Source organism: Myodes glareolus, chromosome 9 (assembly GCF_982192425.1).
Source record: "Myodes glareolus chromosome 9, mMyoGla1.1, whole genome shotgun sequence".
Taxonomy (NCBI): domain Eukaryota; kingdom Metazoa; phylum Chordata; class Mammalia; order Rodentia; family Cricetidae; genus Myodes; species Myodes glareolus.
In genome coordinates this window covers 94,145,670-94,204,222 of record NC_142034.1, presented here as the reverse complement: position 1 = coordinate 94,204,222, position 58,553 = coordinate 94,145,670, and the positions used below count along the sequence as shown (strand labels likewise).

At 53.4% G+C, this 58,553-nt stretch overlaps 2 protein-coding genes and 1 pseudogene across 5 annotated transcripts; 2 read left to right on the top strand and 1 right to left on the bottom strand.

Moving 5' to 3' along the window:
- Positions 1 to 8,592: 8,592 nt before the first annotated feature.
- On the bottom strand, positions 8,593 to 10,616 carry LOC146892854 (voltage-dependent T-type calcium channel subunit alpha-1H pseudogene; annotated as a pseudogene). The gene is made up of 3 exons (XR_015003520.2): positions 10,525 to 10,616; positions 9,719 to 10,232; positions 8,593 to 8,627 (listed from the first exon to the last, which is right to left on the bottom strand). The product of XR_015003520.2 is annotated as a voltage-dependent T-type calcium channel subunit alpha-1H pseudogene (transcript).
- On the top strand, positions 10,213 to 13,582 carry LOC146892855 (uncharacterized). Its single transcript, XM_087909595.1, has 3 exons — positions 10,213 to 10,252; positions 10,353 to 10,836; positions 12,524 to 13,582. Exons 1-3 carry the CDS (start codon positions 10,213 to 10,215, stop codon positions 12,840 to 12,842), a joined length of 843 nt encoding a protein of 280 aa, XP_087765721.1. The 3' UTR covers positions 12,843 to 13,582.
- Positions 13,583 to 32,231: 18,649 nt separating this feature from the next.
- On the top strand, positions 32,232 to 56,361 carry Tekt4 (tektin 4). 3 transcript variants are annotated; one of them, XM_085694786.1, is made up of 6 exons: positions 32,232 to 32,267; positions 53,391 to 53,461; positions 53,769 to 53,912; positions 54,282 to 54,504; positions 55,188 to 55,342; positions 56,083 to 56,361. In XM_085694786.1, exons 3-6 carry the CDS (start codon positions 53,800 to 53,802, stop codon positions 56,297 to 56,299), a joined length of 708 nt encoding a protein of 235 aa, XP_085550912.1. In that variant the 5' UTR covers positions 32,232 to 32,267; positions 53,391 to 53,461; positions 53,769 to 53,799; the 3' UTR covers positions 56,300 to 56,361. The 3 variants fall into 3 exon arrangements, with proteins under 3 accessions (XP_085550912.1, XP_048292094.1, XP_085550914.1); XM_048436137.3 differs by lacking the exon at positions 32,232 to 32,267 and adding an exon at positions 51,364 to 52,046; XM_085694788.1 differs by lacking the exon at positions 32,232 to 32,267 and having other exon boundaries at positions 53,391 to 53,508.
- Positions 56,362 to 58,553: the final 2,192 nt, after the last annotated feature.

Genomic DNA, 58,553 nt, shown 5'->3' with positions numbered 1-58,553 from the left:
TCAGTTACTTTCCGGATGGTTTCATTTTCATCTTTTGGTGGAATACTGATTTCATAGGACACCCCAGAGTTTCCTCCAGCAGCAAGACCCAGCCCCAGAGCTGACCTGTATCACCCACAAACAGCACCGAAGAAGCTAGGCATGCCTGCATCCACTCCAGCATCCCGGATCCTATGAAACTGGCCTGGAAAATGGCCATGGGACAAGGAGCCGACTTGGTCCCTCACTTCCACATTAATGCAGAAGCTGCTGAGTGACAGTGACGGTGTAGGAGGATCTGAAGACCTGGCACGGCTGGTGACAGTTTCAGGATACCTGCAGGTCCATCTAGTCACTACAGTGATACAGCAGAGACCTAGGCTGCCGCTACTCCAGAAGGGCTGGGGAAAATGTCTTATGGGAAGTGTCCTATGGGCGGGCACCCTTGCTGAGTCCGCGGTGTGGGGTGTGGGTGGGGATGCAGCACACGCTAACAGTCAGAGCAGAGGCCTCAGCCAGCCTTAGGCACATCCAGGGCAAGGGCAGGAGACACTGGGCTTCCCTCAGCAGCCCGGGAAGAGCCTGTCCATTTTAATGAGGCACTAATGCAGGCTGACTCACCAGCCGTCGGCCAGAGGCTGGACTGGTGTCTGCTGCCAAAGACAAAGAGACATGATAGGGACACTGCCGCGTGGTCCCCACAACCCGCATGCCCCTGTGTGGACCTTCCTGAGATCAGTGGTCGGGCATCTGGGCAGGGTCATTGTTCCTGTGTCGGATCGGACTGCTCCGCACATGACACTCATCATGCATCCCAGGACTAAAATCCTTAGCCTGGAAAGACAGCAGCAAGGTCCTGCTGAAGAACAGACACCCTTATAATACTGCCATCCCAGGACCTCCATCACCTTCAGAGGCACACCTGGGCCGATCCACACTGCAGATGGGGCCGCGGCTTTTCTAAATGGGGGTGTAGGCCCTTAACTTACAGGCTACCTCTCCGGCTTGAAACACAGAACAGAGAGGCTGGACATGAACCCCAAGGACACAGAAGTCTTGAGGGTCAGTTATCCTCAAGGCCGCTAGCCAGGAGGTGCCCAAAGGACCACACTCCCACAGAATAATCACAAGATCAAGTATCCAAGGGTCTCACTCGCAGGCCACCGCTGCTCCCTGCAGTCACCTGTGCTCATACCGACCCCACGCCCCCTTAGCTTGATCAATGACCTATCCAGGGGTCTGCCTTAACAGAGCAGGGCCTGGGTGTCTCCTGGAGGCACCGGGAGGAACGTAATGGTCCATAATGTACTTCCCAGTACTCTTGGAGCAGGGTGCAGCTTCAGATGAGAGCAGTCTCCTCCCTGGCCATTTGTGGGCAATACGCCTCTCCGTGGACACCAATAGGGAAATGGTCCTGTTCCTCTGGGGACAGATGCAAAAGCTAGAGGAAGCTAACATTCAAGACCTCAGGGGCCACATTTCTGGGAACCTGAACACTAGCTTTCACAGACAAATGCGTTCATCTGTTTCCACAGCTCTGCTCAGAACCAGCAGAAAAGCTCCTGAAGAACAGAGACCACCAAGATGGAGAGAGGGTTGGGGAATCTAAGGGGGGGGGGCTCAGCAGTCTCCCTTGTGGGCAGAGTGATGTGCTCTGTTTTTACACCCAAGACTCCCATTGTGGGCTGACCTGCAGGGCAGCTTCCACAAAGCCCCTGGGCTGGATGGGAGTGGCTCAGAGCTGCCTGGGGATCTCCCCACAAACACACCAGACACTTGCTGGGAGGGGCCTCTGACCAGAACAGAGAGCCTCATGCATGGTCCACCTGGCAGACCAGGCGGTCCGAATGACCGATTTCATGGCTGATTTTCTCCTCTCCCTAGGTGGCCCACCCCTTGTCTTGAGAGCCTGACCCCGAGCATTTGATTTATCCCAAGCGGCTACCTCCAGTTAGCACATCACAGCCTGCTGCCCTAGCCAGGCAGAACTGCTCATCTCCCTCCAGGGGTGGGCCATGCTATCTGGGAAAGGTTCATTCAGGCGTGCATGCATAGAAGGGCACACTCACAGCCACGTGGGCAAGCGTGCCACCAGCTGGGCTAGAATTCTATGGCTCTGTAAAAAGCACCACGGGCCAGTGGCCTCAAACAACAGAAACTTACTCTTGCTCAGTATGGGCCAAAAGTCCTCAGTCTAGGCCTCAACAGGGACTGCTTGTCCCCAAGGCTCTAGGGAGGCTGTGCTTGGCCTCCTATACCTCCTGCTGTCAGTGACAGTCCTTGTATTGTATGGTTGTGGCCACACTGCTCCAGTCTCTCTCACAGTTGTCACACAGCCTGTCCAGAGACTCCTAACCTATCTTCAGCTCAGCTAGTTACATGTGAAAATATCCCAGTGCCAGATAGGGGTGGCTTCACATTCCACTGGCCACGGACTATGAAGGGGACAATGCTCAGCCCAGTACAGCAACTGAAACATTATGTATATAGCCTCCCTTGCTACTCAGCTGGGCGCCATAGGGCCACAGGGAATAAAACCAACGCCCAAATGGTGATCTGTCCACAGAAACAATGCAATTTTGATGGCCCATCGAAGGTTCTACTACTTTCCTGGAAACTCACTGACCCATCCACCCCTTCTGTCACCAAGTCTGATGCTGCACACCCCAGTACTGGCCAACACATCAAGGCCCAGTGAGCCCAGGTGCTGCTTAGCACTGGGGATGGGAGCGGTCCCAGAGGATGGAGTCTGTGCCCACCAGCCAGAGTTACTACTAAATACCTGCTGCACTGGCCCTGAATCCAACAAACCTGGCGAACAGCCTCCCGCTCTGCACCCCATCCAGCCACTGTACCTGCCCATCCAGCACCCTGCCCAGCTGGCTCTATCCACATAGGCAACAGAGGTAACTGGGTTGCTAACCTTCCTGCAGCTACAGGGACCCAAGAAATTCCAGCTCCCCCCAATTGTAAAGGCTACCGTCCCCTCAGAGTCAGGGAACCTCCTTTAGTTGCATCCCTGTGAAAGGCCCAGAGGTAACCCCCACCCAATACTAGGGGTCCTGCCAGGAAGAGACTGGTAAAGAGGAGGACCAGAACAAAGTGGGGCAGCCAGAGCAATCAGCTCTTATGCCCTTACAGCCCCTTCCTCAGGTCACTGTCCCAGCTGCACTAACCTGGAGCCTGGCCTGGGGAGGGGACGGCACTAACACAGTCCAGAGGGAAGAGGACAGGGCAATCAAGCCAATCACTGTGCCTGCCAGGAACATCCTGTGTGCTGCCAGGGTCAGGCCATGGCAGGCTGCAGCATTCATCCATTTAAACACAGTCGAGCAGAGACTGTGGCCCCAGGATTGGCCTGTTCCTCCGCCCTAAGCAGGTCCTCTCCCTACTGTCTACTGCAGGTCTGGCCAGCTAAGAGGCTGAGGCTTCATGTTGGCATCATGCTAACAAAACACTGACTCTTCACCTAATGCTCACATACAAGGAACCCATTTTTGTGCCATGGTTACTTCCCTCATGGAAAAAACACAGAAGTACTAAGGGATGCAAACAGCAAAGGGCGAAGGAATCTGGCTGGGCCAGGCAGGGCTGAGGCGTTGCCCATGGGTCTCTTATCAGGAGGCGGTGGGTATGGGTGCAGAAATAGGTGTGCAGGCATCAAGCCTGATGGATTCCTTCAGAGCCTGGGCAGTCGGAGGAACTGCCCTAATCTTAAGTCAGCCCCTAACTTTTGAAGCATAAGGGAGGCTTCCAAGTTCAGTTTTCAACTTTGCCAAAGGCTTGGAAAGTCTATGTGTGGAAAAAGGAGTCCTCTGGGACCCCTGAAATCCCCCTGTAGTCAAGACCAGCCTGTGTTGGGCCAGGAGGGGCTGACTGTCCAGGGCATCTCTACCCAAGGCTCACAGTGCCAGAAGCAGTTAAGAGTATTTAGAGACTGGCATTCCCCAGTCCAGCACCAATTCGGCATATTCCTCAGTAACAAGTGGCATCTGCCCCTGCCGCCAGGACCCCAATCTCCTTGTCAACCTGTGGCTCACGTCTTCCTCCTGCCAGGTTGCTTTATTCCTCGTCTCTGGCCCCCTGGACTTCATCCTATCTGGGCCTTTGTTCCCTATCTCTGATCAAGGATCCAGGCCTGCACCACAACACAAGGTATATGACCCATATCACACCTTGTTTCTGCCCAGAGCTGGGGCCACCCTTTAATCTCAGGTTTGGAAATTTAACCTGGGCCCACATTTCTTAAGGGTGCTCCGAGTTAGGCCAGGACTGACTCCCTACAAGGAGAGAGAAGGTTAAAGGCTCCCCCGCAAGGTGAGGAAGGAACATTCTGAGTCAGGTTCCGAGTACTGCTGCCCCTTCCCCAGCAGGCTCAGCTCAGCACCAGGGCCGACATCTGCATAAACAAAGGTAACGGATTTGCGCGCCTGACCTTGACTGCTCAAGACCGAGGATTGGACTTGGCCACAGGCCACCGCTCTGGATTCATCCCTGTTTGACAGGCCACCCCATCCCCCGCATTCTTCCACATCCTGACCCTGAATGGGGCGTCTGCCAGCAGTTCTGGGAGCCAGGCCCACTGCATATGAGGAAGCAAAGAGAGCTCCTGGACCACCCTGCATGCTCCGGCAGGCAACAGAGACACCCACCGCCTGCGTTAGTGGCTTACTCTACCAGCATGGAGCTGGGGTGGCTAAGCATGCTATCCAAGCCAAGTCTCCAAAGTATGAGGGCACCAGCGCCCACATCTAATCCTTTGTCCTGCATCCTCTGCCCTGCAGTGCCCTTACATTCCAGGCTTACCTTGATTTCCCACCAAGCTGGGTTCCAACACTGCCCTCTGACCGAGGAACACACTAGATTCCCGAGTCTCAAGGCTGGCCTAGCCACCCCTTTGATATCCCAGTTCTTCATCTCCTCTCACACCCCACCCTTCTAACATCAGGCTCTGGGGATCCAGAACCCTTTCCACCATATTCCCCTTCACTCACCCCAGGAGCAGAACCATGGCACTTGTTGGCCAGTCTGGTCCAGCTATTGGCCTCCTCTCACAAAGACTCAGTGGTCACCAGGTAGCTACCACTTTCCTAGTCCTGGTACTAGCAGCCTTTAGTCCGGACTTGGTACCCTCCAAAGGGCCCCACCTGCCACAGGATAGCTGGATTCTGGATGGGTTCTGGGGAGACCTTTGCCACAGGTATTAGGAGGCCCTCCCCTTATAATTGCTTACGACACAGAGGTTTCAAGGATTCATCAGGGAAAGTGCTCATGGTCAAGGGTGGCAGAGCCTGCCATGGTCCCTATGTGACCGGTGGGCCAGCTCTTGTGTCCACTTGAGGTGCTGAGACTATCGAAAAGAAGTACTAGGTTTGGTCAAGCCCAGAGGTGGTCAGGATTAGGAACAAGCAGGGTAAGGCATGGTAAAAGGAGCCACCAAACCTGGTTGCCAGTCTGCGGATGGAAAATGTGTTGGTTAGGAAAGTGATGCCTCCATTAGGACAGCAGGACTGTTGGTCCACTGGGACACTGTGTGGTGGCCTTGACAGTTTGGATTTGACCAACAAATCCAAACCCCACTAAGGTAGCACAGTCATTCCTGAGCCACACAAGCAGGTCTGGGAGGCACAGTCCCTGCCAGAGCGGAGCCTATCTAGAAAAAGACACCTACCCCCACTCCTTCCTTGTGGGCACTGAAGCCTTATGTGCACTCTACAGGCCTTCAGCAGGACATGCTCGGCCTCACTGGCATCATGTCCATTTCATGGTGGGATGAGATGAGAAAGGTGACATCATATGGGTATGTGAACCTGCCACCTCCTTGATGAGGTGTGAATGACTCCACAACACAAGTTTGGGAGACATCCACCTGATGGCCCTTTCTAAGATCTCCCTTTCATCGACAGCTCTGAGTAATGTTGCCTTCCGGGTCCCAAATGAGCCCCGGAGCCATGGTACGCCTTCACCCAGACACGGCCATGAATCAGCACATGCTCCAGATTCCTATTTGGTGGATGTCAGTTAGCAGCTCCAAAGGTGTGGAACTCTTCTACCAACAGCGACCTGCACACACTGCATGTTCTAGGACCTTAGGGAAGGCTGACTCCTAGAACGCTGGGCCAGCTTCTCTAGGCAGACAAGACACAGGAAATCAGTATCCCATAATCCTAACCGGGTGAGAGTGGTGGACATTAAAGGAAATAGCAGTTGTTCAACCAGGCCAGTCAGAGTCTCCAGAGTCCATAGAGGCAGACATGGACAGTTAGCAGTAGGAGAAAGACCCAGCAAGGTACCAGGTTATGGATAGACTGGCTAGGGAGGGAGAAATGACTCCTACCTAAGATTCAAGAACTCTTAAAGGACCCCCAAGAAACCACAATGTTCCTCAGGCAGGTCAGACTAGCCAAGGTTGTAGAAACCTATGCTACTTAATTTAGTATCCTGGCTCAGAATTCAGGCCCAGGAGTCCCTAGAGGCCCACTGACCACCGCGCACCCTCCCCTAGCAATCAAGACAGTTCAGTTTTCCTGAGAGCCAGCTCTTGGATGGCCTGAAACAACAGAGATGGGCCAATCATTCTCAAACACAGGATTCAGGGCAAGGACAAAGGACTGGCCCTTCAAAACCAGCACCCTGTGGGTTCCCACTGGGGACATGCATGCCAGGGTGAGCCAGGTACTGGCAGCCACCCTGAAGCACTGTGCCCTTGGACATCTCAAAGTATCCCTTTTTTTAAAAAAAAAAAAAAAGTCAAAGGACTTAGGCTTGTCTAGACAGGGACACAACAAATGTATGAGCTTCCAGGCTGGGCCCACACAGCCTCTCTTCACCTGTGTGACCTTGCTATGTCCTTCATTCTTTGTTGGCAACTTGAGTGCTTGGTGCCTGTTGTGGGGAAGGAGAGGTTAAGGGGGGGGGCTCTTAATAACTCTCACTTCTGAACACCCAGGTTCCTCCTAGATTCTAAACATCCACAGCTCACTTCCCTTGATGACACAGACAGCCGGGTGCCCACTCCAGAGCTTCCTACCCCCCGGGAGGCCCCACCCTCCCTGGCTCGGACAGGCAGCTGCGCTGCAGGCAGTTCTGGGTCAGGAGCCTGGGGTGGGGTGGGGGAGCCAGGGCAGAACATAACCCAGTGGAGCAGGCTACAACACACGGGTCCCACCCACCTTCCTCTATAAATAAGCCTGTGTAGGAGAAACAGCGCTCTCCCCAAAAGTTCCAGCCCGATTGTATTTTTAAAGAGCAAACTAAATCAATAAAGACAAAGGCTGTCCTTGGAGGCTCCTTTGCTACAGGGATGGGAGATACCATCCACACAGAACCAGGACCATGTGTACATCGGTACCATGGCTAGCCATGGGAGAGTTCCAGAAAGGTCCGGGACTGGGAGAAGGTACTTTCTATGTTCCAAGAGCCAATAGAAGTCCAGCTATGGCAGGCAGGCATCAGCAGGGAGGCAGCGGCGGCTTCTCACCTGAGTAAAGCTGATTTCTCCCCACTTTGGAGTTTACCCTCTGAGAAAGACACACCATGTCCACCTGCAGGGGAAACACCCTCAAGCCACAGCGCACCACACAGTCGCTTGTAAAACCCTGGCCATGCCAATCACCAATGGCTCCCCTGCCTTATACAAAGCCACCCCCTCCCAACTCCCAGGAATGTAAAGAGCCTCAAAGAGCTTAGAAAGCCTCGGCCCACATGGGCTTCCCCAGTAAGCTGATCCCCCCGCCTGTCCAGGCATGCAGCTTATTTTAGGATCTCCTTGAGGCCCAGGTTCACACCCCTACTCCAGAGCCTGGCATCTGCTGGGGGGGGGGGTCAGACCCATCCCCATGAGGCCAGAGCACTAATGACTCCACTCCAGTGACAGATGCAGAGTGCTGACCGGGCCAAATAAGCTCAGAAACCAGTTCTTTGTAGGGTATTTCCCTTGCTTGAGGATACTCAGAATTCACCCCTAGTTTTCTGGAGTAGGAGAACCGAGCTGTGTCTGGAGGTATACATAGCAAGAAGATGGTGGGTGTGTCGGGGTTGCTGGAAACAGCCAGCAGCTCCACGACAGGGACGTACTTGAGGGTAGGAGGAAGAAGACCCATCTCTCTCCCCTTTGTGGCATCACCTGCAGGGACAGCCTGGCATTCTCTTCCCCAGCTGAGAGCTCTCCTCATCCTCCTGCCCTCTCTTCCAGGGCTGGTAACACCTGAGTCTCTCCTAAGACGACAAGGGCATCTTCCACTTCAGGTTCACAAAGTCGGCTCAGGCCGGGTGGCATCGCCAGTTCCCCAGTCCTTGAGAGCTCACTCTACCTCCATGAGCCATCCCATCCCCACCTTCCGTGCACACAGCAACACAAACAACCTTGTTAGAAGTCCTCGGGGACACACAGCAGCCCGGAGAACCAGGGTCTGCCTCAGTTACTGTGTAGCCTGGTCCTTCCTGGCAGAGAGAATAAGTCTAGGCCCACGCCAGTCTCCCCCTAGTTTGTACAGTCTTGGAAACAAGAAAACTCAGGCATAAACACAGGGCTGCCCTTTGTCCCCTCTCTCAGGGTTCACAGTAGCACTAACCAGTGGCCTACCACCACCCCCAGCCACACCACCTCTTCACCTAAATCAGGTGGTCCTTCACCTCCAGTTTAGATCCTGCAGAGGGGACAAACGGACAGCTGATACACAAGGTCACCCTTTTTCTGCACAGAGGGCCAGTCAACCCAGAGAATGCCCACCACCGGCACCACACTCAACTGCACAGGACAAAGGCGGCAGGCACTGGAGCCCAAGATGGCTCAGAGTAGGCCACAGCCATAGCCCTGGGACCACCATCCTCTTTTATAAGCAGAGAAAAATCTGACTCACCCAGTGTTTGGATTGGAGTTAAAAGAAACACGGGCTTTATTACTTTTTTTGGTACAGATTTCTCTTTTGTATTTAATATTTATACAGTTAAACACACAAGGTAGAGAAACATATACACACATTGCTCATTTTGCCTCTGTCTCCGACTCTGCTGAAGAGTGTTTATGGGCCTGTGTCAACTCCCCTTGGCCCTCCACCCAACCAGCCCAGGAAGGAAGCAGGAGCACCTACCGCCCAGCCAGCCTACCCTAGTGACCAGCTCCGAGGAGTTGCTGGGGTGGGGGTGGGGTAGGCAATACTAGGCATGATTTCAGCTCCTCAGAGACCTCCAGGCAGTCCCCAAAGGCCACCTTCTGGGGGCCAGAAGCCTCTTTTTGCACCCCAGAAATGACTCCAGTACCGACTCAACCCTTTTCTGGAAGCGTCTCTGAAAGTCCGTGTGTGCCCTTGGGGCCAAGAGGGAGGAAAAAAAGGCACAATCCTGTTCTCTCTAGCCAGGCAACTGTGAAAAGGGAGGTCGGGTTCAAAGCTAGCTGCCTCCCTGCGCCCCCACCCCCAGCCGCGCAAGACTTAAATCAAATCAGCCCCTGAACGGACTTCAGCCTGAAGAGTGAGTGAGTTCTCAACCAATATCACTGTCTCTTCGCGGAAAAGAACTAGGAACCAACCTTGCCCGGCACACAGTGCCCACAGAGCAGGTGGAAAACTTTCTCCCCTCCCAGCCTCCAGCGAGGGTCTACACACAGGCTCAGGTGTTCGTTTGGAAAGCTGAACAGGAGGGTATCCCTTCCTCCCCACACCACGTAAGACGCCAGGAGTTAATAACTACCTTTCTTTCTCTCCCGAGCAGGCGGCATCCCCGCTGCTTCAGCCCATACTCTCCCGTTCCAAGATGCCTCTGAACCCAGATCCCACTGGCGAGTTCCGAGGCGTACCCCAACCACCTCTGAGAAGAACACTGCCCTCGCACCCCCACCCTGCCCGCGCCGGATACCAGAAGCCGGGATTCTCAGAGCGTACGCAGGGGAAGTCCCACACCCCAGAACCCAGCGCCCCGCCAACCCTGTAAGGATATGGGTTACAAACCAGTCGGAGGCACCAGCTGCGCGGCCGCGTGGTTTGCCCAAGGCAGAAGAAGACCGTGGCCGCCAGTGCCGGATATGGGACGGGCTGTTCCTCGTCGGCGCCCAGGTCCGCACCACACTCGGTCGCTGGGCTCTCGGGAGCCAACACGCCGGACCCGGATCCTCGCTGCTCCTCGCGCCCCGGCGCCCCAGGGCTCGCTGGGGAAGCCCTCGCCGGCGCTGCAGGAGCCGGAGGCGAAGCGCCCAGGGGAACCCGGACCTCGTCCGCGGCCAGCGTGCCCTCGGTCATGGTGGCAGAGGGCAACACCTGCGGAGAGAGGGCAGGCGGTGACCCTGGACTAGGAACGACGCCCCCGCCCCGCCTCGGGCGGAGCGGAGCTGCGGGAACAGCCGCGGCCGCCGGGATGTCTTTGTCTCTCCTTATTAGAGACAAATGCGCCCCCCGCCCCCTCCCGCCCCCTCCCGCCGGCAAAGGCTGGCAGCCCCACCCCCAAGGCCCAGGCGAAGGGCTGCGGGAACCTGAGGGGCTCTGCACCTACAGAGCTCAAGTTCAAAGGGTCCCAGGCGCGCAGTAAGCGCGCGTACCCGCCGCGTCTCACCTCGCTCCGGTGGCCAGCGGCGTCCCCGCGGGCATCGCCCGGGTGGCGCTGTCACTGGGGACCCAGCCCAGACCCCGGAGCTGGGCCAGTACCGCCGCCTCGGCCCGCGCCCCCGGCCCACCAGGCACCAGTTCTCGCGGAGACTCTGGCTCCGGCTCGCCCAGCAGCAGCAACGGTGTCCCGATGCGGAAAACCGCTAAATGCACGGCGGGGCGGGCGCGGACTGCGGGCACGGGCCGGGGGCGCGGCCGAGCTGGAGAGGGAGCGAGCGAGCCCTGGAGCCTGTCCGCGCACCGCGCAGGAAACTTCGGAGTGAGCAGTGGCGGGGGGGCGGGGCGGCGGGGGCGGCCCATGGGGCGGGGCCAGCACGGCCGGGGCGGGCCGGGGGCGACCCGCAGGGACCAGGATAGGGACCGAGGGTGGGAGGGGGGGTCATCAGCTCGGTCCGCCCCCACCCAAGACGCACGCTATCCCACGATACCCCCTATTCCGTTCTTCTCCGGTGTCCGTATCCCGCCTGCCCCAAGTCCAGGACTGGGCGAACCGGGTCCGCGCCCCCCTTCCCGACCTCTCCTCCCGCCCCATACCGTCTCGCGGGAGAGCACGGCAGCAGGGGGCGCTCGTAGAGATGCTAGGGCGAGGGGCGGGGGAAGCGGCGCCAACGTCCTTCCCCGCCCCCACTGCGGGGGCGCGGAGCCGGCGGGGACCCCCTCCTTTCCTCGCGCGCCGCCCCTTCCCTTTGCTGCTAGGGTCGGCTAGGGGGGCGGGGCTCAGCAGGCGTGGGAGGCACGCCGTGACCATGTCAGCCCGGCGCGTGCCCTTCCCCCACCGCGTGTGTCTTGGGTGTGCCGGGGCGCCAGTGTCCTGGAGCGCGTGGGCGACGTGGGGCGCGATGCGCGGTGCAACACCGATTGTCCTGGGGCAGTCCAGGTGCTCCGGTATGCAGCTCCCCGACACTCCATCCAGTTTCCTCAAACTTGCCGGTGCCCATCCCCCTCCCCCTCTCTCGTGGGGACTGGGGCGCACGGAAGGACCTGGTGAAGGAGTGCAAACCGAATGGCGCCTCGCAGCACCCGCGGTCGCCCAGAGGGTATATCCTGATCATATCGCTGAATCCCTCCATACTCTGGGATTGTAAGACCCTTATCCCAAGAAGGCATCAGTAGGGGGACCGCACCCTCTCTTCCACTGAAGGTATGCAGGGATTTTTGCTTTCTCACAATTACTACTCCAGGGTCATAAAATTCCAGCTCCTAGGTGTATAACCACTCAAATTTCAACCGACAAGGGGCTCTTTCACCTTTACTTCAGGCTGTTATTGGATATGATCACTCCTGTCCAAGACAAAGAGCAAGTCTCCTTCTCTCTGCCCTGGGGCAGCTAGCCTCTTTGGAGGGCCAGAGTTACATAGCAACCCCAGACCTGGATGGGCCCCTGGCAGGGTGGGCTGCAGAGAAGTTGAGTTTTCCATGTGTGGTTCTGGAACTTTGGGAGGGTCTCACACCTGGGTCTGGGAAGGGCACAAGCTGGAGGAAGGTGATGGCAGGCAAGAGCTATGTCCTCTGTATGCAGGTCCAGGCGGGGCAGTCCCCTGGGCCCAGCAGCACCTCATCTTGTATATGTGAACTTTTCAAGAAAAGGAAAACATTTATTCTATTTTAATGCCCCTACTTACCAGTGGGTGACTGTGGCTCATAATTAAGGTCCTCAAAGAGCAATTAAGGACCTAGCCACCCAGGAGAGGGACCAGGGAGAGCCTTGAACAGCCTAGAAAATTGCAAACGAGAAGGGACAGACCATGCCAAAGCAGGGTCCTGAACAAGGTTCCCGGGAAGCCTGCCACTTTCCTTAAGCCCCTTGTTAAAGGTTAAGATGAAGTGGTTTGCTTGAAAAGTGGCTGGAGGCCGATCGGGTGTCAGGCCCTGACCGGAGGTGAAAGAAAGCACAGTTGAGGAGATCACCATAAATCTTACCCTTGTCTCTGGGAACTTCTTTCCAGTGGGAGACCGGCTCTGAACAAGTGGATGGGTGGAAGAGACAAGTATCTGCTGCCCAGAGCAAGTGCCTCGGAGGTCGAGATGGATTTCTGGAGGATAAGGAACGGAGAATCTGAGAACTCTCCAGCCCCTATGCAAAGGCTCTCTGGAAACAGGATGGCTGGGGAGTGGTGGCACATGACCCAAACAGGAGGCATCCTTGCGGGGGCAGCTGTAAGATGGAAGGAGAGGCCCAGAGTTGATTTCCTCCATGGCCCCATAGAGCCTGGGGGGAGCTTCGCATACCCTAGATTTGAAGGCTGTCGCACCCATCTCTGTTAGACTCCGCTGTTCAAATTCCTATAGAACGGAAAGGGCCCCAGACTTCTTATGTTCGTATATGTGTGACTGAGCGATTTCCCTTACCCTGGCTGTGGACTTTTGAACCATTAAAAGTGAGCCAGGTGGTGGTGGCACACTCCTTTAATCCCAGCACCTGCGGAGGCAGGTGGATCTCTGTGAGTTGGAGGTCAACCTGGTCTACAAAGCGAGTTCCAGGACAGCTAGGACTGTTACACAGAGAAACCCTGACTCGAAAAACCAACCAAACAAAAAATGCCCACAGCCAGCAGGACCCAGAGTCCATTTACGGACTAGATGCAAGGGTACCTACAGTGCGGTTTACACCTTGGGGAACTTCTCCCCATGTCTCCTCTCCCCTCCACTCTGTCACACCTTCTGAAGACCTACTGTCCCTGGGCTGGTACTCTGTCTGCTCAGATCCTGTGGCAGTGGTCATTCACTGTGGCCTTCCACACCTGAGCACCCATTAGCCCAAGATAATGTCCGCTTTGCTGCGGGGGTGAGCTCGTCCACGTGACACAGACTTGCCTCCAGGAGAGGAAATGAAAAGCAGACACTGCTCAGATATGAGATGAGAAAATCGGGTTCAAAACAATGAACACATAATACGTTCACGTGGCGAGCAAGGAATGAGAGAGACAAGCATAGGACAACTTGGAAGTTGGCGTTAAAATTGTTTAATTAAACCGTACAGAGTGTTCGAATGCATTTTAAAAATCCTCCAGGCCTCTGGAAAATTTGTTTCTGCTTTTTGCTATTTCCTTTGTGTTTGTGTGTGTGTGTGTGTGTGTGTGTGTGTGCGCGCGCGCGTGCGCGTGTGTGTGCAGAGCTGCTGCTTGACAAAGAGCTGGGTGCTGGAAGGGGAACAAATAGCCTGGGAATTCAGCCAGTAGTAACCTTGGGGCCATGATCCTTGGGATCGTTGGCCTTCCACCTAGCAGCTCATGAAGGCAGGCTGGCCCACAGGGCAGTGGGGATGCCTTCACCACAGCCTGTAGACACTTGTCTAGCTCAGAAGGTGTTCTTGGCACTCACCTTCACCCACTTATAGGCCCTTGAGCTTGAACTGCGTCATTCATGAATGAGTGGGTACCTGAAGGGACACTAGCCCACTCGAGCATGTGGCTCTGGTAGACTTGACCGTTTCCCCCATTTTCTCTGCCTTGCTAAAAACTATTAGATCACACCCCTAAAGCTAGCCACCAAGATCTATTCCCTTATTTGGCCACTTCCTCCTTCTGAGGCTGACCACCAAGGTTCAGTTACCAAAGCATTGAAGTCCAGCAATCAAAAGCCCCCTCTGGCCCAGCTAATTAACATGCCCGATTAATTAATCACTTCATCCTAACACGGAATTTCCCTTTTTACCTCTACAAAACTGCCGCTTTCCAATGGGCCACATCTGTCTCCTGTCTCTCCACAGGTAGTCCTTTGTCCCTGTGGGATGACTATCCCTGACCCCTTTCCCTTGTTCCCTTCCACCCTCTCCTCTATCTCCTGCCTTTGTCCCTTATTCCCTGCCTCTGTCTCTCTGGGGCAAATAAATCTTGGTGCTGAGAACTTGGTCTCAGGAGTACTGAGCCGAAGCCATTATTCTATAATGCCCTCTCCTAGGCACCAAATATCCTATCTTTGCTGTCTCCATCAGACCACAGGCACCGTCCCCTGGCCAGTTGTCCCTTTCAGGCTCCCAGCCCTGATTCCACCTACAGTTAGGTCTCTCCAAGACCTTGCGGTCCTCTTGGGTTCTACCAGCAAAGCTTCTGTCACCCAGCGTCCCAGCCCTCGTAGCCCACACCTACAAGTCTACTAGGCCAGGCGTGTCCGCAGGTCCTATATGGTGTTCCTGTGGTTACTCCCTTTTTATGTATGAGGCTGTGCCTTGCCCCCAGGCACACTTCTATCCCCAAATGGTGGACAGGAAGTATTTCTTGTGTGAGCAGGTAATAGCACAGCAACCTTCAGAGAAGCTAATGGGATCACTAAGCAGGTGAGTAGCCTCAGATAGTGCCCGTTGAGCCATAATAGACCTGAAGGTCTTGATTCCACACCCTGCCTTTCCTAAGGGTGCCAAGCAACTCTGAAGCCCCACACACCTCCGGGAGTGCGGAACTCAAAGGTGAGGGGGCACCTTAAGGTTGCCATAGATTCCAGCCTTCTTACCTCTAGAAACAAGGGTGTCTGGGACAGGGGTTTCAAGCAGGGCACTGGGGCTAGTGTATTCCTTGATTGACCCTGAGATGGCCCTGTGTACTGGCTAGTTTCGTGTCAACTTGACATAAGCCAGAGTTATCAGACGAGGGATTTTCAGTTGAGAAAATGTCTCCATAAGACCGGGTTACAGGCAAGCCTGCAGGGTTTTTGCTTTTGTTTTTGTTTTTGTTTTAATTAAGTAGTGATTGATTTGGGAGGGCCACATCAAATCTCTGGGGTTATGGATGGGACCACCTCTGAGCTGGTGGTCCCCAGCGCTATAAGAAAGCAGGCTGAGGAAGTCATGGATAGCAAACCAATAAGCAGCAACCCTCTGTGGCCCCTGCATCAGCTCCCGCTGTCTTTGTGACTTCCTGTCTCCAGTGCTTTTGATGACGAACTGTTATATGGAACTGTGTTATATGGAACCCTTTCCTCCCCAAGTTGCTTTTGGTCATGGAGTTTCATCACAACAATAATGTAGCACAAATAATAAAAACCCAGAGACAGATAATTGGGGTTCAACCTGAAAGTCAGAAGAGCAAAGCAGCAACCACTAGCTCATACCTCTACCTCAGACTGGAAATGTGTGGTCCTGCCTCCACAAATCCTCAGATTGAGACTGAGTGTGAGACCTGTCTCTTCCCATTTTATATTGTCCTCTAGTGCTGGGATTAAAGGTGTGTGCCACCACTGCCTGGCCTGTATGGCTGCCTAAGGTGACTGCTCTGCACTGATCTTCAGGCAAGCTTTATTTACTAAGACACAAATAATATTCCACTCTGCAATAGTAACCCTAACTAGGACAAGTTAGTACCAGGATAGTGGGGTCTTGCTGTGGGAGACCTGACCATGTTGTTTTGGGGAGGACTGTGGAGGGACTTTGGAACTTTGGGCGAGAAGAGCCATTGAGTGTTGAGAGCTCAGTGGGCCGTTCTGTGGGAGCCGGGAAGATGAGACTGTAGAGAAGAGTGCAGATGATGGAGGCCTGGCTTGGGAGGTTTCCAGAGGGAAACAAGGCCTTGTGTGTGAAGAATCTGCAGTGTCTGGTGAACTGGAACTGAGGGGTTAGCTGTGACAAACGAGAGACCAGAACCAACAAAGTGAAACCTTGATTTACTGGGACAATGGATGCTGGTCAGCTGGGGATGAAGAATCAACTGGGACTGAGAAGAGGCCAGAATCACTGCGGTGAAGTCTTCTGGAAAGTGTTTCCTCAGGGTCAGCATATAGAAGCTGTGTTCCAGAGGAGGCCAAGGTCCGTACCTCCTACTGGCGGCCAAACTTGGTAATGTAAGAGTCACCCAGGTGGTACTGGTTTTGAAGGCTTGACCGGGGCATGGAGAGCGGTTGTGGCTTGGCACTATGTGGTGGGGCTTTTTGGTCCCTAAAAAGCCCAGGAGAGGCTGTTGGTGAAAATACGACGCAGTTGTGGCAAGGGGCTCCAGCATTTTGGAGGTGCCAGTACCGTGGGATGGCCACCGAGAACAGCAGCGGCAGTGGAGTGGAGCCAGCAGGAGCCCGGAAGACAAGCCGTGTGTGCTGCAGAGGGCGGAGCCAGAGAAGTGACTCTAGCCATTTGGAGGAGCCCAGTAGATCATGAGTGAACCCCAGATAATTGGGCATTGAGTTATTTACACTGTTGCCCTTAAACTCAGAGATCTGCCTGGCTCTACCCCCTGAGTGCTGGAATTAAAGGCTTGCACCATCACCACCTGGTGTGGTTCTTCCCTCTTGAAGAAGGTATTTGATTTTATTTTGATATTTACAGTAGCCCACAGCCGAAAGACTTTGAACTTTCAGAAGAGATTTTGGATTTTTAAAGTGATTGAGTGTTTTAAAGAGGCTTAACATTTAATGCGTTTGAATTTGTAAAGAGTGTGGGACTTTGCGTTTCATGTTGTGATATTAAAATTAAAATGCTATTTTGGGGATAAATGAGAAAGGAAAGGTTCTGATTGAAATGTTTTGTGTCTGTGTGTCAAGTTGTACTGGCTAGATTTATGTCAACTTGACACAGGCTAGAGTCATCAGAGGAGGGACCTCATTTGAGAAAATGTCTCCATGAGATTGGGCTGTAAGCAAGCCTTAGGGCATTTTCTTAATTAGTGTTTGATGAGGGAGATCCCAGCCCATTATAGGTGGTGCTGTCCCTGGGCTGGTGGTCCTGGGTTCTATTAAGAAAGCGGGCTGAACAAGCCGTAGGGGACAAGCCGGTAAGCAGCATCCCTCCATGGCCTCTGCATCAGCTCCTGCCTCCAGGTTCCTGCCCTGTGAGTCCCTCTCCTCCCTGCTTTTGATGATGGGCTGTGACATGGAGCTGTGAGCGAAACAACCCCTTTCCTCCCTAAGTTGCTTTTGGTCCTGGTGTTTCATCATAGCAGTAGTAACCCTAACTCAGACATGCTGTTTCCCCGCCAACTGGTCTGTGTGAGCTGGACAGTGTTCCTATAGTCTAAGAACTTAGCCATGATGTCCGTCCCCAGAGACCAGTAAGGCCCTTTCTTCTTTCTGACCCCCGTGGCATCTTTTTTGCCCCCTGTAAGCGGGTAAATGCTTCATTCAGACCACTGTCACCAAAGGTCTGTCCTAGCCTAGAGCTGGAAACCAGACCCAACATTGCTCTGCTTGGTGTCCAGGTGTGTGGGGCCGGCCTGAGCCCCTGTGCAGGGATGGGCCTCAGAGCAAGCCATGCTCATCCCTAGCTTGTTCTGAATCTCAACTCTATCATTTCTTGGCTGTGTGGCAAATGTTTTGACCTAAGAATTAAATTTCCTGCACTGGGAAACCTTTCTCATCAAATGACACGTGAAGGCAAAACGGCATGTCTGAGGACAGTTCAGCTCGGGGCTGTGACAGAGTGTCCACACAGAAATGCGTTCATGAACAGCGACGGCAGCGCAGTTCACAGCAGCCTCGAGGTGAAAACTGCCAAGTGTTCAGTAGACACAGAGATAAGTGGAATGCAGCCTCTCCATCCTGTCGCTGTTGTTCAGAAGGTGAGGGAGGCCCCAACATGTGCTGAACAGTCCTTGAAGATGCCCCTGCTTCAAGAACACAGCCAATCACAGAAGAGAACATCCATGGCTTTGTGTATATGAAATTATCAGAACCTGTAAAAACACAGGACCCAGAAGAGAAGGGCTGACCGCAGTGTGTGAGGGACCCTTTGCGAGTGGTGAAGGGTCTGAGAGGATGGCGGTGGCTGGTGGGCCAAAGCCCGTAGCTAGTCTCTCTGAAGGAACCTTGGCTCTGTGAGGCTTTGGAGGCAGCAGGAAAGGGGCAGGCTGTACTTTTAATACTCATTGGGGAGTGGGGGAGTTGGAGCCCCTGATGCGCGCAGCCTCTGTAGGAGCTGGTTGGAGTAGCTGCTGTCATGGGCAAGGGATCCAGGCTTACAGCCTATCCTGTGGGTCCTTGGGGTCTCAGGAGTTCTGGAAGTTGGGAGCTGAGCTGCAGAAACATCTGGCCAGCCAAATCGGGTGGACCCTTGAGAATTCGGCTCAGGCTGTGAGTTTGCAGTCATTGGTCGGTCTGTGGGAAACACAGGCAGATGCCAGGCCCTGCTGATGACTGGCCTTGCCCAGGCTGGGGCCTTTCCAGTCCCTCTTTAGCAGAAAGGGAAGACTGAGCCGTTGCAGATCCACTCACAGAGAGCCTTCATCCTGGGCATGACCTTTTTCACAGAAGGGTGCCCAGAGGTACACATGGCAGATCACTTAGTCACCAGTCAGACAGGCTGCCATACCTCCCTCTTTAAGACTTCAGACATCAGTGCTCTGGGAAAAGCTCCATATCCTCCGAACACTGGCCGAGGACCCAGCAGAGACACTACACACACTGGTGACCTCCCTGCAATGAATGCCTACATTGGTCCTAGATCCGTAGCTTGTCCAACCCCAGACATTCAGCCTGATTGAAACTCTGAGGCTAATGGTGATCACTTGAACCAAGAGAGTTGGGGAGAGAGCTCACTAGAGAGGGACCACCCCTGCCTGAGACACTGGAAGGATGGCTGGGGCAGTCAAATGGTGACAACATCTCAGGAACTCCTGGAAGGGCACCAGGAAGTAAGGAGGCAGCCTTGGCTCCTGCCAAGTGCATGTGGTGTGGGTAACACTTTATAGCCTGGCTTTTGTTGTAGAGACTAAATGGGGGGTACAACCAATTTAGAGTCCACATAGGCAGGCAAAGAGGGTAGGTGTGCAGTCGGAGGTCAGCAGGAGCCTGGGCTGCAAAGACAAGCGGTGCCCAGCCAGGAGTCTAGGCAAACGCTCTCTGACTCATGTCTCTTTCATACAGTCACCCCCGGGGATGTTTTCTATCTTTACAGTTAACTGAGTTAAGTCATCAACTGCCAAATATTTGAACAGCCTCTCTGGGGTGCCCTCATCCAGTGTGACAAAGGTCAGCACCTGGGGCACCCACCCAGCTGCAGCATCTGTGGATGGCGGGAGCAGATGCATGTGTCTGCGCAGCTACTGCTGAGGCGTGCTCCTTGGCCTTGTTTGATGGCTCCGACACCATTTACATAATTTATTGTAAATCATTTGGTCTTTGTTTAATGTTCTGTTGATTCTACTTAATACTGGTTTCGTCGGCTGGCCTGCTTGGGTAAGACACAGACAGTAGGTTCAGGGGAAGAAAGCTGCACCCAGCTCAGCGGCTGTGGGCAATCAAGGCAGCCACAATGGGCATCCCGGGAACAATGGTGTACTGGGCTTGTGGAACAAGCATCGTGTGTTGACTACCCATCTCCAGCTGTGTCGGGAGTCTGTGGTGACCCTGCTGTGGCCAGCACCCCTGTTAGACCCTTCTTCCCTAGTAGATTGAGTGGGGTTGATAGGAAATCCAGGGTCTAGATGCTCCAACAGAGGCAACAGCAGTCTGCCAAGATGCTCAGTTTGGGCAAAAAATACCTCGTTCATGTTAAAACCTTGAAAATGGCCAAAGAGTTGGAAGGCTAGTTACCAGGGTCGACAGTGGCAAATAAGCAGATGGGGATGCATGGTGGGCTGGGGGCTTAGGGGAAGCGGAAACACAAAAGGCAATGTCTAAAGGTGGGAGACACTGGGTTAGGGGAGGCTAGGGAGAAAGTCCATACTCTGGGAGGGACTGCGAGTTGGATCTGAGTGTCACGCCAAAGGCCAGATAATGAAGGCTTGGTCTCTAGAGTAGAAGAGTAAATCCTGAGGGCTCAGATATCATCTATAGATTGATCTCTTGATAGATTCTTAATCTGCTGGCATTATTGGGAGGTGGCCAAAATCAGAAGAGGCTTGGTTGGAGGAAGTATGTTTTTGTGGGTGTGCCTGCTTGCTTGTGTGCCCCTTCCATCCCTCCTTTTCTCTTTCCCTCTCATTCCCACATTCTTTCCTGGCCAGCATAGGAATAAGGGCTCTGCTCTGCCACACCCTCCTTGTTCACCATGCTTGGCCTTCCCTCCATCCTAGAGACAGAGCCAGCCAATGAGGAGACTGAAACCTCTGAAACTGTGAGCCAAATAATCTTTTCTCCTTAAATCTGTCTTTCTTAGGTATTCATAACAAGGACAAACAACAACAGCAATTAAACTTGGTGAACCCAGTAGGGTTTGCAACACATTGCAGCCTCTTTGGAAACCACATGGCAGTTTCTTAGGGTATGGATCCTCACCCCATGAGCCTAGACAGGCGCTGTCCCATGAAGACGTGCCTAAGTGTCCAAAACAGCCCCTTAGACAGAAAATGCCCAATGCCTGGTCCATCCCCAATGAGTCACAGCTCCGTGGCATAGGACAGGAAGCAGCCAGCCCACCGGGAATTAGGGAACTGTTGGCATAAAACACAGGCGACCGCCAAAGCAACTGTGCTGAATGAAAACAGCCAAAGAGAAAGAGCACAGTGTGCTGGTCTCTGTGTAATCACAGAACATGCGAACCGGCCTGCCGTGACAGGAAACAGGTGGGCAGCCACCTCGGGGTCAGAGGAGGGGGGTGGCAGAGCTGGAGAGTGACAGATGTTTCAGCCATCTCAGTAGAAGTGGTGGTTTATAGATGAACACGTGTCGAACTTCAGATGTGTACAGGGCACTCGGTTGCACCCTAGCAGAGATCTTTAAAAGGCAGGTGCTTAAAATCTCCCTCGCCAGGCCTGGTGGTGTGGGCCTGTCTTCCCTTCTACTCAGGAGGGAGGCTGAGTCAGGAAGATCTGCAGTTCTGGGTCAGCCTGGACTACAGAGGGAGTTCTAGGCCAGCCTGGGCAATTTAGTGAGATCCTGTCTCAAAATTAAAAATAGGGCTGGGGGTGCAACTCAGTGGAAGGCAGCTTGCCCAGCATGGGGCAGGACCCTGGGTGTGGGATGCTGGGGTATGCACACCCAAAATAAAATAACTTCCAAAATTCAGAGAATTTGAATGCCTGGTAGCTGTGCATTTCTGGGTATGTTACGTTTTTTTTTTTTTCAAGGTTAAGGAGGGTCCAAAAAGAGATCTGTTCAGGCTTCTAACATGGGAGAAAAGACTTTCACACAGGGGCAGGGGGCAAGCTGACCTGCTTGGCTGTCAGCCTTGTGTCCTGTAAGCCTCATCCTGCCTGCCTTGCTGGGGCCCCTGGTGGCCTGAGCCCTGGCTGTGGATTCTCAATCAGCACAGTGAGTTCTTGGCGATGTTTTGGTCACAGACCACACATATCCTTTCATTGCATGGTGTCATCTGTCTTCCTTCTGCTGGTGGCAGGTTCAGAGCTGCAGCCTGTGCTGGGCCACCACGGGCCTGAGTGGTGCTATACAGAATTCCAGAACTCTGGATCATCACCATTAGGGCAGCGGCTCCAAGCCCTCTGGCCCAAGTGGGCCTTTCAGTCCCTGGTGTGTGGTCATCTGGAGATGTTACAGAGTCCCAGTATGAGCCGCCAGAGTATGTCCCCATAGACTGCACCCCTGTGAGGCCGCTGCAGACAGAGCCAGCAGCTCCATTGAAATAGCTGAGCCCTCAGCCCCCAAAGCCCCATCTCTTCCTGCCACCCACTGGCCCGCTCCACCCACCTGTGACAAGCCAGCCCCTCATTCCTCTAAAGGGACACTAAGGCCCATTGAGAAGAAGGCCATTCCATTAGCTGATGATGGGAGAGGACCAGTGTTCTGGACGGGGAGGGCTGTTATCTGCCCAGGGCCTCTGACCCTAGTGAAAATGTGGGCAGTAGGTAAGGTGAGTGTACTTGAAACACCCAGGGAGTGCTTGTTCTGTATTGGAACTCTTCCTTCACAGTCAAGGAAGAGCCCAGAGCAGTATCATCTAAGGGCAGATGTGGAGATCCCTAACCCTTCCCCGAGTAGCGAGTAGCGGGGCTGCGGGGATTCCTCCAGGGCTCTCTCCTGCCACTGGCCACCAGCACTCCTATGCTCATCTCAACAGGCTGACTCTGCGTTTTGAATCGAGACACGTCTCCAGCCCGAAATTAGGTGACCCCCACACATGCCCCTGACTGGCATCTGACTTCCCTATGGAGTAAGGGATGCAGGAGGCCCAAATTCAAAGCCCCCTTGGCCCCCAGTGGCCAGGAGCACTGAGCTTTGATTTTCCCTTCCATGAAACACAAACAATACTCATTCCTCTGACCCCATCTGAAGGTACTGAAACCAAGCTTCCCGTTACCTGCCATCACAGTGCCTTTCAGGAGCCCTGGGTTTGCTGTCCTGTGTTTTCCCTATCCTGGCTCTGGAGGAGGGATCTTCTCGGTCCCCTGTGGCAACAAGCCTCAGTATTCCTCAACCTGAAGCTTCATGGCTCAACCTCTACCTTTCCCTTCTTGGTGCTTGGCCTTCTCTCTGTGCTGAAGTCCTGCCCAGATGTTCCCAGGTGACCCTACCTCAAGATCTTTAGCTTAATCAGACCTGCCAAGATCCCCTTGTCCAACACTGCAATCTCCACAGGCTAACAGGACTAGGATGTGGGTGCATCTCTCAGGCACCCCACCATTCATCCTAAGGCAGCCTCAGACTGAGAGTTCTTGGGACTCTTGCCAGGCCAGTGTGGCGGCTCAGCTCCCCAGCTATCAGGAAGTTGCTCTGAGTTGCCTAGGGCCTCCTAGTTATCCAACTCCTGATTTGCTCAGGTCTGCGGAGATCTGGCCCCATTCAGACTTGTTCACCAACCTGGTGCACAAAGCCTGGTTTGTGGCCTTGGGTAGGGCCTAAAGCTGCACGGGCTTCCCTGGGGAAGGCTCTTGCTTGATGTCTATAGCTCACCTCTGTTGCCACTTCCTTATAGCGGTATTGAGCGGCTGCTGCAGCCACCTGGCAGATGACCTCCTTGTGTTGCCAGGACTGGCGTTGTCTCCCTCTTTTTATTTTGCCTTAGCTGGAACACGGACAGCAGCCTCATCAATGTTTAATGTCGGTGCCAAGACAAGCCTCGAGCTTGCTCTATGTCCCCAGGGCATGTGCTTGGCCCAGGGGTTGGGGGACTGGCCAGGTGGGTAGCTGTGGGTTCGTGGAACTTTTAAGTCTACGGTGGAGACTCCAGCCAAGTCTGGGGATGCCCGAAGTTGAGGCTGGAGTCCCAAGGACCATGTAACCACCATGTAACCGAGGTTGATATGAAATCTACTCCAGTAACACCCAAAATGTCAGACATGTTGCATTACTTCAGTAGTCGGATTCATTAGAAAGGGAAAAAAATCTCCACAGAACCAGGCAGATAGCCTGAATGAAGATGACATGGGTCAAGGGCTGAGATCAGGATCCTCAGGGAGGGGAGGCCTGGAGAGGCTCACACTCAAACACGGTTTGTTTCCCTCAGACTCGATGGGGGAGAATGCAGTCTCTGGGAAGTTGTCAGCCTGTGCTGGACCAAGGTTTATGAACTCACACCTCTAGGGCTGGAACCCCTCCAGCTCTATATTGAGAAGTCCACAGAGAAATTGATCCCTGGCCAGCGATTCCCCAAAGCCATGGCACGTGTGATGTCATAGCTTCTCAGGGGGACAACCCTCCAGCCAGGCCTGACCTCACAGCACCTGGCAGATGACTTCCTTGTGTTGCCAGGACTGGTGTCTTCTCCTTCATAGCCACCAGAAATAAGAGCCAGCTGGGCTGAAAACCCTGGCAGCAAGCTGAAAATTAGGAAAAAAGAAACACAAAATCCTAAGGACAGAAGTAAAATACCAAAGGGGAAGAGGGCTGGACCTTACAGATGATTGAACTACAATCTTTGAAGTAAAAAAGTGAACAGATGGATTAGTCAGCTAATTGAGCGTGGCTGGCAAGAGGGTTAGTGAATTGGAAGATGAAAATGGGAAATCACTGGGTGCCCCACAGGGCAGGGGAGAGCTGGAACACATGAGAAAGAGCAGAGAGACCTGGGCATGAGGACCAGGTCCTGCATGCCTTCAGGACGGGCCGCAAAGGACAACTGGGGGCCATCATGTGCTTTCGTAACAGTGGCTTGCTGGGACAGCTTCGTCCAGCTGCTCACACACTGTCTTGATCGTATGATAAACAGTTTTCGTACTGAACCAAAGGGGCTGAAAAGTTGCAACAGGCCATCTAGACCATGAAGTCTGCAACGTTTTCTATCTGGGTCCTTCCAGAAAGTTAGTAAGCCACTCTAGAAGAAGCTCTGGGAAGAAGATAAGAAGTGAACGGAGACGGCCACTGAAGTGAAGGCTGAGAATTTTCCAAAGTCAGTGACTTCAGAGCCCTCAGATTGGAGAACCATAACAAGCCCCAAACATCATAAATGTGCAGGCTCGCCAAAGGGAAGCCAAGTACTGAGGCAAGCCTGTGGCCTTGAGCAGCAGGTGGGCCTGGCTTGGTGTTGCAATCATGTAATTCCAGCTACGCAGGAGGCTGAAGATGGAGGATGATGAGTTTAAGTCCCGCCTGAGAACCTTAGTGAGTCCCCACTTTAAAATAAAAGTCAAACAGGAGCGGGAAAGGGATATAGCTCGTTGGTGGAGCACTTGCTGGGCATGTGTGAAGCCCGCTTCAGTCTCCAGCACTGGATAAAATGGCAAATGAACACATGGCACACAGAGAGAACCTATGGTTGGCACCAATCTCACACAACTACAAGGAGGAACCCGGAGCCTTCACACAAACCAAGAATTCCTTTTTCAAGATAGAGGCTGCACAGGACACTGACAGAGGAAACAGCAAAACATGTTCTTCAAAGTCGTAAAGGAGGACACTCGGAAGCAAAGATTTGATCATAGTTGTGCCCAAGTTAACCTACACATCCAATGCCCTTTCCGTCAGCTCCCCCAGCAGGTGTTCCTTCGGCTCTGAGAAGATGGCCCTACATTTCAGCTGCCTGAATAAAGAGCAGCTAAGCCTTCAAGAAAGAATAGTAAAGGAAGAGACCGTCCGTCAGATTTCAGGGCTCATGGTCAAGGCTAGATAGTTAATTCCGGGGCGCAGAGAGCAGGAGCATGGCAGAGCATTCTACACAAGCCAGGCACATGGCCCAAGTATAGAGAAGTCACGCTGTGATCAGGGGAGTAGAGGTGCCACCAACTCAGCAGGTGCTTAAGCAGGTGACACAGCCTGTGTGGGAGCAGGTTCCTCTGAGCCAGTGGGTAAACCTTCAGGAAATTAGGAAGCTGCTTGTTAAACACAGCCACCAGTAAGAACTGCGTTATGCAAACTTGCAATTAGTGCTGAGGTTGGAAGAAGCTTCTGTTTGATGAGCATCACCTGGCAGGGCAAGAAGCCGCCGAACCGTGGATCACGTCTCGAGTTAGCGAGCACACACCTGGTAGGGAAAGAGCTCACCTGTTCTCGGATGGTCACACTGTGGTCCTCCGGTGCAGGAGGTGGGCGGGAGCCAAGGGAGGTGCTCTGAGAGAGTGAGCAGCTCTGTGGGACTTACTGCCAAGAGCATCCCGAACTGTCTATCCGTCAGTTGTTGGCTACATTTGATGTGGTTCATCTCAGTACCCATTTTAAGCCACAGAGCTTGTGCAGATGCTTGCCTGCATTGCGGGATGGTGTTCACACCTAGACTGAAGTGGCAACTCACAAAGACTATGCCAAGTGTGCCTCGTTTCCAGAAGTTTGCAAACACCCAAGCCTTGGGATGCTGTGTTACCGCAAAGGGTGGTAAAGGCAAGGCTCCCTTTCCCTGCCTTTTAGGATATATAAAATATAACATAGTTTGGAAGCTACTTTTAAACAGAAGTAGGCCCAGCTCTCAAGGTCCCCTCCTGTGGCCTCTACAGGCACCCCCTCTGGCCCTCTGCTCGTAGGATGGAAACTCCCAGGCTCAGTCCATCCTGTGGGGCTGGCTAGGTCCCTGGAGAAGCGACAGATCTTCCATCTCTCTCTCTCTTTCATCGGTTCCCACCAGACAGGTCCTTAGGGACTAGAACGAACATCCCCTTCCTGCCCACTTTGGGCAGGGAAGCAGTGCTGGGAGGAGACTCACAGGTAGAGGAGTCCCTAAGAGCCAGGTCAGCCCTGAGAAGCAAGAACAGGTCTGCCTCCAGAGCTCTCCCTCTCCCAGGCTCCTCCCCACCCCCATCTCTGTGCCAGACCCCTCCTCGCATACAGGCCCCTTACTCACTTCGCCCCTCTCTGACTCTTTCCCTTCTCCATCCTATCTCCCAATCCCCACTCAAGATGATGGACTTGGGTGGGGGGGGGCACAGCACCAGCCCTGATCCCCACAGCCGCAGAGAATCGATCCAATTGTAATTGGGACTCGGAAGAGGTTTAATATTTAACTGGATTAAATATTTAAACAGGAGGAAGCTGGCTGCCAGTGTGACAGCCCCGAAGATGTGGGGGACAGGTCCTGAGACTGGAGCGCCCCTCTGGAAAGGATACTCGGCTCCTGCCTCCACGTAAATCGCAGGCTCTCGAACGCTCCTTTGTGGGGTGATTTGGCCCCAACTCAGGCAATCACTGGAGCTTAATTTGGGCTGCTGACTGAGCGTAGCTGAGCAGGACCCTCTTCACCTCAGTCTACCCCACCTACCAATTCTCAACTCAGGGCTGGCGGATGACATAGGATGGGGAAGCATCCTGAGTCTGGAGCCAAGACTGGGAGGTTTGAGTGTTATTCTGGGTGAAGTCAAGACCTTCATCAGATCAATGAAGTCATGATCTGTGTCCCTCTTAGGACAAAGGTGACCACTAGACCTCATTGTTATTCCTTCCATCTTTTTTACAGACTGGGAAGTGCTTTGTCTTTAGCCTCTGGTGTGGGAAGGACAGCCTGTCCCTAATGGTGTTCACCAAGGGATGGCATAGCCAGACAGAGCCCTACAGCATCCTGGCCACATGTCCCATTCTACAAGGTCCAGTCCCTGCTGGTAGAGAAAGCTGTCCATCATATGTCCAGGATTCCCCTGGGCCTCACCACCTTGGCTAGCTCAGCTCCCTTTGAACTAGAAAGCCTCTGTGGCCTCTGGAGCACCTACTACCGGACTCTTCCCCTTGCTTGCCTAGGAGACTGGCATTATGACTGCGGGACCCTACGGCATTCGTTCGGGTCACCCTGACAGCTGTTTCTGCACCTCACACCCCATGTGACCTGTCAACTCTGTGAGGAGGAAGTGAGCAGGAGGTTAGCCATCTTGATGCCTTGGGAAGACAAAGCCAGTACACTAGGCCTGAGCTGGAGGGTCCTGGGTTAGACCCCACAGCATGACCAGGGCTGAAGTGGAGAGAGCCCCGTGGCTGTCAGGTCCCTGGGATGCAGACCTAGGTCACAGGCCAGCTGGACCTCCTCCTGGCTGTGTGACTTCAGCGGGTACCTTTCATATACAGCCTCAACTGAGACTCTCACTTCCCTCCCTTGCTCTTCTTCAGCCCTCATCCCTGCGCCGAGGGTGGCTCCTGGCCAAGAGCTCTGATGGGGCCTCCATGCGTGGTCATCTTTACAGGGCATTCTGATAAGGGAAAACCAGACAAAGGAAAGCTAGGCAAAGTCAGGGGTGGCAGGAGGAGGCCAGGCAGTTGCGGGAGGTGTCTGTGACCTGTGCCCCCTCCCCAACCTCAGCTTTCCTTAAGGCACTGGACATCTGGGAGGGCCTGACCCACATTCCTCGATGCTGCAGGCCCTCGCAGCTCACTCCCAGCAGCTGGCTCCCTTGCACTCGGAGGTCTGTGCCTTTTATGGAATATCTGTCCTCGTTCTGGGCTCTGACCTTTTAGCAAAAGCCCAGCCCCAAGGTCTTGCCCTGGGGCTTCTCGGAGGCTACAGGCGAGGAAAGAAGAAGACTGGAGTCGCACACAGGCAGATGGGAGGGAGGCCGAGGACAGGCTCCAGGCCTAATGGGGGTTGCTCTATAGACCGTGAGCTGCTCTTTCCTATCAGCTGCTGGGCAGCCGTCTGACTGGGCTTAAGAGTGGGCTCTGTCCCCACCTTGTCCAGTCAGTGACCACGATGGGGCAAATGCACCGGGCAGCTGAAGGCACACATAGAGTCGTGCAGTTGGAGTGGGGACTGAAGCAAAGCCCCTCAGGGAGGGCCAACGTGATGGGCAGGACTGTGACTCATATGGCGAGAAGGTGCCCTAGAATTTGACTTCAGCTTGCTTAGGGACAAGGCTAGGCTGCATTTACTCTGTCTTGCCAGGTCTGCAGGTACAGGATATCTACTAAGATAAAGAGATGGAAATACAGTGTGCGAATGGGTAGGAGGATAGGAGGGTGGACGGGCAGGTGCATGGATGGTGGTGGGCATGCAGTGGGTAGGTTTTACTGTCCCAGCCATAGGCTAATCCAGGTCATACCCAACTGCCACTGCATTTAGATAACTGAGTATAGCCATCAAGCCTGTTTACTGGGAAAGAGGGGACAAATGGCAGTCTGTGAGCTGGGAGCTGGGATGTGCGGTCCTGCGGAGCTGACACTACCTCATTCCGCATAGTGATAGGTAAACACACAGAGCCTCTTCAGACTTTCTGGGGTTCTCAAAGCAGGACTAAAATGCCAAATGATATAGACATGAAAGGTTAGCCCAAGCCACTGGCTGGGCCACTGAACCCTATAGCAAGCCCTGGCTTGACTAGCTTAGGTGACTCCAGTAGCCTGCTCGGCGCCATGATACTAAAGATTATCAGGGGTCACCTGGGCATGATAGACGCTTGTCTTGTAGGCTACAGTCTGAACATTTCTGGGTAGGCCCTTGTCACAACCCAAACTGATAAGCAGATACTGTGGTATGAAACTGGCCCCCAGAGGGCCAAGGAGGAAACTATGAGGTCTTCACAGCATATCCACATTGGCAAACCCCTAGAGTGTGCTTAGAATGTGCTCGTCTTGTATGGCCCATGCTCAGTGAGCATGTGGGTGCTGTGACCCTGCGTACGTGTGCATATCCACACCAAACCCTCTCTCTGCTTCTTTTCTCTTCCTCGAGGCCCGGCTGCTGTTGCTGGTCCGCAGTTGCCGCCCCTCCAGCTTTCTAGTGAGCTGTAACTCACGGTGTTTGATCCAACGAGAATGCTTTCAGAATAAAACACCCAGCTAAGGCCCAGATCATTTCTCCTGCTCAGCCTCCATTGCCAGGGAAGAGGCGGTGGAGGACGAGCTAGGCCAGGCATGGCTGAGGGGTTCTCTGTGGGAGCACAGGTCCTGGGGGGGGGGCTCAAGTTTTATTATCATATGATGGGATGAAGCTTCTAGAGTTTCGAGATTGGACGCTGCTGCCTGCCCTCACAAGGGTTTGAAGTCGACGGTGTTCGTGCACATACGGAGGTCTGCAGGCTGTGAGAGTCCCTCCAGACTGGCAATGCTAGCATCGGGTCTGCGAGGGAGGAGCCTCGCCCATGTTCTCCCCAGGGCTGGGTTTGAATCCTGGAACGTCACACAGTTGTAGAATTTTTTCCAAGCTACCAAATGTCCCTACGTAGGGGACTGCAATTGGGCCTCAAGTAGCTCAAGGAGTGGGGTGGCTGTGGTGATCCTTCCTTTACCCCTTGCCTCATCAGCCTCTGGCCCTCCCCAGGGATGTCAACACTCTCTGTGGGCAGGAGACTGTGATCCTGGAACTCCAGGCCTGCATCTGGAGTCTCTGTCCCTGGGTTAGACCAAGGCAAATGTGCAGGACCTCTGAGACTTCTGTGACAAGTGACCAGGAACAGCAGACACCTGCTGCCCTACCCCGGAACCCAGAGGTCCAGCAGAGGTGTGGCAGGCCTTCATCACGCCCATAATTCTGAAGTAGAGTCTTCCAGCCTCACCTTTGGCCATGTGACTATATATTTTCTCTGTTGTCATACCTTGCCCTCCCTGTGCCAGCATCCTCCTGCCTCTTACGAGGACAATGTTACTGGACTTGGGGCCACTCAGATAATCCATGCGATGATCCAGGATGATCCTGGCTTAGGAGCTTCAAGCATAATGACATCTGCTGAGATCCCTTTTCCATAAGACCACATTGCCCAGTCCTAAGGCTTAGGCAAGCCTCACACGTGTCTTTTGGAGGCGACTGTCTCACCTTCCTACCCTCTTGGTCTCTCAGTACTGTTCACGGGCTCACTGGAAGTAAGTGTGTAAGATGTGACTCTCCAGCGTGGCCAGAGGTAGCCTCTGGCTTCCGACCTGAATCATGTCCCGTGGACGGTGACCGAATATGGTCATCCCTGAGTGCCGTGACTGCCACTACCTGGCATAGGCAGAACAGAGTCAGTGACTAAGTGGATTCTGGGAAACTGGAGTCCTTTCATTTTCTATTCTGGCACACAGGATGAACTGTCTCCGAAGCATCTCACGTTTAACCCATGGGATGCGCCTGTTTTCAGACCCCCTGCCAAGAACCATGAGATGGTGACTATGTGAGAGCTATACTCGGCATGACCTCTCTGCAGGTGGTGTTTTCTGGCAAGCATGGCTCTCTTCTTTCTGCCACCAAACACGTTCCTGCTCGACCTTCAAACCTCCATGAGGACTGTCCCTTTAAAATGTAGTTACTCTTGGAGTCACCAGGAAAGATATCCGGGCAGAAAGTGGCCCCTGGTCCTGGGTGGAGGCTGAGTGGGGAGTGGACAGTGTAGGGTCTAACGGACGAACTCGCGGGGTGACACTGAGGATTGATTTGACCTGCTGATGTGGTTCCAGGCACGTCGTCAAGGTGGGGCTCTCCTTCACTGTTCCCTCTGCTGTTCACAGGGGTCCTGGACTGGGAAGTGGGTGCGCACCACGGATGGCCAACCCACTGCCTCTGAATAGAGAGGGCTCCATGACTGTGAATGTCTGAGGAGCTGGGGGAGGGAGGCTGCCCAGGTGACTCTGACTCTGCCCCTCACCCACAAGGCATCCTGCCTACATCATCATCCCATCATCTCCACAGGTTCACCCACTTCTTTGTAGATGTGTGGAACCTGAGTGGCCTGGCAGGGAAGGTCTCCCCGGAAACAGCCGTGGTGACCAGCTTGTGGGCGGCCATGCTGAGGGCCTCGCAACACCATCCAGAGGCAGTAGTCTGACTGGAGCAAGGCTACCCAGGACTTGCTACCCAGAGGCTAGGCACCAGTTGAGACAAAGAGAGCCTAGGCCCAGAAGCTGGGGATAGCAAACAGACCCCTTCCACATGCAGCCTTTGCTCCGGGCCCTGAGGTCTTGCCAAGCAGGTGAGTGGCCCCTTGTCAATCTGTGCTCTGATGCTGAGGTATCCCAGCCTAGAAGGCTTCTGAGAACAGTGCTGTGAAACAAGGTTTCTGGAACCTTTCACTCATTTCATAAACGCGTGGCCTGTACCCATGTGTGCCAAGGGTTGTGCTGGCTGCTAGGGGTGGTAACATGGACAAGACAGTCCCATCTGGGCCTCTGGGGCTCAGGCTGAAATGCTCCTCAGAAACACAGACTCCCAGGCCTCTTGGACTAGCTGGACCATCCTCTATATACTGGTTATTGATTCTTCATCACCATAGAAAGCAGAATGGCTGGGGCAGAGAAGCAGGGTTGAAGTTCTAATTTGCCCCCAGCTGTCCCTTCACCCCTGGGGTAGCGGTCATGTCTCCTTAAACTGGAGTATCCTGAGAACTATACAGACAACTCAGCCTGGGATGGGGGTAAATGCCAGCAGGTCTCCTGCTCCTGCCTAGACAGGCAGAGGCGTTGCTTGGCCCGGCGCAGCCTGAGCTCAGAACACAGTGTTTGGTTTCCAGGGCTGCAGGCCTGGTAATGCAAATGTCGGTTCTGTTTCCAACAAACAGTCGCAGTCCTCAGTCTGCCTGGAGGAGCCCAGGAGCCCTGGTGAGACAGGCACATCCACTGCTTCCCGTGAGTCAGCTGCAGGGCAGGGCGCCCCCCCCTGCCCCCACTCTCACTCATGGGTTCTATGGTCGGTCCCTGCCCGATGGGAACAGGCAGCAGAGAAAAGAACAGCACTCATTGCTGTCCATAGTAGGTGCTCACTAATTGCTTCCCACATCCCAAGTCTGTGGGCACAGCCCATAAGGAGACCCTCACTGCAGGCTAGTCCCTCAGCCCCTCAACCAGGAAGCTTTCCTAGGACCTTCTGATGTCACAGTGCTCTGGGCTAGCTTCAGAAGGTGGCATTTGGAGGAGACAGGTAGGGATTTATCTTGGATGCTCAGACCTGCTACTGAGGGTACTTGGGGAGCATCCCAGGGGCTCAACAAACAACTTCAGTCCATTTAGGGGATTCTCCTACCCTGATCGACTTTATTAGTTCACAACATAGCTAAGCAAGCTTTTTCCTGGGCCCAGCTTAAACCTGCTGAAGCCTTTGCCCAGGAAAATAGCCCAGCTGAGACCCTCATTGTGCCTCCCATGCCCCCTTGTAACTCAGAGATGTTCATGAGGTTGGGCCAGGCCTCTATTTGACGGTGGTCCTTCTCATGCACCCGCATAGGAAGTACAGACTACCCCTGGGCCTCTGCATCTGCTGCCTTTTCTCATAGTGGAGCCTCCACCTCCTGTCCCCTGTGACCTTTCCTGTCACTACTATCAGGGGCCCACTGGTTCCTTACGATCAGGGACAGGAGCCTTATCACAGCTATCCTGTCGCCTGAGGTATTAGCGACTCTCCAGTGGCATTCCTGGCGTCAAAGGGCTAGGAAGTAGATGGAACTGTTTTAGCCCAGGTGAACAGAAGAGTAGAGTTCACAGGTCACAGAGGGCTGCAGGACCAAAGCATGGCAGAGGGAGTTCCAGCCAGTGCGTCCTGCAGGGGGAGGGTGTCCTCTGTCACAATGGTTTAGAGATGTCACGCTGGGTCCTAGCTCTAACTTGGGCCTGATAGCGTAACCTCAAGTGACAATGGGGTCACCTCCTGGAGCATAGGCAATTGCATCCTGCACCCCCACTGGCCGATGTCATGATGTCTTTAATTGGAGCCTCACACCCATCTAGTGATCCCCAGATTGTCACACGGGTGGAGGGCATGCCACCCCTGCTCTAAAATTGGGTTTTCACTCCTCAGTGTTGTGCAGTCTCTGACTGGAGCCTATAGCTGCAGATTGGACTGGCACACCCTCTGGGCGTCAGTTTCCTCACCTAGAATGGCAAAGACTGCCCATCCCCAGGGCTCCTTTGGAGACTTAAGTGAGACCAGGGAGCTCTGAGTGGAGCAGGGCAGACATTGGGAGAAATGGATGCTGTGTGTAGGAGGCTGGAACCAGAGATGCTCCTTCCCACCCAGGCTGACTTGACTGAGTCCCCTGCCTCTCTTCCCCTGAGACCTGCAGCCCACAATCCACCTTGAGGGGCAGAGACACAAGTTTGACCAGGGCAGACACTGGGGCAACTTCCCTCCACTGTCCCCTCCTGGCCTGGCCATCTGGGCCCACGGGCAGGAGTGCTGAGTGGAGACAGAGATGGCTGCGTGGGCGCAGGGGCTCAGGCGCGCAGGCAGGAGGTTGCCAGGCAACAGCCACGCGCATCCGGCCCATCTCCTGCACCGAGTGGCTGGATGAGCACAGGTTCCAACCAAATGTAGGAGCTCTGCTCCTGACTGAGCCTTGCTTTTGCTCAGGGCAGCAGGGGCAGGAGGGATTCCTGACAACTAACTCTGTTGCTCTGAGAGACCACCCTGGAGGTCGATGACTATAGTCTGGATCCTAAAATGCCCACTGCTCCCCTCCACTTCAGCTCTCGGTAGAGGGGACCCGCGTTCCCAGAGCAGATGCTGTAGCTCAGAGTTGGGAGCAGAGACAGGATGGCCTGACTCCATGTATCCCACCCCCTACCTTGGTGGGGTACAGAGGCTTCTGTTGGACCCAGAATGACACCAGATGCTGATGTCTCTCTGCCTGGACCAGAGCTGGTCCAGCTTATCTTGGGTCCAGCCTATCCAGAGTAGAGATTAGCTCTCAGCAGGCAGCCTCCCTGAACCTGTTTTGAGCTGAGCTATGCTACGAAGAGACTAGCGTGGAAGTATACAGCCCCTAACCTCTGTAGGCTTAAGTCTCCCCAAAGTACACAGTGAGGATAGGGTAGCCTGGAGGGTCTCCAGTCTAAGACACCTAAAGCCCAGAACTGCTGCTGACTGTCAGACTTGGAACCCCTGGGCTACAAGAGAAATGTGGGGCTAGAAAGAGATCTGAGCATTACCTGAAATCTAGGGGCAGGCAGTTGGGAATCCAGCTGGCTGGTGTAGAAGTCAAGTGGTGTGGGTATTGCACGTTGAACTCATGAACCAGACTTCCAACCCTTCAAATTGAACTGTTTAGCAGGGACCCCTAGGGACTAGGCAGATGGAATGTCTGTGTACCTTCTATGATCTGTCCTCTCCAAGACAGTGGCCATTGGCCCCCTGAGATGTATCCAGAACTAGACACTGAGCCCTTTGTGTGTGTGGAGCTCAGGATTGTAGCTGTAGCCTTCACTGGGGTGACCTTCACCTCTAACATACCTCACACCCTACAGGCAATGTTGGGCCTCCTTCCCCCACCCCACCAAATATCCTCTATGTCTTCCTCCAAGTGACGCTGACCCTTATATCATAGCAATTTAGTCTACTCCCAAACTTTCACGCCTGGCAGGCTGCTCGGCCCCCAGCTGTGGCTACCATACGCCATTGATTGGAGCCAATCACAGCTCTGTCCCCTCTGCAGTGTGCCCAGAGTAGCTCAACCAGGGCTGCGCCCCGGCTCTGCCAGCTTCAGACTCAGCACTTTGCCGAGGAACGGTAGCAGTGGGAGATGGCAGGGCTAGGGTAGGATAGGAGGAGCTTCCTGACGAAGCTGGCCTTGAAGGAGGTCGGTGCACCAGAACCTACCTGTCCCTGGTTCCTAGGTCTAAACCACGTTGGGTATGGTATCTCCAGGCCCCTGGCATTGGGTTTGGTCAACAAGTACTGTTTGCCACTAGCAGTGAACATCCGTGACCAGCAATCCTTCATGGCCTGCCGTCTTTTCTCTTTCCACCTGACTGTCCAAGCTTCTTCCTTCTCATTTCTTCATCCCCATCTGTGACATTTAAATCCAATGACCCCAGGACATACTCTGCCTTTGGGTAATGTCTAGAGTCAAGTCCCACCTCCATTCCTACATTTCCCTGCCCCAGAAATTTGAACATAGTGTCTGCCTAGGAGGATTTGCAGAACTTCCAGAAGCTTTGTCTAGATACACAGACTGGGCCCTACTTAGATACCAGGGTTCTAGAGGGACAGGATCCTCCTGGAGAACCAGTTCACAGCAAGGAGGGGGTCTCAGAAAGACTTGGCTGTCCCTGGAGGAAGTCATCACTCTGCTGCAGTCTAATCCATGGGCCTGGTGTGGGAGGGACACTCTTTATTATCACTAAGCCCTGATCTTTGTTGCTTTTGGGAATGTGATGTTTTATTAGCTACCCCTTCTGTTGGAAGAGTCTCAGATGTGGCCACAATTGATGACAGTTCCTTAGTGAGGCTTGGGGATGCCATCTTTCCTGCCAAGGTTCTTGGAGTCCTAGCGCTTCTCCTGGCTGAGAACCCCCAGATCAACTAGCCAATCAAAGTTAATAGGAGACAAGGAGGCATGGATGCACAGATTCACACCCAAGGAGCTAAGTTGTCCTCTTGACTATTTATACAGTGTGAGTGAGAATCGGATAGCACATCTGTGTTGACCTATGACCTGCAGAACTCCCAGACTGAATCGGTATCTATCCATAGAGTGGTGGTCCCTGTTTGCCCCTGAGCCCAAGGCCTATGTCTAGGACTCTACCCATTCTGCAGCCAGAATCAGTGCCTCCAAATGCCTGGCGCTCTTTAGCCATCCCCTTAAGCCCTGTGGCTGCAGAGACTGGGCACCTATTCTGCTTGACCATGCCCCTCCCTGCTATGGCTTGTCACCTCCCGCTCCTGTGCCGGGTCCCACAGCCTCATCCCTCATGGAGACCCTCCCCGGGCCTGTATGTTCCCAATCCCAGTGAGTGTTGCCTTTCAGAACCAATTTTACTAGCCACCAAGCCTGGAGTATTCTGTGCCTGGCTGTGGGTTCAGACCGTGGTGATTGTGAAGGGAGCTGGCCTGGCAGCTGCCTCACTGAACTTTGACCTTCCCTATGCAATTATCCCACAGCAAACCCCATTAGATCTCTCACGCACGGTAGAGAAGTTTAAAAATAATCCATCACAGATCCTGTTGGCTGGAGTTCAAGGCAGGTGCTATGTACTCAGTGGAGAATCAGCCTTCTGTCATGTGAACGGCTCACCTTTAGTGAAGACTGGGGCGTTATCCAAGGTGGAGGCAGTGACCTTCCCCGAGACAGTGGGAGGTAGATTCTTTCCTTCCAGGGTCACCTGGGAAACTCCTGTGACTTCTAGGGCCCAGGAGACTACAGAAAGAGCCATTTGTATGCTCCTGACCTATGGAAGGGGTCACTGCTCATAGTTTTACCTTCACATTCATTCTTTCTCTGTATTTATTTGTGAGTTTACGTGTTTGTGCATGCAATTATGTGTGCACATGTATGCACATATGTGGAAGCCAGAGATCAATATCTGGTGTCTTTTTTGGTCACTCTCCATCTTATCCTAGGACAGAGTTTCTCATTAGATATAGCATTCATCAATTAAGCTAGACTGGGGAAGCCCCAGGGATCCTCCTGGCTCTGTTTCCCTAGAACTGGGATTATAGGTACATGCCACCATGTGCAGGTTTTAAGTTGGAAGTCTATTCTGTCAGGTACTAGGAGGGCAACTCCTGCTTGCTTCTGGATCCCGTTTGCTTGGGTACACCTCTCACAGACAGGTGGTGCCTGTCTGTAAATCTAAGACAGCGCTCCAGATATATGGATTTTATTTCTTAATCCATTTAGCTAGCCAGTCTTTGGATTGGAGAGTTGAGAGCAAGTTGAAGTTACTATGGAGTGATGTGTGTTAACTACAGTCATTTTGTTATTGTTGTTATTGTTGTTGTTGTTATTTTGTTGTTGTTGTTGTTGTTTGCTGTTTGTGCTCTTAGCTGTGCTTTGTATTTCATTAATTATAGTTTCTTCTTGGGGGGGCATCTCTAGAGTCTCCTGGATGTACTTTTTTTTCTCTTTGGTTCAAAGTGTTGTTTAGTTTAGTATTCTGTTTAGCATTTTGCTGTTGGTGGATATGATTTTGTTGTTTTGTTTTGTTTTTCAAGATGGGGTTTCTCTGTAGCTTTGGAGCCTATCCTGGAACTAGCTCTTGTAGACCAGACTGGCCTCTAACTCACAGAGATCCACCTGCCTCTGCCTCTACCTCCCGAGTGCTGGGATTAAAGGTGTGTGCCACACTGTCTGGTGGTGAATATGACAGTTTTGATGGGTACAACAGTCTAGGATGGCAGCCATGTCTTTTAGAACTTGGTATGCATCGTTCAGGGCTCTTCTGACTTTCAGAATTTCTATCGACAAACCAGCTGTTATCCTGATGGATTTCCCTTTATTATCTGTCTTATGTTTTTTCTCTTGTAACTTTCAGTGTTTTTCTTTGTTCTGTACATTTAGTGTTTTAACTATGATGAGACTGGTCTAGGTTAGGAGATTCAGTGTGCTTTTTATTTTATTTTTTTATTTAGTTTTTCAAGTCAGAGTTTCTCTGTCAGGGTTTTTATTTAGTGTTTCAAGTCAGGGTAGCCCTGGCTGTTCAGGAACTCACTCTGTAGACCAGGCTGATCTCAAACTCAGAGATCTTCCTGCCTCTGCCTCCCAAGTGCATGCACCACCATCTCCTGGCACCGGAGTGCTTCTGGAATCTGTGTGGGAGTGTCTTTTTTCATCTGGGGAAGTTTTCTTCTCTTATATTGTTAAAGATCTGATATGTGCTGCTGTACTGGGATTCCTCTCCCTCGTCTATGTGTGCCTATCATAGGTTTGGTCTTTTGAAAGGTGTTCCTTTCCTATGCTTTTTTCCTCTGTCTTTACTTATTTGGTTGGAGCCTCTGCTTTTTATTTGAGCCCTGTTTCTATCTTCTCTTGTCAGGCTTCCCCCTGAGTTTTCTAATCGGGATGTTTTCGCTTCCATCTTCCTTTCTCCTGTGTTCTCTCCAGTGTTTTCACTTCTTTATTGAATTCAGTTTTCAAATCCTCAATTATCTTCGTCATTTCCTTCAGCTGGGTATTTGTATTTTCTTGAACGTTGCTGAGGTGTTTTTTTATTATCCCCAAAGTCCAGTGAAGTGTTCGTGTCTTCTTTAAATTCTTTGCATTCTGATGAAGCCTGTGCTTGTTCTTATAAATTCTGTGTCCTGGGCTCAGCTAGGTAGTTCTCATTAGAACGTGCTCCTATAGGAGTGGGGTTTGATGGGAGACATGCTATCTCGGCCATTCAGGCTGCTTCTGTTCTTACTCTTTCACCTAGTCACTGACTTCTTAGTTGTGTCTGGTGTGACACTCTGTCCTGCCTTTGACTAGGCCAGGAGCAGCATGATCAGAGCTGATGGATGAGCTGTTTAATTGGACCAAACAAAAATGACTCCCAAACCATGTATCTGGAGCGTGGGCTGTGGGTGTAGAGATGCATGGCCAAGCTTTATATGAATGACTGATCTCAAATCCTCATGTTCATGCGGGAAATTCTTTATTGACCGAGCCATCTTCCCAGCCCTCACATCCATGCTTTGGTTGACTCGATGCGCTTATCCCCTTTCCTAGGTCACTGGATTCTGCAGTGGGTGGCCAGGGTCTCAGCTTCCTCCCACTCACTGCTGTATTGGAGGAGCAGGAAGTTGGGGATAAGGATTTGAGTCCCGGCAGGCTGAGAGGTGGGTGCTATGAATCAGATTCCGGTGTTAAAGAAGGTGCATATATCCTTGACGAACCTCGGGCCTCCAGGGCTGGTAGAGAGGGACACCGAGGCAGGGAAGACCCACAGGTAGATGTGAAATGTATGAGAAGGTACCCCAACACATGGGCTCTTGGGTAGCCTGGGCAGACAGGGGTGACTCTCTTTGACAGTTTCAGTCTTTGGCAATGGGAGGCCTGGATTGACCCTCCCTGCGACTCCCCAGGCCTGGTAAAAAGTTTCTCACTGAGATACAGAGGTGAATAGTCTTTTGTCTTAGAACCAGACCACATTCCCAGAATGCATTATGGCCTTCTATGTTCCCTTTCTGGCCAGTATTTGGGCCGAGGGAGGGGAAGCCTCTTCTAGTTTATTGAAAGAACATCGCAGGCCATTTCCAGGTAGCACTCTTGCCTTACCTGTGCAGCAGGTAAGCACCAGGCCTCCTGATTCTATCCTACAAACCCCTTCCCCTGCCATGCCACACTCCTAGCCCACCAGCTGCCCAATGGACTCGCTAAGCCCCAGCCCATCCCAGGTAGGACATGAGTCAATTCGGAGCCAGCAGGGAGCCCCCAGGAACCACAGTGGCAGAGAAGATCTTCCCTGGTTACCACAGGAGGGTGCACCCTGAAAGGCCCTGCCACACTTCAATGTCACGCTTCAGTTTCCAGAGCCATAGAGAAGATGGAGAATCAAGGCCTGTTGATTTAAGGCACCGAATCTGTGGGGCTGGCCTAGAATGTCTCTAGGAACTGGTGTGCCACCTTAATGATGAGCTAGGTGGGAGGTGGAAGTGAGGGGAGACCCAGGGACAGGCAGGATGACACAGGAGGGCCAGAGGTGGAGGAGTGGGCAGGACCCAGCTCCCAGAGGGGTCCTGGGCAGGTCTCTGCAGATGGAGAATAGAGGGATATGGCTTCCAAGAAGGATGCCGTCAAGGGATCAGAATGGCCAAGGAAGGAACCAGTATTTACAAGGTAGACTGGAGCATGGGGCATGGGAGACTAGAGAAGAGAAGATTTGGGGTGACCTTGAGGCAGTAGTACCCCAAGGGAGCAGCCCCTGTGCATCTGGAGCCAAGGCACAGAGTATTCCCGGCCAAGGCTGACTCCCGGAGCACCCTTGCTGTTGCTCACAAAAGCTCCACTTACAATAATGCACAGTGCATTAGCGCCAGGGAGGGGTCTGCTGCCAGCCCGCCCTGGCGTCTTTACAGCCCTTTGTGTCGGCTGCCGCTGGGCTATTTCAGGCCTGATCAGGGGCCTCCAGGGGGAGGCCTTGTTAATGGGGAGCAGCCAAGGCCACACCTCCGTGACTCTGTGGTAGCTCCACCCTAGCCCTGCCCTGGTGGTGAGAGGCCCTCCCTGCCCTGGCTTGCTGTTTGTGAGGCCATATCTGCAGTTCACCACTGTGTATAGCAGCCTCCCTGCCCTTGTGAGGGTGGATGTTAGCCTGGTCCATAGTCAGTGGCTCGAGGATGTGTCAGGTAGAAAGTGAGCTCCTGCATGGATCTGGGGTTTGGACAATTCACTGCTGCCATTCATTTTGATGCCCAGTGAATATCTAGTACATGCTGGGACACCACACAGTCTGAGAGTTGGCTATAGCCAGTCATTGGTGCAAGTGACAGGTAGACTTTACAGAGCTTTGTGGGACTGCTGTCTCCGTCCTATGCTATCACCTACTTAAGGGCTCATGGGCTGAAGGCTCTGTTCTTCCCACTGCTTAGGAAAGTCTACTCCCTTCCTTGCCTTAAGGTTGGATCTTAGGGAGAACACAGTCTTCTGAGTGGATCTTCAGTCTCAGCAGGTGGGTGTGGCCACGGGCACCTAGAGACACCAACTGCGTGAGCTGGCCTTGTTGGGCATAGAAGAGCCAACAGCTGCATGGCCATGGCCTTGCTCTGTCACTACCCTCCTTTCCAGCCTTCAAAGAATTCAAGGCGCAGGCAGGGGCCTCCCTATGTCTCTCACCAACACTTGTAGCCTTTTGCATTGTTCTTGGACATCTGGACACCCACCTCTTCCTCGTCTTCTCCCAAGGCTATCGCTGCTTTACCAGGACTTTGTTGTCTGAAAGGAACATCAATGCTTTGGAGCTAAGTTGACATTTGAGACCCGCCAGTAGAGACATGAAGTCTGAAAGATTGCAGAGGGAAGATGTGAATGAGCTCAGAGGCAATGGGGAAGAAGGAAGCTCCTCTCCCCCAGCTCAGGAAGATAGGATGGCCACCTGACATTCCCTGGGCATTTCCTAGGGTTCTGCTTGGGACTAGGTGGTTGACTGGTAGGAGCACGTGGCTGGGACCTAGCTCTGCGCCCCCCCCCCACTCCTGCAGCCTGTCTCTCCTTCAGCTGCAGCCCCTGCAGATCCTGAAACTCCCAGTGGACTCCTCCTCTGCAGCACTGGGCACTTAAGCCTCTCTTAGCGGGAATGCTACTACCCTCATTTATTGTGTAATACGTACAGCTGTGAACGGGGCCGTTTGCACAGCCATGTTTAAATCTGTGCGAGCATGCTCAAGGCTGCGTTCAGGGCAGTGTATAGATTCAGGGCTATCTGCACGGTTGCGCGGTTGTGTACTGCAGTGTGAAAAGCTTTCTGGTTCTCTTCTTGGCCTTGCTAATCCCCTGACCAGCTCCTAAATGATAATATTGTGCTCTACGCTCTTCTTTAAAGCAGCCAAGGAATGTGTGGAAGGAAAATAGTTGGTTCTGCCCTGTGACTAACACCCCGCTTCAGTCCCCTCCAACCCAGACCTCAGGGTGCATCCTGTGCCGCTCTGTGACAGCTCTGGCTTGGGGTCTAGTGAGCAAAAAGTGGAGTTGCTTGTGAGATGCTCCCCCTCCCCATCAGAGGGCATGGAGTTCCTTCCTGTGCTCTGTTCCTTCACTTCAGGCCTATGCTAAAGAGGTGAAGGGGTGGGCTCTGCAGCCAGCCCTCAGGAGAGCCCCAGGGACAACATCTTCAACCTGTGGCTTGATCCAGAGAGTACAAAGTGACAAGAGCCACCTGGGCAGGGAGGTGGTTGTGAGATCGGGGGCTCAGGGTGGCTCTGTGGGAAGGAAGGAGCGCAGGGGAAGCAGCTCCTGCGGAGAGGTCAAGGCCGGAAGATGTCTGAAGGCAGGCATGGAAATGGGGTGGGGGGATGTAAATGGGGACTGGGTGGTATGGAGAGCTTGGCCAGGAAAATAGAGATTGGTCCAGGGGCCTGCTATCTCCTTCTGCTCTTAATGGGTGGTTTGCTCCCTTCTAGTGGGGATTTGAACTTTTGAGTGCTTCTGGTTCCATCAGCTAAGTGGCTCTAGGCCATAGCCACGGCTCCCAAGAGGATCTTTGGGGGCACAGCATGTGAATCTAGTTGACTTTCTTCATGTCTATTTTCAGCGGTTCTTTAAACTAAGTGATGGGTGGAGCCCAGACCCTCTTGTCTATTTCTGTCCCTGAGCGGTGGGCACAAAAGTGCTGGGCTAGGCTCCTGGGTCATCCATGGGCCTGACCACTCCTAAATGCACTTGGCAAGGATCCCTGGGTGTCCTGACTTCAAGGCAGCACTATGCCCTTCCCCTGCCATCTCCTCATAGGGCAGAACCAGAGGGGAGGGGGAAGGAAGGCCAGGGCAATGGGAAGAGACCAGGACAGTAGAGAGAGCCCCACCATCCCAGCCCGTGCTAAGTGCCTGCCCTCCAAACGACCTTCAGGCCCTTATCTCTCGCCAGCACAGCCCTAATCTACTCTGCTGTGGCAGCATCTTTTGGAAGATGTGGGGCCTCTTAACATCACTGGGACTGAGAGCTCCCAGTGCTGCCCCATCCCCCTCAGCTGAGATGATCAAGGTCACAGGGCTGCTGTCACTGCTGGTACCGGAGGCATGCCTAGCTAGTGTAGTGGCCACTGAAGCCTGTTAGGTAGAAGAATTGGGCTGGCTGACCAGAGGCCTGGATTGGGGTGTCCCTAAAAACTAAAACCATGACAATGGAGGAGGTCAGAGGCCATGGGTTTCCCCTCTTGTTCTCTCCACTAGGTCCAGGGACAGAAGCGTGTCCCACTTTTCACTGTTCTCCAAGACCCCAAGAAGGTAGTAGACAGTCACTACCTTGTTTAGCTCTCTGTGAAGGGTATAGTGGGAGACTCTGGGATCAGACAAACCCCTAGGGTTATCTGGTGAGGAGGTAGTGTAGAAATGTGGGTGATTGATCCAGTGCCCTCTGACCCAAGCAGATAGGGGTTTTGGAGGCTCCCTCCTGGAGACCATATGGCTGGGCTAACCACCAGGTATTAGCCTTGGGCTGTCTTCCCTTTGGTGGTCACATTCCACCAACAGTGTCTGTCTTGGAAAGGTGCCATGAGCCCCCCAAAGCCTTCCCGACTGGGTCAGCCCCTCAGCACTGGTAGCGCTGGTCAGCTGTGCTGACAAGCTCTGTGTCTCAAAGCCCTAGGATGACCCAGGTTCCTGAGGACCTCCGAACTAAGCAAGGTCCAGATGATCTTGCATGGTCTCTAGACAGGAGTGTGACCACTCTGGTCCCCTGGTCAATGCAGAGATTCTTTACTTTGTGTACTGCTGATTCTTCATGGCTGGTAGGTCTGTTGAGAGGTTTTCAAAAGCTCTGCCAACTTGTTCTGGATCAGAGCCAACGTATGCACACACGCGTGAGTGTGTGCATGTGTGTGCGTGCACGCATGTGCACACGCGCGCATATGGTCATGCACTCTCATGTATGAAGGAGATGATGGTCCTTGGAGCAAAGTTTTACCCAGCTGCTGAAGGCAATGCATTTTCCCTGCCCAAGCCAAACCCTTCAGTTCACATGGGTCCACTGTGCTGAGTGGACTCAGATCTGGTGCTGGTGCCCTTGGGGGACTTTTTAGCATCATGAGATGTCTTTTTACCTGAAAATTCACCCTCTACACCCAGTTTCACTGTCCATATGACCTAGAACCTCTATCTAAGGTGCTACAGGGATGTCCAGGCCCCCTCACCACAGAGCCCTGACGGGGAAACGGGCCCTGAAGAGACCAACAAGAGTCCACAGGACAGCAGCCAGCTGTCCTCCCTCTGCAAAGGGACTTTCCTTGGGGGCCACGGATGGGCAGAAACCAGGAGAAAGTCCTTTCTGGTTGTCCCCATGGTCCCTGCCTACCTGTAGCCCCACCGGCAGGAGTGACCAAGTGGCATGGGTTCCTATTCTGAGACTCGGGGACGTGAGAGTGGGGGCGTGGGCTTTTGACTTACAGCCCTGGGGAGGGATGGTGGGGCCAGAGGTGGATACTTCCATGATAATTAGGCCCAACATCTGGCTGACCTCTGGCTACATCTCTCCCCTCATCTATTGCTCAGCCGAGGAACTCAGGTCTAGTAGGTCACAGAGGTTGGACGGCTCTGCATAAAGAACATAACAGAGTGAGTCAGAGTTTACCGACATCTCAGGAAGCCACAGTTCCCAGGATGCGTCTTCCCTTGCTAGATCCCAGCTGCTCTGTGCTTTAGCCTTCCACCACGTGATAAAGGGTATGGGACTGCGCTGTTGGGAGCTTGTCGAGCACCTCAATATCTGGCTGTGGAGTTTCTTTTTTGGGGTGGGGACTATGATACCTATCTCTCTCCCTGGGGCAAGCACTTGAACACTAGCTACACTTTGGGGTGCCTGGGAGTATGACCACAGAGCTCCTATGTAAGCTAACGGTGCTACCTCGCTGAGCCTCACTTCCTGCGTTCAGGTGGGGGAGGGAAGGGAAGCGGAAAGCCTAGTGGCCTCGGTGTGGTACTGGCTGAAGCTGCCCTTTCCACTGGCCTCTCTTTCCACCGAGTCTGCAGGGTCAGGGAGAGTCAGCTGGGGTGACTGCCCACCCGCCAGGACTCAGCTCAGCAGCCTCCAGTGAGTTAGTCCACCCCAGCTCTGCCCAGACAGTCTCAGAATCTCTGCTAAATCCTCTATTTAATTTTCTTCTCAGGGAATTGTAGGAGGTTTTGCAGATAAAGCTGAGCTGATAAAGTAGGGATTTGGCCGTTCTCAAAGGCAGTAGGCCCCGGGCACTGTCTCATGGGCCCATTGGGTATGAGGCTGCTACACCTGTAGGGATATGTCCCCCCAGCTACCCAGCACAGGAAGTTCCTGGTGAGGGTGCTTGAGGGGGACCCCTGGTCATTAGATCTAGGCTTCTGTATATTCTATAGGCTCCTCTGACTGAATGGGCAGTTGGGGCCAGTCAGGATAATGCTCTGTCCCCAGGAATCCCCACTGGCCTACAGGAAACCCCAAAGCCCCTTTTTTGATGGAGACCAGGACCATTCCTCACTGGAACCCCTTCTTCCTTTCAATATGGCAGCATTTTCCTGGCAGTCCACCCTCTGCCCAGCTCCCACAGCTGACTCCAGACCAGGCCTCCTGTTGGCTTGGCATTTGAAACCTCAGACTCTCCTAGGTGTCCACTTTGTATCCCTCTTGTTCCTAACTGGTTTCTCTACCACATCTTGCTCAGGCCCTGCAGGAACTCGGCGGGAAATCCTGCTCCCTGCCTGCCTCTCACCATATGTGTGTCTCTGTGTGTTTCAGATGTGTGTCTGATTCTCAGATACCCTATGTCCTTGGCGAGGAATCCTCACTGTGGCTCTATTGCCCTTTTGCTAAGTGTAGGTCCCTATCTACTCCCCCCACCCCCGATGATGTGTCTCTGGGGCAAAGCTTGCTGCAAATGGTTGTTCCCTGTCCGTTTGAGCCTCCTTCCTTGATTTGGAGTCATTCCCAATGGCTGGATTTCAAAGCCTGGCATGGCTCAGCGGGCCCAGCGGTACCTGTGAATCTTGCGGTATAGAGCTGGATGGCCTGCTGAGATGCTCATGAAAAACCGTGTGGGCTCTCCCCAGCCATGTCCATACTGGGTTTCCACGTTTTGATGTTTTCTTTTTTCTTTGCAAAGTGTGTTGGCACTTGTTTATGTTGGTGTTTCATTTTGTTTTCCAAGACAAAAGATTTCTCTGTAGCCCTGGCTGTCAAGGAACTTGCTCTGTACACCAGGTTGGCCTCGAACTCCGAGATCCACCTGCCTCTGCTACCCGAGTGCTGAAATTAAAGGCGTACGCTACCACTGCCTGGCCTAGGTTATTATTTTTAAGGCATGGAAAGGTGTAACTCAAAGCGCCTCGCTGAAGTGTCATGCTTTGTTTCATTTCATTTTGGTGGGATTGGGGACAGAACTCAGATCTTTGTTAATGCTGGACAGCAGCTCTGCCGGCTACATTTTGTCTCTTTTGTTTCTTTTCACTTTGAGACAAGGTTGTCCTAAATTGCCCAGGTTAGACTCGAACTTGTGATCTTCATGCCTTATCCTTCACAGTAGCTGGAATTCTAGGCAGGTGCCATCAGACCTGGCAAGAGTTCCTTTTCTATGTTTTCAAAGCTATGCATGATCTTGGAGATTTGTGTAAATATGGTGTGTGCATGTGGGTGTGCATGCTTGTGTGTGCATACATGTGTGGGTGTGCGTGCTTGTGTGTGCATACCCGTGTGGGTGTGCGTGCTTGTGTGTGCATACCCGTGTGGGTGTGCGTGCTTGTGTGTGCATACCCGTGTGGGTGTGCGTGCTTGTGTGTGCATACCCGTGTGGGTGTGCATACACGTGTGGGTGTGCATGCTTGTGTGTGCATACCCGTGTGGGTGTGCATGCTTGTGTGTGCATACACGTGTGGGTGTGCATGCTTGTGTGTGCATACATGTGTGGGTGTGCATGCTTGTGTGTGCATACCTGTGTGTGTGGAGGCTAGTATTGACCTCTTGGTAACTTTTTAAATCACTTTTCCACTTTTTTTTGGAAACAGGGCCTCTGAAGCTCACTGATCGACTGAACTAGCTGTCCAGCAAGCTGCAGGATTCCTCCTGTCTCCTGTCTTTCCAGCTCTGTGTAGTTAGAGGTGTGCGCTACTACACCCAGCTCCTTACAAGAATGCTGGGGACCCAGACTCAGGTTCTCAGGCTTGTGCGGCAAGCACTTTACTGACTGAGCCATCTCCCAAGGTCAACCTTTGGTCCTAAAGCAATGGTTCTCAACACGTGGGTTGTGACCCCTTTGTGTGGAGGGATCACATATCAGAATGCCAGACATTTACATTATGATTCATAACTGTAGCAAAATTACAGTTATGAAGTAGCAATGAGAATAATTTTCTGTTCTCTGATTGGGAAAACAGGTAAGAGTCTCCCCTAGCCTCCTGGTCCTGCCTTGCCAATAGAGGCTCAATCCCAGTGCCAGACTGCTGGGCTCAGCCCTTAGCGTGTTGTCTCATCCTCTAGGGCAGTGCTTCTCAACCTTTTTGTTTTGTTTTGTTTTTGTTTTTGTTTTGGTATTTTTTTCAAGACAGGGTTTTTCTGTATATGTAACATCTCTGGCTGTCTGGAACTTACTATGTAGACCAGGCTGGTCTCGAATTCACAGAAATCCACCCACCTCCGCCTCTGGGATTAAAGGTGTGTGACACAACCGCCTGGCCAGTTTTTCACCTTCTTAGGGCTGTGACCCTTTAATACAGTTCCTCATGTTGTGACTGCCCCAGCCATAAAACTATTTCTTCACTACGTCATAACCGTAACTTTGCTACTGTTATGAATCATAATATAAATATATCTGATGTGTGATCCCCAAAGGGTTTGCCACCCACAGATTGAGAACCACTGCCTTGATGTCTCTGAAGGGAAACAGGTCTTTCACAGTGGCCCAGGGGGTCATCAGGGGAGGGGTACACCCCCAATATCCTGCACATCTCTTTCCTACCGTTGTTTAAACTTGGACTTGAGGACTCTTCTTCCCAGAAGTCCTTGGCCACCTCCTCTTGCTTGTTTGTTGCCTGCGTTGGGCAGACATCTGCTGACTGCAACCCTGGCTCAAGAATGCCAGAGAGCTTTGGATCCTTCTGTAATTAAAATGTCCCACTGGCCTGGGAGATGGCACTGTGCTATCCACTGCTCCCGCAGCTGGGTCTGCTCCAGTCAGGATGGCTCCTTGGGCTGTCATCCCAGGCAGAAACAAGTGGGAATGCTTGCCATGGTACATAGGGTGGCCATGTGGCAGTCTCTCCTTTGCTGGCCCTAACATGTCGGTGTGACCTTGGGTCCATCTCAGCCTGGGACACACAGGATGTGCTTGTCATGGGCAGAGGCTGTGAGACTATAGGGGTTCCCTCCATATCTGATAGAATCTTGCAGGTTAGGGCTAAAGCTGAGGGCATGCCCTCTGGCCATGAGGGCCTATTGGCCAGCCTTACAAAAGAAGGGGGGGTCCCTTCTGACCCAGTTCATCCCACTATGGTGTCTAGAGCTTGTAAAACAATCAGTACAAAGGACATCTGCACTCTTGGTCAGTCCCGTGTCACAGAGCTGTCCCTCTGTTTCCTAGGCATCCCTGTGTGGAGGGACCTGGATGGACCCTGGGGGCACAGGCAGAGTGTCCATGAAATTGGCACTTCTGGGGAAAAGAATCCTGCAGCTGGGATGTGGGAACTTTCCCAAGTGCCCAGACTCAGTGTTCCCATTGCTAGTGCAACTTGGAAAGAGAGCCAAGATCAGAGAGGACCCCCGACTCAGTACAATTCTGTATCCCCCCACCATTGTGTCCACACATCCCATTTTGTTTGTCTGTGCCCACTGTGACTTTGCCTGTGTGTTCCCCCACGTAGCCCTAGCTTTGAGTATAGTTGTGACTGCCTTGTCAGTCCCGTGGAGGTTTTTGGAATAACTGGTGTTCCTCCCCTGCTGGGGGTGGGTGTTGGGAGAGGCTACACACTGACACCTCCACAGCATAATTGCCTCTTACCCTGGATTGAGTAGCTGATGGAGACAGAGGCTCAACCAAGATCTGCTTTGGAGACTCTCCTGACCTTGGGAAGTCTACACTGAGACCTGGCCTTCCTCATTTGCCTGGGGATCCAATGGGTGTATCCCACCTGCTGTGCCCCAGCACTTGACTCTTGAAGCTGAAGATCATGTGATCCCTGAGCAGAAGCTATGCTTCATCCTTAGCAGTCCCTGGGTCCACATGTCAGGGATGAGCCTAAGGAGAAGCCATGGTCATGCTCTGGGTGGGCCTGAGTCACGGAGGAGACAGATGGAGGGCCACCTTGGTCCCCAAAGGCTCTTGGTCTCCAGCTCTTGAGGGATAACTCCATGTGCTTGGTCTGGTTCTGAATTCTCAGGGCTTCTGACCCACACATGTATGAAATGTCTATTGTCCATTCTGGATAAATGCCAGGATCCACTATCAGAAGATGGTCAGGCCAGCATGGAGTGAGAAGCCAGATGCTATGGGGAGAGCACCAGGGAAGGTGCTAGAAATGTACAGCCTGGGCAGAAGCAGAAGCCTAGGGTGGAACCAAGCTTGTGTTAAGCAAAGAGACCCTGAGGTTCTTGAGACTGGAAATGGGGGAGAAGACAATGGCGAGGGAAGAGGCTGCTGGTTGTAGATCCTATGTTGGCTAAGGGTGTGGATTTCTTTCAGAGAGAACCCATTACGTGGGTGCCTCTGGGGGAAGTCCCGGTGGGGGTGGGGGAGAGCTCAGGCCAGAGCAGTAGGGAACTAGGTGGTTCTCACATTCTGCAGTCAATGTCGCCCTCTCTTGGTCACATTGGACAATGACTTAGACTAGGGTTTATTAGGCCGGAGCTGGATATCAGTTTCCTATCCAGCTAGCGCTCTGGAGACAGCTGCCCAGAAAGAAATTCTTGAGCAGATCAGGACATTCAACTCCAGATACATCCAGTGGGTGAAACCCCTTCAGAACACTGGCCCCCATCCACAGGAGGCCCTGGGTGTGAGTTTAGCTATGGGATGCAGGAGGAAGAGGAGGCCCTTAAACAGTGGCCTTAGGAACAGATGGGGTCAGTCTCTCTGTGGATGCATTCATGGATTCAGCTCCCAAAGTGAGTCCTGGAGGCTAAGGTAGAGTGGGCGTTTGGTCCCCTGGATGTGCATGAGTAGTTCGGACTACATGAAAAATGGGACCAAGTTGTGGGCTCGTGGGGTGACTTGGGTTTCGGGAGTGTTGGAGTAAAGAACAGGAAGAGGAGCCGCTTCAGGACTGAGGAATCTGTCCATGTTTTCGTTGCCCCTCATACCCTCCTCCCCACCCCAGCTCAGCTTATTCACCCTAAAGGGTAGGCAGAGTCTCCTCCACCCTGATCCAGCAGAGAAAAGCCAACTCAGGACCAGGCCATGGAGGGCAGCCCCAGGAAAGAACTGAGGAGCCAGGGAAGAGGACAGGATGCCAGGGGTCTGGGACCCTTCACTACTCCACGCCGGGGTCCAGGACTGGCCCCAGTGTCCTCTAGTGAATGTAAATCCCGAGTTTCTACTGCTTGGGTCACAGCAGGGTGAACAGGGGTGAGTTGGGGGCCTGCCTGGCTCCTTCATATGTGTATGTATGTAAGTGTATGTATGTAAGTACATGTGTGTGAGTACTCGTGTGCATATGGAGTCCAGAGGACAACCTTAGGTGATGTTTCTCAGGCATCATGCACCTTGGTTTGTTGTTTATTTTTTTGTTCTGTTATTGTTGTTGTTTTGGATTTTTTTTGCTTTGTTTGAGACAGGATCTCACTATGTTGCCCTGGCCAGGCTGGAACTCACTATGTAGACTGGCCTCAAATTCACAGAGATCCACCTGCCTCTGTCTCCTGAGTGCTGGGATGAAAAGTATTTGTCATGAGCTGAAGGGATATTCAGAGATTAAGACCCCTGGCAGCTCTTCCAGAGGTCCTGAGTTGATGCTCAGCAACCTCATGGTGGCTATTGTGAGATCTGGCGCCCTCTTCTGGCCTTCAGGCATACATGCAGGCAAAACGCTGTATACATAATAAATAAATCCTTTTCAAAAAAGTGTTTACCATGATGGCTGGTCAGTCTTATTTTTTGAGACAAGGTCTTTCACTGGCCCAGAACTCATCAAATATAGTTGAGCCAGCTGGCCAGTGAACTCCGTAGATTAACCTGTCTCTGCCTTCCCCATGCTGGGATTACAAACATGTGCCACAACACCCAATTCCGTCTGTGTTCTGGGAATCAAATTCAAGTTCCTGTAAGGCAAATACTTTTATCTATTTAAGCTATCTCTTCAGCCTTTGCCCCTTTAAGAAGACAGTTCTGCCCCTCCCCTTGAGTGACCCTGTTGCCCAGCAACAGGAGGCAGTTGGTGTATACAATGTTCCTGAGGCAACCAGAAGCGTTGTTTGGGACAGAGTGACCAGTACTGCCCCGCTGATCGTGCCTGGATGACCGCCCAGTGACCCTCCCTTCACTCTACCCGCCTTCCTGCTCAGCCAGGCAGTGGGCACCATGGCACAAACGGACGTGCTCCTGACTAAGGAGCCAGCCCCACAGTCAATCCAGGCCTGTGAGCTGCCGCACAAAGAGTATGATGTGGCCTGCAATACTGGTGCCTACACATCCTCGGGTCTGGCCACCGCTGGCTTCCGCACAGCCAAATACCTAATGGACGAGTGGTTTCAGAACTGTTACGCCCGCTACCACCAGGCCTTTGCAGACCGGGACCACTCTGAGCGGCAGCGGCATGAGAGCCGGCAGCTGGCAGCCGAGACTGAGGCGCTGGCTCAGCGCACGCAGCAGGACTCCACGCGAAAGGTTGGAGAACGCCTGGAGGACATGCATTGCTGGAAGTCAGAGCTGCAGCGAGAGATAGACGAGCTGTCTGCCGAGACTGACCTGTTGCGGGCCCAGAAACGGCGGCTAGAGCGCGCCCTGGACGCCACTGCTGTGCCCTTCTCCATTGCCACCGACAACCTACAGTGCCGAGAACGCCGCCAGCATCCAGACCTTGTGCGGGACTACGTGGAAGTGGAGCTGCTGAAGGTGCAGCTGGTGGCTTAGGCCTAGAGTGGGAGACAGGCTCCGGCTCTCATATAGAGTCACAGGGCCTCAGGGTTCACACAGTGCTATGCCCCTCCGCCCATGCAGGATCCCCTGGTCCTTCAGACACAGGAGGATTTTTACCACATGGAGTCCCTGACTTCCAAATAACTTTCTTTCTTTTGGGATCCTCTTCAGTCCCCAAGATTTCAAAGACAGTAACTCTGACCCTGAGTGTTTTTTGTGTATTTATTGTTTTTTAATCCTTAGGCTCCCCCTGTACCAGCATGCACCTTATCGTGGTATTTGCTCTCAAGGTAGAAAGTCGGGGCAGTCAGTGCTGCAAGTGTAGAGGGGGTGGAGGGATATGGAGGGCCACAGCATCTGCTCTTTCTGCCCAGAGTCTCCGAGCCTCAGCTTCAAAGATCCCATATACACTTAGAATGCCAGCATCGGGGAGACTGAGGAAGGAGGTCACAAGTTCCAGTCTGGACTACATTCAAAGACTCTGCAACAAAACAAAACAAAACAAAATAAAACAAAACATTCCACCCTTTCTTCCATTAGACACCCTTCCCCCCAAACCCAGCATAACTTGCTTTGGGAAAACTTGTACTAAGATTAGGGGGGCCACTCAGCCTGGATGCTGCACAACTCCGAACCCCTCAGAGCTGGAGCCTCCTGTGGCGGTCTTAGGCCTGTGGGTGATGGTGAAAGATGGGGAAATAAACAGCCATGCTGGGACCCCAGGGAACCCCTGTTACACCCCAAGCCTTGACCACCGCTGCATATCTGAAGTATTGTCAGTGTGCAGAGGTGGGCGGCTTACTGAGAACACAGGGCAGCGGAGAGCATGGCCCCTGTGGACTTGCACTTGAAGGAGTTCCTGAGACCCAGAAAATGTTGGGGTTAAAGGAAACCTAGAGGTTCCTTCCTGTCCTTGGGCAGTAGGCAGCAGACAGAGGGCATCTGCTTCCTATGGGCTTGGGGTCCTCAGGGGTAGGTGGTCTAGGTCCTGGGATAAGGCTGATGCCCCTCAGTATACTGTCAGAGTGTTGAAGGTGACCCCAGAGCCTGGACAACTGTCACGGGTTATCCAACAGCCAAAAGACACCCCCTAGAGCAAACATTCATGTACATGTCTAACCTCCTCCCCCCGATAAACCTAGCATGGAAGGGCTGGGATCATACCTCCTTTTCTGGGAGGGGTGGGGAGAGGACTAAGGCAAAAGTCAATGGAGGTGAGGCCCACGCCTTGGCTCCTGCTGGGCCCCTCAGTCCCTCCCCCCTCCCTCCCCAAGAGGAAGGGCAGGGCTCTGCTACTCTGAAGGACTGTCTCCTCTCCAGGAAACTGAGCTCATCAAGAACATCCAGGAGCTCCTGAAGAGGACCATCTCACAAGCCGTGGGCCAGATACGGTGGGTCACAGCAGGCCCAACACGACAACCCTGACCCCCACCCCAAGGTTGGTCAGAGGTGGGGGGCAGGACAGCTAGGGCAGTGACTGGCTCAAAGAGGTCAGAAGGCTTTTGGATCATAGTCAGGGATGCAGACACTGCTCAGCTGGGCATATACAACTATCTCCACTTCTGTTCGGGAACCTGGGCCCTGCTGGCCATGGAAGGAAGCCTGAACTGGAACTGGAGTCCCCGGAAGCTGGAATGGGGCCTTCTTCCCGGGGTTCCCTGGCACATCATGGGTCCTGCATCCCCTCCTTCCCGCTAGGCTGAACTGGGAACACAAGGAGACCTGTGAGATGGATTGGTCAGACAAAGTGGAGGCCTACAACATTGACGAGGCCTGCTCCCACTACAACAATGAGAGCACCCAGGTGCAGTTCTACCCGCATTCCGGCAAGTTCGAGGAGAGGTAGGTTCCTAGGCATTCCCGTTTGCCCCGTCACCTTCTTGACTCTACTTCCAAAATCTGAGAAAGGACTCTTGCCCCCGCGGACCTGGACCAGTTCTCTGGGGGAATCTCTGTCTGCAGCTGGTGTGAGAAAAAAGAGAAACCCCTTACCCAGGCGCCTGGCTCCCACAGTTCACACTGGGTTGGTGCCTGCTCCAACCCCTGGATCCCCGTGGGTGGCCTGGACTGCGTTTCTGCTCGCGGCCAGCAGAGGGCAAGCAACCGCCACTAGAGGCCCGGGAGAACCTAGGGTTGTCTGTGTGATAAAGGGGATTGCAGTGCTGGAGTCTGCGTGCCTACAACCCGACCAGGTCGCACCTCCACTTTCAGTGCCTCCACTCCCGAGACGTGGGCCAAGTTTACTCAGGATAATCTGCTTCGAGCCGAACGCGAGCGGCTAGCTTCGGTTAACCTGCGGAAGTTAATTGACTGCATCCTGCGGGATACGGCCGAGGACCTGCGGCTGCAGTGCGATGCAGTGAACATGGCTTTCTCACGCCGCTGCGAAGAGCTGGACGACGCCCGCCACAAACTGCAGTACCATCTGCAAAAGGTGGGACGGCAGGGCACGCCCACCGTTGGACACGCCCACCTGTCTGACCGCACCCAGGACACGCCTGCCAGCACGTCCATCCCATGCTTAGGGCATACCCACTCACATTTGAGCTAATCCCACTTCCCCCCGGTAATGCACACCTGCCCCCCTCGAACCACGCCCTTTCTTCACCAATTCCCTTAACCACAGGGACCACCGTTGCTGAGACCAGGGTTGCTATCTCAGTTATGACCTGGCTTCAAGGTCCCCTCTGTTTCCCACCCAAAAGCAGAGATCCATACACCTCTGTTGTAGGCTTCTTGAGCTGACATAAAAGCAGATTTATATTTGGGAGTGGTCTGATGGTACAACCACTCCGGGAGGCTGACCCGTAGGAGCTGCCAGCTATGGGGTTTGGGAGGGGCATGGTATGCCCATGAGGTCCTGCTCTAGCCTCTCATTGTGGCCTATCCTAACTCCAAGCCCCGACTTTCTTGACCCGGGTTGGAGGACAAACAGACTGGCCTGACTCATAGGACCCTCTGAAGGTTTTCTACAGGGCTGCTCGCAGGGTCTCCAGTCAGGGCTGGAGATGAAGGAGCGAGTAGGCTGGCCCTCCTCAGGTGCTGGGTTGGGATAGGCAGGTGCCCTGATTGCTCTAGACTTGAGCTGGCCCCAGGCTCACACACTGCCCTGTGCAGACGCTGAGGGAGATCGCTGACCAGGAGCACCAGGTGGCAGCCCTGAAGCAGGCCATCAAAGACAAGGAGGCTCCTCTGCGTGTGGCCCAGACCCGCCTGTACCAGCGGTCACTCCGGCCCAACGTGGAGTTGTGCCGGGACGCTGCACAGTTCAGGTAGTACTGGAGCAATCCTGGGCAGTTCGGATCATCCTTGAACCCCTTTAGTCTTCCTAAGACCTCTCCCACAGGACCACTCCCATATATGAGCAGACATGAGACTGGGGTGGGGGGGAGTGGACCTTGGAGAGGGTTGCGTGTCAGGAACAACGCAAGGTCCTGTGCCACTCTGGGATGCCTAACCCTCCTGGAAGGACCCTAGAGTCTGGCAACCCAGATTCCTGGGGCCAAAGGGCAGAGAGGCGAGGCAGGGCCACCACCCACCCTTGTACCTCTGATGGAGTTCTGTGTTCCATGTACCTCCTACAGGCATGGTGGGTTATGCCTTTTAATTTCCTTATCTAGCCAGTGCCAGGATGCCCTCTTAAGCATAAGTGTCTGTCTTCTTCCTTCTTCATTGACTGTAATTTTATTCTAGAAATCAAGGTTTCAAGGGTGGTTCCTGCCTGTAAACATCATTAGCGCCTGTTCAGGCTGTTGTTGCTTATTTTCCCACTCCTTGCTTATTTTCGCCACAAGGTGGCAGTATTTCAAGACTCCCTCTAACTGCTGCGCAGCTAGGGAGGCCCCTGGGACCAGAAATAAGGGCCAGTCTTGATTTCATGCCAGGTTTACAGTGATCTCGCAACACTGTAGCCACTTTGGTGGGGTTCCTGTAAGCCTTTTGGGGACCTCTGTAGTAGCATCATTACCCCTTCCCTCGTCTCTCCAGTAACTCACCATTCCCTCCCCTGAAGGTTGCTGAGTGAGGTGGAGGAGCTAACCATGTCCCTCAACTCGCTGAAGGAGAAGCTTCAGGACGCCGAGCAGGCTCTGCGGAACCTGGAGGACACACGCATGAGCCTGGAGAAGGACATTGCCGTCAAGACCAACAGCCTCTTCATCGACCGCCAAAAGTGTATGGCCCACCGCAACCGCTACCCCAGTGTCCTCCAGCTGGCCGGCTACCAGTGACTGGGGCTGGCACCTGGCCACATGATCTCATCCAAATAAAGAGCACCTTAGTTTCCCACCTACAGCGTGGTGTAGCATGAAGAGACAGGCGGCTGTCCATTTGGACGGGCATTTCAGAACTTCTGTACAGACAGGCTTTGTCCATGAGCCCATCCTCCCCCTTACCTCAGGGGAAACCGTCTATCCAGGTGAGGTTAGGGATTCCCCCTCATTCCCATTTAGAGCCCCATCAAACCTGGTTTCTCCTGTCTTCACCAGTTTGAGGGTCTTGAGTATCTGTTGGGGACATCGTATGGCTTCCTTTCCCTTTAACCCCAGGCCTGAGGCTCGGCTTGTATCCCTTTGATTAGGCCATTTGCCCCACATGCTGTCCCTCCTGATGTTAGCCCCACTCAGAGAAATTCTTCAGGCAGAACCGCACCCCACTCACACCCAACTGCTCCCCGACAGCTCAGCAGCTCTTACTGCCCATTTCTTCCCGACAGAGTCAGGAGGGGAGGTATGTTCATGCATGCCCTGTGGCTGTTGGGGTACGGGGTACCTGTTTCTCGTCCTGGACTGTAAGGGGGGATGGGATAACATGCCTCTACCACAAACTGCCCACACATGGACACCTGACCCCATTCTGGCCTCTGTTCTCCACATCTGTTCCAGGAGAAATTGTCACATGTCCCCATGCCTACTGCAGGTAAACATCTAGAGAGGAAATTTTGGAGACATAAGAGCATTCCTGGAAATCAAAGCCTGGAAGGGGACATGGGACAGCTTTGTGGGGGCAGTTGAGGACAGACAAGGCTTTCTGGAGGTCACAGTGTAGACCATGGGACTAGCCCTGGACCAGGGCAGGAGCCATACTGAACCAATGGGACCTGGCGCTTTCTCATCTTTGGAGTTTATCTGGAGCAGGCTCCTCAATTTCCTGAATGCATTGTCCTTGGTGCCCTCTGGGAGGATGAAGGCCTTGGGGTCTTATCAGGGAGGGCCTTCTGAGGAGGCGCATGACCCCCAGTTCAGACAGAAAGCTCAGCCTGTAACCTGCCTGCCAGACAACTCCAGCCCCGGGGCTCTCCTTTGCCACCATCGCATTTGTCCTTTCTCATTAGCCCCTGCAGCTGGGCATGGGAGAGGCATCCAGTCCTCCCCCTAGCACACTGTTCAGAGGACACGTCACCTCCCGTCCCCACGGAAACCATGCCACTTGTCACAGTTGTTGATCACTACAGCGACAGCAGGAAGCAGCTCATGCTCTTTGGGGTGCCATTAAGAACGTGCCCTGGGTGCCGCCACCATAGGGCCCAGAGCAGACTAGTTCATGGGTTTGGGGCACGTGGCACCTGTGAAGCCTGCACCCGGAAACATTATCGGTGGGAGCACAGGAGCAGAGGCCGCAGGGTGCTCAGCCTCCCAGGGGCTTCCAAGCTGGGGTGTGGGTGGAGGCTACAGAACCCCCACTCCTTGCCTTGGGATGGTGTGGTGACTTCTGGCTGGGTCCTGTTTCCATGGCCTGGGTAGAAGCGCTACCTATGCCAGTCTGGGAAACAGTAGCCAAACGATTCCCTGTGCAGGGGGGTGGTGGTGGGGTGGTGGCAAGGCCTCCTTGCTGTGCCCACTCAAACCCACTTTTAATAACATCTTTCCCTTCCCCCTTCCTCAGAGGCACTCACCCCCAGGCCTCTCCCTGGGAATGGGAGTCATCTGGGAAGCTCCCTGGGTGAACCTGCCTCTCAGACCCCATCGTCACCTCCCACAGAGGTCATTCCACACGCTCCAGCAGGGTGGGCCTCCTCTGACTTCCCAAGGGTGGGGGCAGCTGGGCACTATTTTAAGCAATGTTGCCCCATTGTGGTGGGTCTTATCACTTTACAACTAGAGAAAGCAAGGCTAGGAAAACTCCCGGCCCCTTAGGCTCACACCCAAATTATCTAGGAGATAATCTTTCCCTCTCTATGACCTCAGACACCTGGGCCATGACAGGTGAACTTGTCCCCGGGGTCTGATTTCTTCAGGTGGAGGTGGGAACCACAAGGTAATGAGGATGGTGTTGCTGTTGCCTTGAGACCATCCAGACAAAAGTGGCAGTTCGTCTCTGGTGGTCCCTGCAGCTTGCTTCAGGAGGACCCCTCTGACTCCACCTCCCAGGCAGAGTGAGACAAGATGGCAAGGATTCAAGTTACCACAGCATGCAGGAGGGGTGATGCCCACCCTGGGATGTCCTCTACCAGCACACAGGAGGGGTGCTGTCTGCCCTGGGATG

Excerpts from the sequence above, each read along its gene's own strand:
- LOC146892855 (XM_087909595.1), top strand. The coding sequence starts at position 10,213 with ATGGTGGCAGAGGGCAACACCTGCGGAGAGAGGGCAGGCG. Across the intron at positions 10,253-10,352 it reads CTGCGGAGAGAGGGCAGGCG|AGACAAATGCGCCCCCCGCC; the intron begins GTGACCCTGGAC and ends TCTCCTTATTAG. Across the intron at positions 10,837-12,523 it reads ACCGCGCAGGAAACTTCGGA|TGGGAGACCGGCTCTGAACA; the intron begins GTGAGCAGTGGC and ends ACTTCTTTCCAG.
- Tekt4 (XM_048436137.3), top strand. The coding sequence starts at position 51,513 with ATGGCACAAACGGACGTGCTCCTGACTAAGGAGCCAGCCCCACAGTCA. Across the intron at positions 53,462-53,768 it reads CAAGCCGTGGGCCAGATACG|GCTGAACTGGGAACACAAGG; the intron begins GTGGGTCACAGC and ends CCTTCCCGCTAG. Across the intron at positions 55,343-56,082 it reads CGGGACGCTGCACAGTTCAG|GTTGCTGAGTGAGGTGGAGG; the intron begins GTAGTACTGGAG and ends CCTCCCCTGAAG.